A 66,400-nucleotide genomic window follows, 5' to 3' on the forward strand; every position below is an offset into this window, starting at 1 on the left:
GATAAGGGAGTTAGTTATATGGGGCAGGGCAGATTGAGTACTCCTCCTCCTGCCCACAGTCCCTTTTGACTGGCATTAATTGCTGTCCAGTCTCAGGCAGTGACCTTCAGGACATGCCCAGATTCTATTTAAATTGGTTAGCCACGGTGGCTTAGTGAAATCTCTGTATTCAGTGGCAGTATACTTTGAATATCAGGTGATGGGTATAAACAACAGGGTTGGGTTATCAACAAAGCTGGGGTGATAGACAATCTATCCAGCACTAATCAATTGTTCTTTCCCTGCCTCTGAATTTCAAAGAGAGCCCTGTCTCTCTGCTTTTGAGCTCTTTTCCTCTCTTTTGTCTGTTGGAAGCCTTCAGTCATGCTTTGTCAGTCTGCTGTTTGATCTGTTCAATTTTAAGTAAATGAAATCTTTTTTATTATTTCTACAACTAATGTCTCAGAGTTATTGAGACCGTGTCAGTTGATGAGAAAATGGGGTGAACTAATGTGGGGAACTTGAAGCTATTTAGCTTTGTGAATCCCTGCACTTCTGCTGAGCAGTTAGCAAAATTTAACCAGAAATCCTAAACTCTGCAACAGCTTTTCTCCCAAACAGCAAATTATTTTGTGCTACCTTAAGACTATGACAAATCTATTGTGGCATACATTGTGGCACATCTGAATCTAAGCCAGTTCTACAATTAGACAAATTGAGACCACTGTTTCAAGCAGCAGCTTTGCAATATCATGAAAGGGAAAGTCTTTGGCTACTTATTTGTTGATTGTAGTACTTTTACCGCCAAGGATGGAGGAAAAGCAAAGCACTTTCTGGGTGGTTTACAAGTTAATTATGCAGGCTACACATTGTCCTCCCCAGCAAGCTGGGTACAGTATTTATTTTATCAACCTCAGAAGGATAGAAGGCTGAGTCAATCTTGAGCCGGCTACCTGGAACTGAACACCAAGTCGTGAACACAGTTTTGGCTTCAGCTGTTTAACCACTGCACCACGAGGCGCAATTGTGTTAGCTTCTGCCTCATGCACCAAAAAAACTTGGCAGGTTTGGAGGTTTATGCACCTTGAATTTGCTGCTCTTATGCAGTAAAATGTCTTTAGCCAACCCTGTCACCTAAAGCTCATGTGCAGAAGTATGCATGAGTCTGGAGATATGCTACATACCATCTAATTCTGACACAGTGCAACACTCTAGCCACAACAACACACCAGCCCATGCTGCTCATCTGTCCTTTGCCATGTGTTATTGGGCAGCCAACATCTTTTCTGCAGTTTTTCAGTTATCTTGTTGAGTCTATGTGCTGCAAGGCCAAATTCATTCAACTGCAATTGGAAGCAGTTTTCTCCCTTGGTCAAAACATTTCTTAATCAAAGGCTGTGGCAAGTAATAATACAAGGTCAAATCCATCTTTCCCATGGTCATATCTTTCTATACACAGCTGTATTCTATATAGCCTCAGTTTGTTAGATGCATTATCCCAATGTTTTGGGATGGACTGAGAGAGGAGAAGAAAGAGAAGCACATAAGGATGCCTATACCTTCTAGCTCCTTTCCTCAAGATATACATTCACACAGTCCTAGCTTAGTCCTGCCTCCCTCCTGCCAGCCAGGAAGCATCTTTGGATTGTGACAAGAGCTGTGTAGACATCCAGACAAGGGGAAATTAGAAGGTTGTGGTTCATGCTTCAAAAAAGTTATTTAGTGCCATCTATTTTATTTTGCACTTCAGTGATTCTTTCATTCTCATTGATCAATGTTTCTTCTCCCATGAGAAGGGTCCAGACAGGGCTTTGGATCACTCCAATTTATTCCCCTTTTAATTAATGGCACTCCCCTTTCCACCCCTTTCCCTGCCTTTTCCTCTGACCACCACTCAACAGGCCACAGTGACTTTTCCATTTGTTTGTTATACAAAGTAAGTGATATAGCAGCACAATGCTTCTTCTTGGCATGATATACATAATACCACTAATATATATAATTTATCTAGAATAGTGCTACATCAACAAGAAGATATATATTTTAAATGGTGGAGTAGATGAAAATAGAGGAGAGGGTTTCTCTCTCCTACCTTTTAATGTCACAACTAGAGATGGGAACGACTCACCATTTTGGTGAGTTGTCCTGCTTTGTGTTGTCAAAAGCTGACAACTCACGAAGCACAAAGCTGCCCCCATGAACCAACAAAGCATGAATTTATTCATTGATTTGTGTGTGGAGGGTTACTAAAAAAAACCTGCCCTCCAGATGGCAGCTGCAGCTTCCCTACCCTAAATGAAGCCGCAACCGCCATCTTTGCAAAGGGCAGCCAGTGTTCCTTTCTACAGGCCATGGCTGCGGAGGCCTGCTGGAGATGGTGTCGTTGGCGATTACAGTAGGTGGCGTCAGCAGGGGTAGGGGTGGTGGCAGGGGGGTGCATTGGAGAGGTGGCAGGGGGTGGGGGCAGCAGCTAAGGTAGGGAGAGAAAGGAGGTGGGGATAGGCTGTGGGTGTGGGTTGCTGAGGTGGTGGGTGACTGCCTATCAGCCGTTGATCAGCTGATCAGCGGGCCGGTAGGCAGAACGGGAAAGCCATAGGAAGAGAGGGAAGACAAGCCTTCCCTCTCTTTGTATGGGGGACGAATATAAATGGGGCAATATTTGTCACTTTGTATTTATTGGGGTCTCTGGAACCCATGAATATGAAGTGACAAATATTTAATGAGTAAGCAATTTCTGATGAATATTATGATTTGGTTTTTTATTCGTCCTGATGTCTAGTCACAACCCACCAAATTGTCACTTCAGATTACACTGCCACAACTCTACTTGGGTGCAAATTAACCATCTGCTGGTCTGGGATGGGAGAGAGGATGCTTTTTAATTTTTGTGAGAAGACAGTGTCAGAAAGGTCATCGAAGGAGATTAAAGATACGCATTCACATTTTTATTAGAATTGTTATTATTCACATGGAATTGTGGGGAAGAGAATGAACAATAAGCTAATATGAGGAAGAAGTTAATATGAAAGGAGCAGGGATGGGGAAATCAGTTTGGAGTGTGAAATATACTTCTAGTTAAGTGCAAAATTAGGGAGAAAATGGGATACAAAATTAGTTTTTTAAAAAAAAAGCTTCAAGAAGCAAGAGGGATGGGAATACAAGGAGCAACTTTGCCTAAACAATTTACTAATTTCCAGGACAGATTGGATATCAACAGAAAATGCCAACAATTGTGAGCTGATTGTAACTTCTCTACACACAGTCATTTTGTGACTGACTCTGTCATACACCACCATTTTGTGACAGGTGGGCCTGCCTAATTTTCAGGCCTCTGAAATAGGGCAGGAAAAAAATGAGACCTTCCAGAATGCACCATGAGGCTTCAGATGGTACACGATGATTCCGAAGGGAAATGCTATGAGGTGAGATGCAGCAGCGAAACTGCCACGGTCAAAATGTAAGAAAAGAGCTACTTGGGGAGGGGAAAACCAAAATGGATCCTGTGTTTAAGACTAGCCTTTGAGGCAGAGTCTAGAGCCTGGAAAAACCAGATTGTCGGGTATAGCCTGTGCTGGAAATGCAGCATTAGCAAACCGTACACAATTGTTGGATGTTTTAATTACGGGCACTAAAAATAACCAGTTCTGACAGAGAATTGGCACCTGACCAGCAAACCTGTAAATCATCCAATAGATAGACCACTGTGCTCAGATGAGCTGCACTAATTTGGAGGAACTAGCTTGGAGGGACTTGGCTCTGAACACGCTGCACAAACAAAGGTCCAGGATAAAGGCCTTGAGTCAGAGCTACAAAAGCAAAGAGCGTGTGAAGTGGCTTGCCAGTCAGCTGGCTTCCTCAAGGCCAGTGCGTGGGCAGGGAAGAAATTCTTCTCAAAACTCCTGTTTGCACAGATTGTAAAAGGCACAGCACATTTCCCCTGCCCCCATGGAAACGTTTCGGTAGATGATCTGAATAAACTTGTTCTTGAAGAATGGTCATTTTCTCTCTCCCCCCCCCTTTTTTTTCCTAACGCCTTGAGATTACTGCACCACTTCTATGCATATGTAACATAGGGTGGATACATGAAAAAGAAGACAGAGTTCCTCTACCTTTAACAGTTTTGTAGAAGCGTGGATTTTAGATTCCCTCTTCCACAGAAATTTTTTTTAAAAGATTTAAACTTTCAATTTTAAAGGCGCAGGCCCTCTGTCCTCTGCTTCATGTTTCACAACGCTTGATGGAATATGAAGACAGTGTGTGTGATATTAATTTCCCTGAAACATTTCGGGAAGAGTTAGAATTAATTTTAGTTATGATGCTAACAAAGCATCTTCACCATCTGATATACTGCCACCCCTGCTTGTTTTTGGAAGAATGCCAAGTTCCATCACAACTGGAACTTTGCACCATACTGTGCACAAACATATATACCCACAAAGTGGGTCCCACCCCCAGGAAAGTGCCCTTTAGCAGCTGGCTTGGGGAAACCCAGTCTTCACCAGGTTTGGATGGATTGTAGAAAAGAGTCATGGGAAGCTTCTCTATAATTATGCCATCACTAGGTGCCCGGAGGGAATGTTCCTGGGGAGGCCCTATTTGTGGGTTTATAACTCAGACATCTAAAAACTACTCTTCACCAAACTTGGAGGAATGGTAGAGAAGCGTCACAGCACGCTTCTGTATAATTTTGGTGTTTCTAGGAGTCTGGGGGGGCTTATAGCCCAATGAACCAACAAATAAAAACTCATTAAAATTCATTGATTCATGTTCATCAGGGGCATTGATTCATATGAATAGATGAAGTAGAGATTTTTGAATGAATTTAGTGATTCATTTTTTAATTCGTAACCATCGCTAATCATGATGTAAGACCCAGATCAATCGTGGTTGCCTTCTGATACATTCATGAAGTTCCTTTCTCCCTCTCCTAATAACAAAAAGTAAGTGCAAATGAAGGGATCTGAACACTCTTCCTCACCCAATGAGAAGATATACTAAAGTCCTCACTATATCAGGTTTTGAAGCATTACCGAGAAAAAGAGAACAAACATTATTCTAACAATTTGGGGGACAATTATTTATTTATTAGGTCCCTTCCTAATCTGAGGCTTTATTTGTTTATGTGTGTTCTATCTGAACCGACGTATAGCAATGCTAATAGGGCTTTCAAGGTAAGTGACAAGGAGTGGCTTTACCAGTTCTACTCCCCCAGTGAGCTTCCACAGCCAAGTGGGGAATCAAACCCTGTTCTCTGCAGTCCTAGTCCATCACTCTACCCACTACAGTACACTGGGAATTGAGGCTTTAAGTTATACATTACAGTATTCAGTTGTGTACAGTATAAATGTGCCACTGCCTAGCCCCTGCTCTCCCCACTACCTCGAGCTTCTTTCTTATCAGCCTGGGTCACTTCCAATCTTAGAGTCATCCTGAGACCAAATTATCTGAAGTGTTGAGATATCAGAAGTTAAGATGGAGAAGGTTCACTTCCTCTCACCTGAGCACACCTTTTATCCTAAAAATATCAGGTACTCCCATTAGAAACATGCAGAGAGGAGGCATGTGAAGAAACAAAGGTGGCTTCTCCTTCCATATTGAGGCAGGCCAAACCTCAAACTTCTTGGCCAGTGATCTTTCTTGGGGTGGTGCTTTTCTTGGTATGAAGGATGATGTTTTTAGCAAAGTCAACACTTCTTTGTTGTAAAAGCATTCAGGCCACCAGTCAAAACCGGTCTGAGCTGACTGGCAACAACCGGGCTGCCTGTATCCCCCACCCACTGCTCCTTTGAAAAAAGTCTTTGATAATGTCTTTAAGGGAAATGATTTTGCAGGCAGGACTTCTGCTGGTCACAGAAACACGGGGGGGGGGAGGGAAAAGATGGAAGGGGGGCCTACAGTCTCTTATGGGAATAAAGCCAGGGAAATAAGCAGATAACAGCTCTTCCAGGCAACACAGGGTCCTCACACTCACTGATCTAAGCCATAGAGGGCAAGTTGAGAATTACTCCAGTACCCTGTTTTCTGATCCACTGATGAACAAAGGCTTGTCAGGCAGAACCCCATACCTTCCTTTGGTTGCAAACATTTAAATGATTGGCTAGAGAATGAGAGCTATTAATTCTAACCGGAGAGTTGCAAGCCTACAGGGAACGAGGAAGCTGGCAGGTCTGCTTGTCCTTTTGGCTCAGAATTGCTGACACGGACCGGCAGCAGCTCTACAGGGTCTCAAAGAGAAGTCTTTGCCTGAGAACTGAACCTAGGGTCTTCTCCATGCAAAGCATGTGCTGTGCCCATGAGCAACAGTCCTTCCCTGAAATTATTTTTATAAGGGCTCAATGATGCCCTTGGCTCCATTCTTGCATTCAGACTCAATTTTAATCTGTGTTTCTTTCCCCCCCCCCCCGCAAAAGAAACTTTCAGTATTTTGAATGTGTTGCCCATCATCTCATCTTCTACCTTTCCCCATCCCTTCTAGCTTCTCCACATCTTCTGTTTAACATACACCTGAACAGCTGTTACATATCCAGTAATCCAGGCTCATCCTCTACCCGTTTTGCACCCTAGACCATATATATTTGATAGATGTAAAAAAATAATTGTGTATAGCTGACCTTACTGTTACCAGTATATCACAACCAGGCCTTTCAATAGCTACAAGCAGTTTTGATTAATACAGTCAATGTGCATGTAAATTTGTGGCTTAGCTACTGTATTCTATATATCTGAAGAAGAGGGTTATGTCCATGAAAGCACATTAGAAATACAGTATATCTTAGAATGCACCAAGACTTTTGTTGCTTTCACTGCAGCTGATGAACACAATCACCTCCTTGAACAGAGAGAGAGAGAGATCTGTAACCTGACACTTTTAGCATCTGAGGAAATGGGTTGTTTATCCAAAAAAGCTCATAATCAATCTGTTAGTCTTTACGGTGCCTTGGGACTCTGTTATTTTTCAGCAACCATGTCACCTGCCTAGCACCTATGGAATTCACCCTTCAGTGTTTCCCTAAGGCCCTCACCTTCATCACAATGACCACCTTCCTGCCCTCCCCCATCAGGGCTGATCTCTACAGCAGTGATAAAAACAAAAGGATGGTGCCAGTGCTCATCTTTATCTTGTCTCTCTGCATGATTAGGGGAGAATCTAGAGCCAGAATATCTAGAGGGCTGAAGGGTATGGTGGCGAAAGGAGGCTTGGCAGACAAGGAGAGGGGAAGTTCAGCCAAGGTGGGGAACAATAGACTGATTTATATAAGACATACCTGCTATCACAACAGAAAAAAAAACACAACCCTGTAACTAAGTTCATGCAAAACTACGTAAATGCTCTCTCTGAGTATTTTATCTGTGTATTAATAAAATGCCAGATCTTGTAAGGTTTGCAGGAGCCAGCCAGCATCTGTTGGGTCATTAGATTAGGACAATTGATAGTTACTGAAAGTAGGGTTGCCAACTCTCCAGGCATTGGCTGAAGTTACAGGGACCTTCTCTTTTTCCCAGACTGGGAAACAGACCTCAGGGTGAGGGGCAGTCAAGGAAGGTAAAGCTGATTTGTATTTCTGAGGCTGTGTTAAAGCCTGGGCAGTCATCTCTACCCATTCCCAGCTGGTCCCGCTATTCAGCACGAAGTGTATTGATCTTACCTGACTTTCAGTTCTTATCTATCCTGCCCCTATGACATCATGAGGCCTCCATCTTGTGGTCTCAGTTTTTGGCCCCAAAATCACAGCAAGTGAGATGCTGCTGGTTTGGCAAACCTTAAACTGAAGAGAGCTATTGATTGGATTCCCTTTCCAGGACTGTACAGACAATCCGGCCTTGGCACCCAGAGACTGTTCCTGTTATCTTACTAGATAACAGGATTAGATCCTCTGCTACTGGTTAGTACGGTGAGGGAAAGATACCAAATCTCTCCAATTTCTATCAATAAAATCATTCAATATATTTAGCATATGTCCGGGCATATGAAACCACCGTTCTATAGCAGCTGTTTAAAGTGGAATTGCTATCTTTTGTTTACTCTTTTTATATATATGAGGATCCAGATCATGTTAGCCCATGAAAATTTGTGTGTGTACAAAACCAAGTGCAAGCCTGCATGAGTCTTTTCAGTGCTATAGTGCTTTGAATTAGAAATGCTCCATGTGATGGTCATATCAGGCAATTACTGTACTGTACTGTATATCTATTTCAGGGTAAGGTGTTTTATGACATAGGAAAAATTTTGATCCAAAATGCCCAAAGCCTTAGAACAATTATCCTTCTTTGTTGATAACCACCAATACCTGTTACATAAGGAATGGATTTTCTTCCTTGGTTTTGCTCTGCTCCATGCATGGAAATTGCATTAAACCAAAGGGCTAACTGCCAGTTTTCCAATGTAAGATTGCTATTAGCCCTTTGGTTTCTCATACGTGTTATGGAGAAATTGACTCAAGAAATGCAAAATATGAGAAATGCTTAGACACAATAAATGTTACTCAGTTTGGTATCCTTTTATTAACGATAACTGATAACAAATCTTCTCATGCCAATTTATGCAAATATGTTCTTGATTGACAGACCTATGCACTAGTTAGGTCAAAGTGTTTCTCTGTGTAATCTTTGTCACTGTGTCATTTGTACTCCAGTTACTATTTGCATTGAACCAGGTACGGTATGTTTATTGTATGTTTCACTAATTCTTTTCCTCTGTCATTTTCATTAATATGTTGAAACCTAATAAAACTGTACTTTTTCTAAATAACATTTAATAAAACTGTTCTTAAGAAAAAGAAGAAAGAACAGGTTATTTTCTGCAAGGAACAGTTTCCTCTGTTTCTTTTTGCTTTGTGTCCATAGCATACAGCATCACTTGGGAACAACTGGTGAATTAGCCTGTAATGAGAGGGAAGCACTCTAACTGGTTATTTCCTTTGATTAATTTTATTTCTTTTTGAAATAAATAAGAGAGATAAATAAAAGAAACAGGAAGAAATGCATGTAATTGACAGACAATTGGACAATTAAAGGGCAATAACCAGTGAAGTGCATAGGAAATATTAGTAGCAGAAACTGCGGGAAGGAAATTGCAGGAGACCTTTGTTGAGTGGAGCTTTTCTTCCAATTCAACATTGTACAAGGCTCTTGGAGATGGACCTTACTGGAAAATGCAGCATTAATTATTGTGTGAAAACAGAGTTTTAGTTCCCTTTCTCAGATATGAGTCAACAGTATCTGTCCTTTCTGTTAGAATATTTTTAACTCTTACACATATGCTTTTTATATAAGGGAATGTAGTATTTCTTAGTGAAGAGCAATGCTCAGCCATACTAAAGACCTCTGGGAAGGAAACATCTTCATAAAATGCTCCAGCTTTGTTACTGAAGTCTATTTCCCATGCCTGGAACTATTACTATATGAGCAATTCATATTTATCCTGATTAGAATCCTAAGCAAGCAAACATACATTTCAGTGAGGTGTAGTGGATGGAGTGATGGACTAGGACTCAGGAGGCTTGGGTTTGAATCCCCACTCAACCATGGAAAATTTACTGGGTGTGTGGAACTGGTAGAAGCACTCCTTAAATATCTCATTAATCTTGAAAGTCCTATTAGAGTCAGTTCCAACTTGATAGTACAGATCAAAAAGAACAGCAAGATCACTTCATTTGTTCAGTAATGATGTTGCAGCTATCCAAAGTTCCAACCTTAAGTACACCTTCCAAAAAGTAAGTTCAACTGAACTCAGTAACACATACTGTACTTCTCAAGTAGCAGGTTTTTCATCAGTTCATAATAGTACCAATTTAAAACAAACAAACAAATAAAAAAATTAGAGAAGGAACCTGGGTAATAATAATGTATTCGTATGCTCCCAGTTTTTGCATATAACTAGGGTTTGCCAGTAATTTAATACATTAACATGTTTCTATTGTAATTTATATATTCCTTTAGAAAGGTTTATTTTCTCATGAAGTAGTTAAGCAATTAGTTTGAAAATTGAAGCTGTTGCACTTTTTAAATACAGTATTGTTTGGAAAGAAAGAAATAGCCAATTTTAGAAGTAGCTTTCTTTATATAAGCAAAGATATGCAGACAACAAGCATGATCAAAAATATGCATACAAATATTGAAGGAGCTATTGGAAAGACATTGAAAGCAGAAATTTTGTTTAGTTTTTTTCTAAATAATGTGTATAATAACTGGAGATGGATTGATTCAATAGAGGAACCAACAGCTTTTAGTTGCAAGAACTGAGAAGGGATTTTAATGACTCTGATCATAGAGTTATTATTAAGTCAGAAGCGACTTGATGGCAGATAACAAAATATAATAATTACAATGAAACCAAAAATTAAGCAGTTTCAGGAAAAGCATGATACAAAATAGAGCAGAGGAAATAGTTAGTGTGTGTTTTTTTAAAAAAAACACACAAGAGGTCACCAAGTTTCTTGTGCCTCCTTCCCCAGTGTGAGGTGTGTCCCATCTAAGCTGACCTTGGTATCCAATAGTCAGGAAATCAGTGCAAGATGTGCATGGGTTCTACGTCACTTGGCCAGCTGGGTTGTGCTGAATCACTGAAAAGTGTCAGAGTTGTTGAGTGTCAATACCAAATTCCATCTACTATCAATTATGACACAGATATCAACATAAGCTTTTTAGATTTAGCTGTTGTACTTTGTACTTTTTTCAAACAACCCAGGTTTTGCAAGTGTTATTATTATACTTAAAGGCAAAAAATCGCAAGCATATCCAGGAAGCTAAGTAGATTTTCAGGGCAACCTGCCGCTCTAGGACTAATTTAATGCTGTCTTTGGCCATGTTTCAAAAGATGTCTGCAAGTGATAGGTTAGGATTTATGGCAACAGCAGTTTATTTATGCCCTGGTAATACTTGTTGGAAGCAAATAGGAGAAGGGAGTAGCAGGCTGAAAGAGAAGCAAGAAGCAAGAAAATGTAGTAAAAAGAGAGAAGAGGCTGAAATCCAGTAGTAAGTCACAACTAGAGGAGGCCCGTTGAATCAGTGGGGTTTGGTAAGTCAACTTCTCTTTAAATTCCACTGAACCAATCAGCTTACTCTGGTGTGCGTTACTATTGGATTAGAGCCAGTGTGTGCTTTCTAAGGAGAAATGCAACACAAACCCAAGATCACACTCAGTGAAGTTGAGTGTAGTAGGAGTACTTAGAGGAAAGGTAATTCATTTCTTTCCTCTTTTTTTTTTTTTTTGAAAACATTCCTGAGGGAGAAAACATGATTGCAAAAGCAGCCCCAAGGAAAGTGTTCATCAGCAATGCAGCTAGATTCGTCTAGTTCAATTACCCTTCAGATCCCCTTCCAGCCCAAATCCATGTTCCACTGCATATACAGTATAAACCTTGTGCTCCATTATCCAGCATGCAGATATGCAACGTTTCTAAATGTCTAAAAATCCAGGTAAGTACAGTATAAAAGTAAACTGCACGTGAAAGTGAAAAGCATTTGCCCAATAGGCAGATTAAGGTAAAGGTAAAGGTTCCCCTTGACAATTTTTGTCCAGTCGTGTCCGACTCTAGGGGGCGGCGCTCATCCCGCTCTTCAAGCCATAGAGCCAGCGTTTGTCCGAAGACAATCTTTCCGTGGTCACATGGCCAGTGTGATTTAGACACGGAACGCTGTTACCTTCCCACTGAGATGGTACCTATTTATCTACTCGCATTTGCATGCTTTCGAACCGCTAGGTTGGCGGGAGAATAGGCAGATTAGGCTGTTGAAATTGGAAAGGTGAAATACAGCAACCACAGTGACAAGCAATAGTATTAACCTTATTGCAATACTACAAAAAATAAGTAAATTATTACGCTTGTTTATCCTAACATTCAAAATGGAAGGTACTCATTCCTAATGCAACTTTTTTGCTGGAATGGGGATGCAGCACAAACATTTAAGATGCTTAATATGTACAGTACTATTTCAGTAAGTACTTGGAACATCTCATCCCTAGCTTCTACTGAGAGATGGTGTCTTTTTTGAATCCATACTCTGTGGAACCTGGATGTTTTCCTTCCTCTTTAGCTGTAGCTCAATGGAGGTAGAACACACATTTTGCCTGTTAAAGTTCCCAGGATCCATTTTCAACATTTCCAGATAAGGCAGAGAGACACCAGAATTAAATATTTTGAGTTTAGAAGGCTCACATTCCTGTAGGGGGAAGAATGAGAGGCAAAGATAGGTAGGCTAGAATCGATATTGACTCTCCCTCCCTGTTTCTCTCATGCATGTGCACATGCATACACAAAAAATAATGATGAGTATATGAGACTAGTGTAGCTTTAACATTCAGAGGATTGTCTTTTTAACTTTTTTTAAATAAGGCCTTCACTATTCTATGGCTGTCTCCAAGAAGGTGAAGGAGGCTGCCCGTAGCATGTTTGTTTTCAAATCAGAAGAATTTCCTTGAGGGGAAATACCTTGCTGACTTGTCCCTATCTCAATTAATCCCCAGCTTTTCTTTCCTTTTTTCTTTCTGGCAATCAGCTGAGCAGCAAAAGGTAAAGAGAAAGTGGGGCAAAGGGAACTGGGAGATGCCCTTTCCCCTTTGTGCCATTGTCTTTCTTTTCCCCAGATGGAGTATCAGGGAAATAGATGGGCAACAAGGAAAGGGGAATTGTTCCATCAGGAAAGACAAGAGGCAAGGGGAGCCTTTGAGAACCACTTCTTCAAGATGCTCCAGTGACCCTACATGGTCATTCACACAACACAGCCTATGTCACTCAGTCCACCTTTCCTGAGTGGTGGGACCTTCACTGGACCTTGAAAAGACTTGGCAACTGCATACAACCCTCCAGCTAGAGGTTTCCTAGGTTAGTGTAGACAATGTTAAGCTAGACCAGTGATGGCGAACCTATGGCACACGTGCCACAGCTGGCACACAGACCCCTTTCTGTGGGCACACGAGCCATGTCGCCATAGATAAATACTTACCCGTCCTCTGATCCTGGATTTTGGCACTCCCCTCTGCTGGTGCAGTGGTCCAGAGGAGGGGTGTAATGGTGACCATTGCTGGTCTAGCCCAATGAGGGATTGGAGGACCAGTAAGTATTTATTTGTTAATACTGCCCATAGGAAAAAAACAATCAAAAAACAAGCATCTAACCCTTGCAGTACAAGAACAGTTGATTTTTCTAAACTAAAACCTCAGCATTCAGGTTTTAATTGCAGTACTGGCACTTTGAAATAAGTAAATTGATTTTGTGTTGCAATTTGGGCACTCGGGCTCAAAAAGGCTCACCGTCACTGAGCTAGACAAACCAACAACAGCTTCTTATGCCATTAACACCACATGTAAACTGGTATTTCCCTTATCTCTTAACAAAAGCATTCCATAGGTACGGTACTAACAATTTGCTTCTCAGGATACATAAAACCCATTTGTTAGAAGGCATATGGCTCTGGTTTATTACCAGGCCACTCTCTCTCTCTGGAGAAAGTATTCCATCATTTTGCCAACTTGCTCTTCTCCGATCTCTTGTTTGACTTAATCTTGCCAACACAAACAGACTGAACACAATGGATATTTCAACTTATAGGCTCAATTCAATTTCATTGCATTCTCTCCTTAAGGTGAGGCATCTTGCTCCTCCTAAATGGTGGCTTAAGATATAATATCATATTATGTAATTTAGATCTGTGTAGGCTTGATTAAAACATGTGTCTGACAGGGAACAATAAATACACCCATGATAGTTTAAGCTCTTGTCTCTCAACTCATTGTCTATGTGGTAAGAAAGCAAATGTCATAGGTGTTCTGTGCCTGCCCTTGTTCTGTGTCCTGGTCCCTCCCTTTGGCTGTTTGTCAAAAGGTTCTTGGCCATTCTGAATGGGTCAGTTTGGTGTGTAGTGCTTAGAGTGCCAGTCTAAAACAGCCTTGAGTTTTTCTGGGGAAATGTGAGATATAAATAGAGCACAGTTAGGGTAAAGGAAAATTGTTATAAAGTAATATGGAGATGGTATTTAACACCAATGAAACTGAATACATGGAATAAAGAGTTATCAATCATCTATGTGCTGGAGATGTAAAAAAGAAAGGGGAACATACTATCACATGTGGTTGGCATGTGAATAGGAACAGAAGGAATGGATGATTATATTGAATGAGATTAAATAAATTCTAGGGACAGATATAAAAAGATGTCCAATGTTAGCATTGTTAAATATATTTGGAAACTGTCAATTTGATAAGGGGAAAATGGAACTAGTTATCATGCTAACAGCAGCTAGACTGTTATTTGCAAGGAATTGGAAAAATAAAAACCAATTGCTGTTGGAAGAATGGTGTAATGAGATGTGGAAACTAGCTATTAACAATAAATTAGCTTGTGAATTGAAAGTTGGAAAAGGATTATTGAAGGAAAATAGTTTTAATGGGATTTGGAACCGTTATATAGAATATGCATTTACAAAATATAAAGGTTATACCCTAACACAAGAATCATTACTGTATATTTTTGAAAAGCGACGGGGCACATGAAAAAATATATAAAAATTTATATTCCCAATGGCGGTGGGTTACAGTGGATAGATATTTGAGTTGTGATTTTATTTATCATTTATGTTTATGTTATATTTTAAAATAAATATACACTAACACATAAACAAGTAGGTTTTAGATAACAGCCCTAAGACAGCTGTGTGTGTTCTCTACAACGCTCCTGTTCTGGAAGTGATATGGGTTCTCTTCTGCCTTTCCCTTGTAGGTTGTGCTCAGAAACTGCTTTTGTGAATAGCAAAAGGAAAACTGAAAGGATGCCTGGGGACTGGCAGTCGCTGACAGTGCTGTTAGTGTTCAATGAGCCAATAGCTCTGGTACCATTATGCCTTGTGGATATGGTGATATAGGGAAGTGTGCTGGGAAGGGCGTCATCTGCTATTTTTGCATGGTTTGGAGACACACACTCACCCCAAAGGTGTGAGTTTTTTGCTCCCTTCTTGGGCTATGACTATTATGTATTTTCTGCTGGGGCAGAGGCAGTATCTTCTTACCCTCCATTCCAGTATAATTATAATTTAGGATTGCTCTCCATAAGAGAAATGATCATCTGCAAGGGTCTGTGTATCAACTCTGTGACCTCTTAAACAGCACATATCTTTGGCTTAAACCAATATTTGCCCAAGGCCTAATGGCAATTTATATGGGAGCTGTGATTTTGCAACAACTCCTATGTTACTCATTTAGATTCTGAGATAAGTGGTTAATGAACAACAGGCCAGATATGTTAAGTTCATGTGGTTCAAATATTCTCAAACTGCAAGGGTGAAAATGCTTCTGTTTTTGTCATTATTCCAGAAGTTAATATTATATTTATCTAGGCTTAATTCATGCTTGATCATCAAATAATCAAGTAAAATGGAGCTATTTGGATACAGGACAAATTTTCTGTGACTTTGGAGAAATTCAATCAATGCAGCACTTACATGCATACAATTTATGCCCCACCACATGTATAAAAGAAGATCTAGCAAATGGCCAAGATAACTGTATTGAAGTACCAGCTTCTGGTCAGAAATATTCTAATTATCTTAAGATTTTAATTTGTTTTTTAATTTTACCTATATTTCATATGCATACATAATTTTAAATTGTGCAACGTTCTAATACAAATAAAGAAAGATTCATGCTGTGAGGCGGGTGTCGTTGTCACATACATACTGAGATTTAGACAACAAGCACTATTAACTGTGAAGGGGAGAGATGTGTTAATAAACAAGTAACAGTGTGTAAAAGAAGCAGAGGCCTATTCAGGGCTGACTTTTTGTTAGCCAAACTGAGGCAGCTGCTTCAAATAGCAAAGTGATTGTGGTGGCGGCAGAGCTGCCACTAACACCCACTCTATGCTGCCTCGGGCATGGCTTATAACCACCACCAGCCTCCTCCCCCCTGTTGCCACCATCCCCTTGCACATCCCAACCAAGGAGTCCTCCACATCTCTGCAACACAAAAAAGGAGGGAGGAGGAGGAAGAGGAGGGGAAAGAGAGAAGCAGCACTGCCAGCACTGCTGCCCCGTTATATATCCTGGCCTCTCATTCGGCAGCTTTGGGCTTTATGCTGAGGCATTCTAGGAAGGGATGGCCAAACACATTGCTTGGACACATTTGGGGGTCTATCCTTTCCCATTAAGCCTTAACTGTGAGAGTCTTTGGGGCTGAGGCATTTCCAGAGGTGGCAGAAGAAAGTCCAGCGTATGCAGGCAGGTAGAGGTGGGTGGAAAAGCCCTACTGCCGCCCTCTGTCTCTTCATCTCCCTTCCCAGGAAGTGCTACAGGCAGTGCACATCAGCTGTGGTTCTTCACTTCCTGCTTCAGGCAGTGGGAGAGCTTGCGTCAACATTGGGCCAATCACAGCTAGTCAGCATGCCACCTCCAGTTTAAAATAATTAGTCTTTACATTACAATCAATTATCTTTATTAATCTAAATGGTACAAAAAGTTCTTGTTCCATTATGTGTGAACCAGCCTCTAGGAAGAAAATCTTAAAGTAAACTCATCTTGAGTTTCACCTTTAATTTAGCAGGGGATGTGGATTGTTGAATTAACAAACCAGTCTCAGTTGCCGGGTCATATGTTGAAAGATGCCTTGTACGGTGTGACAAAATGCAAACAAAACAGAACTGGACTAATATACTGCAAATTAATCTAAATGAAATCTGATCTGTAGAAAGTGAAAACACATGACAGCTGAAGGAGGTTATATTCATAAGTTCCAGTATCCACCTTCAGGCTTAAATGGAGACTGGGGCTTTTTAGCATACTGCAGGCAGATTACCGCGTGCTCAGTGGTAACAATGGAAGCAGATTCAGCTAGTTGGCAAGATGCTTGTTACTTGCCTGGTTGTTGCACAATCACATCACCAATTAATTGAATTTGTTCCTGTGATTTCTCTTACATATCCAATAATTAACAACAGAATACTGGCCTATAAGGATGGAAGTTTTTGATTTTGTCGCCTACAAATCCCACAATTTTCCATTCTGAGAGTTCTACTTGAGAGGCAGATATCTTACAGACACCTGAATGTTCCAGCTAGGAGGCTTTCAGGCTTAGCCAGGCCTAGCTCCACCGAAGTTTCACATTCTAAGAAGTTCCCAACTAGTACTGAGACAGGAACAGGAAGTGTGGTGGGGCTAGGCCTAGTGAAGCCTCAGTGCTTCCCAGTTAAGGCTTTTCTCCTAGGAAAACCACATTTAGGTATCTGTAAGGTGTGTGTCTCTTAGGTAGAACTCAGAATGGAGAATTATGGAATTTGTAGTCCATTTTTTTTAAAAAAAAATCACCACTGGCCTTTATATCTATATTCCCATTGGCAAAATGTGGGCTTCACCATAACTAGGGTTGCCAGATGTCCAGCAAAAGAAGGACATGTTCTCCTTTTTAGCCTAATGTCCTCCGTCTGGCAGGCAAAGATAAAAACTTTTTAAATGTCCGGCTTTTTTATATTTTATGTTATAATTTTGAATTGGAGGGGGAGAGGAGGAAAGACCCCACCCCTACTTGCCCGCCCCCGTTACCTGCCGCTGGAGCGCAGCCCTCGCCCCCTTCCGCCGCCAGGGCAGCTATTCAGCAATCTGCCATGCCCGCCCAGCCCACATGGAGCTCAGAAAGACAGCGCGAGCGGACTGCCAACCACCAAGCCAGGCAGGAGCAAGCAGCACCTGAGCACATCAATGGGAAGGCTAGCGCCCGGACTGTGTGTGTCCAAAGTCCCTTTCGAGGACTGCAACTCCCACACTCCCCAGCCTTGAACCTATGACCCTCGGGAGGGGGGAGGCTGCCTTGTTCGGCATTGCCTGGTGCCACTTTCGCCCTGCCTGCGCCAAGGCCTTGTTTGGGCGTCCAGATTAGCAGGGTTGCCTCCGAACCTATGCAGAGTGCAAGTAGCCGGGGAATCCTACAGCCAGGCTGGGGTGGGTTCGGGTTTATTTGCTTTGCTCTCAATCGGAAGTACTGTACAATTTGAGGAATATTGCCTGTGAACAGTTTTATGCACATGTGATTGCTAATGAAGATCTTCTGCGAAAAGTTGGCTCCTCCGAGAAATATGTCATTGTAATTAATAAATATTATAAAGTAATAATTGTACAATTGGCTGTTTAAATAATGCTTTTGGTATTTTGAAAAAAGCCTCAATTGAATTTATTTTTATTTTTTAACATGACTGTTTCTTGGTCAGTTCACTAAGACATTTATTGGCAGCTATTGTAATAAAATTGTATTGATTGCGGGTTTAATCCAGAATGATTCAAATTAAACATTCAATATGTCCTCCTCTGTCTTTGAGTGTGTGCGTGCGTGCGTGCGTGCGTGCGTGTGTGTGTGTGTGTGTGTGTGTGTCTTTCTATGTCTTCCTTTTGCTACCCATGTATCTGGCAACCCTAAGCAAAATATTATTCTTCTGGCAAGAGGCTATGATAATGATGCAGAACAGGGAGCTCTGGACAACAAAGAAACTTTAATAATCAAGAGTTGTTTAAAGGATGTTGCTTTTGTTTAGATGCGTGCTAGGAAGATGACCTCAGATATAATATCAGAATTCTTTCCTTCTTTTTCGAAATACAGATATTATGACTTTTATGGAAAGGCAATACTTTTGTTAGGATCAACCATAATTCTTAACCAAAATCATAATTATGATTTTAGTAATGTTTCAAGGCTTACAGTTGAATATGTTGCTAGTTCATAAAACATAATGTAGATTCTATCACGGTATTCAACAGAGGACTAAAAGGTCAGTCCCTTGATCACCCTTGCTTGAAACAGAATGTTCTCCACTCCATTTTAGAGAGCAGTGAAGTATTGTAATGATGTCACCAGTGGTATTTAGCCACATTCAGTTCAAGAATGCTGCATATGCAATGTACTATACATATTGTTCTCTTCCATTTCTCAACTTCGTATGACTCTTCTTTGAGAAGGCCTGAACAGCACATAGTGAAATAATGGAATGTCCAAATAAGACATGGCCCCATTCTTCTGCCCTGAAATGCTAAGTTAGTCTTTGCCTCGGCCAGAATGGCTTGAAGAAGAGAGCATTGGAAACAGATACATTGATCATACGAACAAGAGGTAGAATGTAAAGACTGAGAAGGCAGAAGGGGGAGAGAAGTAACAGCAATGGAAGGAGTTCTCAGGAAATATAGTTAAAGACCACAACTGATATTAAGCATTTGCAGGGAGTATGGAAGGGGCCCATGAAGAGAAAGACTACAAAATGGATTTACAAAGCCAGTGTTTCAAGTTGACAGTCATTTATCATCATCTGAGACAGGAATACCAGTTTAGGACATATTTGGTCCATTAGCCAAGGTTAGGATGCAGCTTTAAATACTGTTTATTCTGCATTTACCCTGTTTCCCTGGAAATAAGACCTAACCTCAAAATAAGCCCTAGTATGATGTTTCAGGATGCTCGTAATATAAGCCCTACTCCCAAAATAAGCCCCATTTAAGTGAAACCCCTCCCTCCACCATTGTGCAGCAGCCAGAAGATGACATTACCATATTTGAATGCACATTGGGGACGGGAGGGGGGGAGAACATCCCCTGAAAATTAACCCTAATGCCTTTTTGGAGCAAAATATAGACCTTGCCTTATTTTCGGGTAAACATGGTATATAAAGTCAATATATATTTGCTTCTCAATCTCTCTCTCTCTCTCTCTCTCTCTTACTCTCTTTCTCCCTCCCTCCTTCCCTTTATTTCTCCTTCATAGTGACCCTACCAGGTACAGTACTTCATGCTGAGAGTGATAGTTAGCAACTGGGCTTCATCATCTGAACCTTGGTATCTGCATTTCTACAAAGAGGCTATACCCATTATGCCTGTCGCATTAACTCTTAGCAACCCAGTTCATAAGCTGACTCCATCTTTCTAAAGAAAGTTAGATGTGACAGAAAGTGGGCTACCTTAATAAAAGGGTCTGATGAGTAGTGTCTTTATATGAAATACCAACTTTTTTTACATCTTTCATTATGTATGTGCAAGAGGGCAATATCACCCTGAGCTGCCATGACCACCTTAAGCATTTTTCAGCTGAGTGACCTCCACAATTAGTAAACAGTTCTTGGAATGATCTCACGTCTGTTGAAGCTTGTTTTCTAATGAATAGCTGAAACTGGTTTTTCCCCCTTAGCTGTTTTTGGGAATTAATCAAATAGACTGGCTAACACAGAAGCTACTCCAAATATTTGCCTGTAATAGTTCTTATGAGGTATGTTGCAAGATACACTTAGTCCTCAGAAACTAAACAAATATAATTAGTTCTGAGTCAAACTTCTTCTACCCACCCCCACCTATTTCACAAACAAGCAGAAGTTCCCTAACAGTACAAATCTCTTCCTCCAGCAAATATTAAAATCTGTTATTCATTCCTGACCATGTATAGATTGGCCTAACAAGTGTGCAAAATTCCTCCAACAATGTGAAATATTTCTCAGTATTTTGCTGCAGATACTATATAGGTATGTTTCTGCTTACTCAATCCACAGAAAGAATTGCTTTAGGTTTTGAGTTCATTTAGGAATGGTTCTTTCTTGGTTTAACTGGGGGGTGGGGGGACATAATAGACAGGTTTTCTTTTGTTGAGTCACAAAGGAGAGACCTAACATTCACAAAAGAGACAAACATGAAAGTTCCATGTTCTTTTGTTTTTCTTTTGCAATTGAGTCATGAGGAATGCTATCAGCAACCAATCAGACTATCCAGTGGGGGGAGTGGGAATTTTGAGTCTGTAAAAAGGCCTGGATTGGTGTCTGCCTGCCTGTTGCTGTTGAGTTCTTTCCTCTCCTATTCCCAATTTTAGGGGAATTCCCTCCACCTCATTTCTTTAAATTATTTTTGCTCCCGCTGCTGCTAGGCTGGTGCCTCTACCAGTTTGTTCACTTGGGATTAATTTTAGAATCACCCCTGAATTACTTTGGAGATTTCCCCCCTCGTTGGTCCTTTCCTTTCCTGGATTATTTTTTGCCACCTACCTCCTGCTGCTTCCTGGACCCAAGGAAAACAAGAAAAGACATCGAAGAGAGGGAAAAGAAATCTCATATTCTAGTCATTTTTGTTTTGAAGGATCTTTGTACTTTTTGCTCTTCTTGGTTTGTGGGAGAGGGCTGTGTGGGTGTGTATTTTGCTATTTTTTACCCTATAGTATGGAGTGTTCCTATTCGATTAATTTTTTTTTAAATTGTTATTAGGTTAACTTACTGTGTGTTTATTCTGTTAAAGCTTTATGTTCTGATAGGTTTGGGGGACTGTTTTGTATACTGCTGTTTGTGGTTGCTTGTACTGTTGCCTGCTTTTGGAGTAGGTTGGTTCTCTGCTGCCTTTCCTTTCCTTTCCCCTCCCCCTTTCCTTTCCTTTTGTCTCTCTTTCTTTTTCTTTTCTTTTCTTTTCTTTCTTTCTTTCTTTCGAGTAGATTTTATGGGTTCTTTAGGGCTTTTCTGAACTGGAACCAGAAAACATGAATGAGGAAGAGCAGAACAAAATAAACTGAAATCTATTTTGTGTTAAACTAAAGGATCAGTGCATTAAAATAAAATAGGAAAACAAAAGAAGTGTTGGAGTTTTATTTACAACCACAGTGCTGTTTATAGTTTGTATGACTGAGAGGAACTCTTGGGAGCTAGAGGGATTGTCCATCTACCCAGCACTAACCAATGGTTTCTTCCAGCTTTCGAAATTCAAAGAGAACCCAATCTCTTTGCTAAGTGTTCTATCCCTCTCTATTGTCAGTTGGTGGTAGTCCTTTGTTGATCTGTTCGAATGGCTTGCTAGTATATGTGCAGTAAAGAAAGTAGTATACACAAGTTTGCAATTGTAATACTGTAGTTCCAAGCAACTGTAAATAAAGAATTTTTTTTATTATTCTTTCTCCCATAAGTGTCTCAAGAGTGAGTTACTGAGACTTTAAGTACCAGTTAATGAGAAAAGGGTGGATTCTGGGGAATTTATAACTATTCTCTTGGATCTCTATACTTCTGCTATGTAGTAAAAGGAGATTTTTGCCAGAAATTCAACAAAAGGTACCCTCTGAAAAACCCCAAAATGAAACAAAAATAAATGTTTTCATCACGTGCATCCATAGTTGGCATTTTGAGAAAAAACACTGGCTGGAGATTCTGTGAGTTGTTGTTGTAAGGTTCTTTGTTAAGCAATTATAAGAAAACAGAGCTATAGTTAGCGATTGTGGCATCCAGAGCAATGCTGAAAAACAAACAAATACCAAAAGAAACTTCCAGGACACCCTGACATAGCAGAAATAAAAGGTGGGAAGCAAAGAGCCACCCCATTGCCAAGCCAAGCACTATCAGAGTGACTACTCTTCCCGTCATGCCTTCAGCTGTGAAGCTATCCCTGCCTTTAGCTTGTTGGAGGATAAACAGAGGATTGCACAACCCCTGCAGCCTCTAAGCTTGGCACCCGGTGGCATAGCCCTGGTTGGCCTAGGTACAGCCCTGCAACAAAAATTCCATCTCAAAGGCTGTCCTATAGAGCAGTGGTCCCAAACCTTGGGCCTCCAAATATTTTTGGACTACAACTCCCAGAAGCCTTCACCACCACCTTTGCTGGCCAGGATTTCTGGGAGTTGGTCCAAGAACATCTGGAGGCCCAAGATTGGGGACCACTGCTCTATAGTATTCATTTCCACACTATAATTCTTCAGCTTTACTTTTCTGTAACCAGATGGCAGAATTCAAAGGGCTAATCAGGTGCATACACAGTATCTGAAACTTATGGCTGGCTAAATCACAGGCTGATTGACTACCTGCCATATGTCATACCGTCATGCATTAATTAGTGGACATTAAAAAATAGAAAAAGCCCTGCTGGACCAAAGGTCGATTCTGTCCAGTATGCCATTCCCCACAGTGGCCAACCAGATGCCTTACCAGAAGCCCACAAGTAAGATGTGAGGGCAACACTAGGCTTGGGAGCTTTCTCAACCAGAGAGTTCCTACATTTTAAACATGTTGTAAAGCTTCTTTGCAGAAAGATGTGATAGTTAAACTGATATACAGCCAATATGCCATGGCAGCACAGAGGTGGTTTACTTTGTTATTTTATAATCATTTGGAATCCCTGTTTCATCGGTTTCCTCAGTCTCTGAATAACAGGGTGCCTGATAAGATGACCAAAAATGCAGAACTATTCTGAATGTGATTTTTTAAAAAATGTTGCTGAAGTACTTGTTTTCTAGAGAAAACATTATAGTATCAATCCATTTTACAATCTCATACCACGTGTTTCCACTGCAGCATCCCCATCTGCTGCCTCAACTTCCTCCTCCTTTCATATGAAAACACTGTATGTGAATTTATTGATTTTAATGACAGCTTAATATGGTTCAGAAATGCCAACTGTTTATTGTACATGGCATACAATTGACAATTATCAATAATAATTAGTAGTTATATTCTTAGTGACAGGCTATGGTCACACTAGCAATTTGAATTGATTTCTGTTCAGATTTTCAGGTCCCGGTCACATGATATATAAACTGGTGGCCATGTACACATGCACTGAATGAAAATCAATTTATCCTTTCTGGTAATTTAAACCGGTTCTGAAATCCACTCATTTCCTGTTTTAGGAGCATGCTATTTTTATTATCAAGAAAGCATTTATTTATGTATAATGAAATCATTTGTTGGCAGGCTTTCCACCTTGCTGTATTATCTTGAGGCAGTATAATTTGCAAGAGAAACGACTGCCCAGTGCATAAAACATTACAAAGGATTGGAGCTAGACATAAAGAGCACAACTTTGGAAAGGTATTTTGCACTACAATACCCAGAATACCCTTGCCAATATTTCCAAGCTCCAGTCCAGATAAAGTCCCATCTCTACTGATCAGATTGGGGGTCCTTATATCTGATGGAATTTCGTATGAGTATCAGAACAAAACCACGATTAGGAAGCACTGGTGTCACTGAGCAATTCATGGTTTTCAGTGCTAGGCTGAACAACTGAGAAGAAGCACAAGTCTGCCACTTCCACTTGCCAAAGAATAAAATGCCTGCTGTGTTTGACATCTTGTTTTACTCAGAGAATTAAAAAAAAACATAGTGATATTTTAAGCAGACATTTGACTTGCAAAACATAATCTACTATTAAATTTCAATTAAGTTTTAGAGACCAGCAATGTTCAGTCCTCAGTGGGACTGCCCTTAAAGTGCATTACACTTCTAAAAATTTGAAACCACCCTCCCTTCTTTTCGTAGGTTGACAATGCCGTACAGATACTGCGCATCAAAAAGCATACTGTATGAGGAAGTAGGTGGAGGCAATGATACAGCAGCAGCAAAGACATATCAGAATAGAAGACTGAGAAAAGAGGAAAATGAAAGGAACGTAACGGCAGATAATCTGCCCGTATCAGAAGCCAAACTACTTGTGATATGAGATAGCTGAAGTAGGACTTCCAGATTTTTTTTTAAAAAAAAAAAAAACATGTTAGCAACAACCATGAAAGGAGGCTCAATATTTGAATTCAGTGCTAGGAAAGGAATTTTATCCATCCTCCCCTCCCAGCCATTATCCCAAATAAAAATCCTCCTTAAATTTACTATTCAGCTAAGGTAAATAGCATAGGCTTCAAATGCTACCAGCATGTTTTGCCCCACAGAACATAGTACAACTGTGGGAGGGAATTTTAACTGGTGAAATGACATACGGCAAAGGGTTAAACCCACTCCCTCTATTCCACATAACTAAATAACTATATGTTACAGTTACACTGCCAGTGGAGAAATTGTTCATGTGGTCTGTTCATGTGGACTGTTGCAGGGCAATCATAAGATAACTTCGCTGAAGAGATGGGGGAGTGCTGAGTACAAGCAGATTTAGCACTGGAAGAAATGCCATCAAGCTGGACATGGCCTCTTCATCCACCTTGCCCCATGCCACTAAGTCTTGCACAGAGAACATTCCTCTAAGGCAGTGGAGTGGGCTGTTTGCAGTCATACTTTGGGGCTCGCGAACAGATGTGACATTTAAAGAAATGTACAGACAGCAACTCAATTTTTTTTTTTACTCCTGCTTTTCTGATTGATTCTGTCTCACTCTGTTTTGTCCTTTTTATGCTTTTCTTTATATTCTTATATTGTTATTTTCTGATGCACTTGTACAGTACCTGAATTATTGCGGTAAGTTCTCTTGCAGCAAAAGGTGAGACAAAAGTGCTTTAAACAAGCAAGCAAAGAAACAACTCAAATGTTTCCACTACAGATAAAATCTCACTGTACAGGGGGAACCTGAGAGGTTGGGGGATATAAAATGAAACAAAACGCATTTTACCCATGGAACTTTTCTCTGAAGTTTTCTATGCAGGTTATGTGTGAATTGAAGATTTTGATTGCCATGGACATAGAGAATCTTAGCAAATGAAACTGCTGCAGGAAGTGTACTTTTCATACTTTACTCAGATGGCAAAGAACATGTTTCTACTCTAAGCCAGGAAGTTCAAAAGGGTGGCAGGAACTGGTCTGCTGCCACGTAAGTTGATTTACTTGTTACATAACCAGGGGCAGGGTTAGCCAGTCTTTGGGGAATGCAGCTTTCTGGGATTGGTGCCATCAAAGCCTTTTATCTCATGACCCCACTGTATTGCTCCTTAGACTATTACTGGAAATCAGCACTACCAGGAGTAGCTACGCCATATGTTTGAGAGAATGGAACTGTTAGTTACAATCATAGTTCAAAGTCCAGGTTTTTCTTTTTCAGTTTGTTATTGTTACAGTTCCATTTTTAAAGTTACTATTTCCCTATTTCTCAGGAAGTAACTGTGACAAACCCAGACCTACTGGGATATGCCACACGTTAACTAAGCTGCCACCAACCATTCCCTATAAGAAGTCACACAGACCAGGGATGGATTTTCAACAAATAAAAGAATAAGGTTTATTTAAATACAACACACAGGGAAAATAAAATGATCAGGTGAATAAGATATAGTAACGTGGCTTAGTCTCATTCATACATGCATACAGTTTGGTTCACACAGAACACTTAACTTGAAGCACAGACCCTGAACCTATCAGTTCTGGCTAACCAACAGACACCTGAACCTATCAGGTTGGTACTGACACACAGTAGTACCCTGTCTGACACACAGACTCCCACACCAGCTTCTTCTTCCCAGCTGCTGCTTCTTCACATCCCAGCGTCTCAACTTCTCCACACACGCATCACATATATATACAGTACAGCCCCTCCTCCTGATGTCCCGCCTTCCACTCCCCATAGGATGGAACTTTCCCTCCAAACCCATGACAGACAGGTAACATCAGTGCTGTATGTAACAGTAACCAAATAAACACTTCTTAGTTTAAAAAAAAACCATCACATTTCTACAAGCTGCTTGACTTGTGATGCAGAAGATACTCTCCTCTAATCCACCTTATCATCACCTCGGTACTTACAACCAAGTATAAGGCAGCAACATGAGCCAGTGCTTGGAAAATGACACTCCCTCTATTCCACATAACTAAATAACTATATGTTACAATTATACTGCAAAAGATGTTCTTCTTGTTAAGTGACATTGATAATGTAAGTTATACCTTTGTTACTGGAAAAAGAAATCAATTTTAAGTAACTACTGGTTTGTAACTGGCTACTTCCAAGCTCTGGTTGGTCTTAATAAAGGTTTTCTCCTATAGATTTTGTATTCTTGCCAGTAGTAGGTACAGGAAACAAAGTTGGATGAATTCTTCCTCTTTTTGAGTTGATATTCAAAACAACCAGATGAGCCCTAACTTCATCTTCACATTCCCTCTTAGCTCAGCAAAGCTTCCTTTCCTGGTTAGAGAGTAATTTCTCAGCCTTTCAGATTAGAGAATAATTCACTGTCAGATCTTTCCGAGTAGTAATGTCTGATAGCTCATCTTTCATCTCTCCTGAGCACGTCCTACATGAATGGAATGAGGGGTGAACAGAAATACAACTGGACATGTGACCAGGAGTGAGAAGAAATGGGGAAGGCTTCTTCCAAAGAAGTATTTTATATCCCATCCCCGTATTCATGGGTACTGTTCTCATGGATGTGTTGGTGTGTGGTGCAGACATCAACCAGAGTCAAAGACCGTGAAGATCAATACTGAGAGACATTGGATTAAAACAGATTAAAATATCATTTTAAAAGAAAGAACCGCATCATTTTAAAAGAAAGAACTGTGCAAGTAACTGTCACAGAGATTTCTAGAAAAGTCTATCCCTCTTTTGAGTAGAATAAAATAATTAAACAGTTTTTTGCTTTTTGTGCATTTTTCCTACTTCCCCCCTGCCCTAGCCTGATGAATAAGCAAAAGAACAGATGGTTAAAGACAAAATAAATGGGGGAGGGGAGTGAATGAAGGAGATGAACTTGCTAACTAAAACCCCTTAAGAGAATGGGTTGGAGAAAACACATAACCATTTAGAGCCGACATCCGAAGCCACAATACACGTGAAGCTGGCCAGCCACTGATATGAGAGTAAGTTTACAGTGCAAAGCTTCTGGAAGTCAAAAATTGGCCAGCTGCATGCTGTTCTCCAGGGGTTGTCCAAGCGTACTAACACCACTTCTCCATTCTTTGGGGTGGTTCCTTCTATGTCCTCCATTACAAATCAGCACAAGTCAAACAAGTGGATGTACTTAATGAATCATACAGGATTATTACCCTGTTTCCCCGAAAATAAGACCAAACCTGAAAATAAGCCCTAGTATGATTTTTCAGGATTCTCGTAATATAAGCCCTACCCAAAAAATGAGCCCCAGTTAAGTGAAACCCCGCCCTCCATCACTGTGCAGCAACAAGATGACATGAGTGTATTTGAATAAATGTAGATTGTGGTATATGAAATAATAAAACATCCCCTGAAAATAAGCCCTAATGTGTTTTGGTGCAAAAATTAATATAAGACCCTATCTTATTTTCGGGGGAACATGGCAATTGCTGTCTGAAACCTACTCCCCTTGAAAAAGTCTATTATTTGGCCAACATTGTCCCTCCAGTACTATATGGAGAGGTGCTAGCAAATAATGAATGAAATAAGATGGGGTCTCCAAACTACAGCCTGCGGGCCACATCCACCCCACCTTGCCGTTTTATCCATCCCATTCCCTTCTGTGTGGGTATCCAGGGGGGCTGTCGGGGGGCTGGTATCCATGCCAGGGGGGACGTGCATGCATGTGTGTATCTGCACACATATGTAATCTAGCACCAAAGGTAGTGTAGCACTTCACAGATATCAACACCCTAGACGACAGCTAAAATTGAGGAAAATTTTTCTGCACATATCTCAGGCTCTAAATATAAAACTAGAAGAGGCTAGGCTACCCTTGTGAAGAACAAAAACACACCTTACCAAATGGATGAATGCTGAAGAGTGTCTGCCACCAGTACAAGACCCTAGCTGGACTATGTGGAAGTCACTTAATGTCTTAATAGACTTTGAAATGGAGAAGATCAAAGAATAATCAAGTCAAATGGAGTTACTTGGATACAGGGCAAATTTCCTATGACTGTGGAGAAATTCAATCAATGTAACAGGTATACTCATGCAGCCTATGCCCCACCACATGTACAAAAGATCATCTAGCAAATGGCTGAGATAACACTATTGAAGTAGCCTTCTTCTTTTCAAATATAATCTAATTATTTCAACATTTTAATGTTTTACATTTTATACATTTCATATATATCCATAATTTAAAATTGTGCAACACTCTGATACAAAGAAATAAAAGAAAGACTGGTAGGAGAGGAACTAGAAAAAAAGTCTGAACTTGAAGTTTTGCGTACTTCCGTTAATTTTGGTTGGTCCTAGTAATGAACGGTATTTCTTGCCTGCAGATTTAGGTTTTGTTTGCACTAATAGGACTAGCTTTGCTTATAACAACAGTCTTACTACTGATGTAAAAGCAAAATTTCTAGAGGTGTTTTAAACCACTTGTAGGTGAAATCAGGGAAAGCCCGGTTTCGGTTTAGAGGCAAAACACCCATCTAAAGTCGTCTTTGGAGTGGAATCCTTGGCTTTCAAAACGGGGCCTCTCTTAGGTGACTCTGCTGTAACAAGAGCAGCTACCGTTAAGCAACGTTCACTCCATCGCAACCTGGAAAAATGACACACAGGCATCCCTGTAACTGTGAAGTCACCCCCGTGTTTCAGAAATGAGATCACAGCTTGAGGCCATTTTACATTTCCATATGCAGAACGAAGTGGTGTTAAAATAACTAATAACTTCGCAACTCTTAAGATTAATTATTAATAAGAACAGAGCGAGTGTGTGCGGGGGGAGAGGGAGGCACGTTTTCAAACCATCCGTTTCTCCCCGCCCCTTTTCTTTATTTCAAGCAGTGATGTAACAATAGGATTTGAGCTGTAAATTTCCATATGTCCGAATTAAAAATGCGTAGCAGCCGTCTTCCCCTCCCCCACAACCCTTCCTTTTTTTTGCTTCCCCTCCCCATATTGCGCCTTCGCTCTGCTAATTACTTAATGCCTTTGTCATAGCCTTGAACTAATATCATAAATGATGCCGCATCGACTGAAAGCCGAACGCGACAAAATTAGCATCCTCGGAAAGATCTAGCATCATCCAGTTGCCGAACAAACAGCGAAGGGGAAGGACTGAACGCTGCTCTCGTGATCTGCCGCGTTCAGGCTGACTGGAGTTCACGTGCCTGCAACCAGTCCTTGATTTTCACGCCCCTTACATGTTTCATGAGGATGGTTATGTTATGGCGGGGGGGGGGAAGAGAAATTGGACGAGGGAATTTCCCTTTTGTCTTTCTCCCCGTTTGAGATTGTGGATGCTGAAGGACATCACCCCAGCCTCACGTATCCAGATGCCTAAGAGAAGACTTGACTGAATGGACCAAGAAAAAGAAAATGGAGTCCATAATAAAAAAGAGGGAGGGGGAAGGAGAGTCACGACTGTCTCCTGGAGAGGGAGGGTATATCAATGCCGAGGGCACCGCTGGAAGAAGAGCTGCAAAGGGTGGGCGTTCTGCTCGAAGGCCGCCTCCCTCTACCAGGAGCACAATCACCTTGCTTCCTCCCCCCCGCTTGCCGTTCCTTCCTCTCCCCCGTCCCACGCCCCCGTTTCCCTCCCTCTCCCCCCCCCCCCCGTGTGCATCGCAGAGCTACGCGGAGCCCCAGCCTCACGAATAACCAGAGCAACGGGGACCAATCAGGGAGCGGCGGGGCCGCAATATTACGGTTGTCTGGGCTTTCGGCCAATCAACAGAGAGGAAGGACGCCGCGAAGAGAGGGGAGGAAGGCTGGCCTGAGGGGGCTGGGGAGCGTGCGGTGAACGCGTGCGCAGGGTCCGCGTGCCGACGGGCTATAAGAACCTCGGGGCAGGCGCGCGCCGCGGACATTGTGCAGGCGTTCGAGAGAGGAGAGGTGTCGCCTGCGTCCGTTTTGCGCTCGTGCCGCTGCCGTTTGTTTCTTCTGCTTCCCGCTCGCTCGTTCGCTATGAAGACCAAGTTTTGTAACGGCGGGGCCGACTCTTCCCCGTTGGGGCTGCTCCTAGGGTGCCCTCCGGGCCCGGTCTTACCCGCCCTCACCCAGTCCCCCTCGTCTCCATCGTCGCCACCTTCTTCTCACACCGAGGCAGACGCGAAGGAGGTGGGGCTCCGGGGACAGCCACAGCTGCAGCAAAACCACCACCAGCAGCCGCTGCCGCTGCCTCTCGCTCTGCCACCGGCCCCTCCGACCCCTCCTTCCCCTCCGGTTGAAGAGCAGCCCGACCCCCGGACCCGCCGCAAGGCGTATCTGTGGTGCCGGGAGTTCCTGCGGGGGGCGTGGCGGGGCCTGCGGGAAGATCAGTTCCACATCACGCCCATCAGGTCAGCACCTTCGCCGGGGCCGGGGTGGGCGCGGGTCGTGGGGAGGCGATGCATCCGCCTCAGGCGTGTCCAGCCTGTGGAGCGAAAGCCGCGGTGCCTCTTTAAGGAAGTGTCGGGAGTGCTTCTCTAGGATTAGAGGGACCGGTTGCTGGCCATCTGGCTGGAGGCGGCGGCGATGGCGATGTTGCCCCTGGGTGCGAGACTGATGGCGGCCTCCTTTTGCTTTCCTTGAGGGCGAAGGAAGAGGGAGGCGGGCAGCCAAAAGCTGCCGTACCTGGCGCCTTTTGTCCCTTCGAGTTTCGCTAATCGCGAGATGGCGCGGTCTGTGCACAATGAAATTCTAAACCGTGAAATTCTGCCAGTAGGGAGGCTGCTTTCACAAAGGATACTTCTTTAGTCTGTAGGGAGCGGTGGAAGGTCAGGAGACTTGTGTTCTTCAGAGGAGGCACCTTAAGGGTAGTGAAGTACCTGCCTGTTGGCATGTGGGAAAGAGATTCATAAATTTCAGCTTTTAAAGGGGTAGGGGAATCATCGAAACGTATGATTTGACTAATTTCTTACATCCTTCCAGACCGGTATTTGCACTAACAGTGTAAAAATCGAAGTATTTTGAGTTCTGGAAGTGTAAAGCACACCATTTAGAGTAGTTTTTTTCCTACTTTAGTTGCCTTCTTGTCAATACTTCAGTTGCAATGGAACAAAAAGTCCCAGGCTACAATGCAGTAGCCACAGTAAGAATTTAAATATTACACCAAGTTATAGTACAAATAATTAGTAAGCTGTCTTAAAGCATAGTTTCTTATTCTAGGGAACAGAATTGTTTTCAGTTCAGATTCTTACACCAAATCATAGCTAAGTTTCCTTGAATGTAATTAGACTTTAATCAGTTCAAAATGTTCCTAGTTCTGATCTTTTAGGACCACACTTACATATCTTTTCTCCTGCTTTAGTCTCCAGAGAGGTCCTTGAATCACTCCAAAAAAATTTTTAACTAGACGTGAGACTAGAATAAGTAAATCTTTTTTCAAGTGATCTTCAATGCTGATATAATTGTTTCCATTTTAAGAATAGTTTTGAGCAATGTAGGAGTTCCATCTAAAAATAAGTTGGAAGCTAGTTCTATAGGAAATGGTACAGGTGTCACCTGCGGTTTATCATATGTGAGAAATGTGTATGTGGTGCAATAGGCACATATCTGTTTGCAGTGTAAGTTGATTTCTATACAAGACTGTTATAATACGATCTAATGGTTCAGGGAGCCCTATGGTTTATTTCCATTAGTTAAGAGTCAAAAGACAATATCTTCCGTTCTTACAGGTGTTCACATTTACAATTAATTTGAGTTGTTGGTTATGTGGTGGTAGTTAAATAGGTGTTTCAGGAATGCAAATAATGTAACTGATTTGAAGGGAACATTGTTTTAAGTTTTGGTTGCGCTTCACTCTCAGTATTGTTTCTGACCAATGAAAACTTGGTATGTTGCCTCTATGTGGAGCCTCTTTTTTGAATGAGATTACTGAGCAGTATGAGTCATTTCTTGGCACCAGTTCCTGTAGTATGCATACCACTACTGTATGTAAGCCTGTTCGCCACTTATTGCTGTCTTGTCTGCCAGTAGTGAGTAGAGGGCTGGCTAGCATACAGTATTTATAAATAAGGAATTGAAAACAGTTTATTCTTTTTTGAATAATGTAATATTAGATTTTTTTGTGGGGTGTTCTTTCAGAATTGTCACTTAAATTTGAACTTACGGTACTTTTCTTTATCTAGAATGGCCAAGTAGTAAATATACATTAATTTATTCTTAAATCACATCTTAGTTAATATAGTGCTTCAAAAGTAGTTGAATTGACAACTTGTGGTCCATCAGGTAGGTAGGTGACTGAGCTACTTATATAGTTTTAGAGTATTTACAAGGATTGTGCTGAAGTAAAAAAAGTCTTAATAGAATTGTTAGACATTTCTTGTAGCCCAGTACTAAATCTATTGACTTGGAAGTAAACACCACCAAACCTTGTAGCAGACCTTGGAAACATTCCAAGAATAATAGCTATCATATCTATCTTTAAAGTTTGTTGTAAATTGGCATATTTGTCTTAAAGTTCTTTACAGTGTTTAATGTTAATGTTGAATGTCAATTCTTTCAGTGTCATTGTATTCTTGGAGGTTTTTCTTTTTATTCTTTAAAAAAGGATCTTATGAATCCATTGGAAGCTTATTTTGAAATGAACCATCTTAATGAGTTTTAGGAATAATCAGGATGGCTTCTGCAATGAGAATTCTGTCATAGTAAAATTAAATACCGAAGTAATCAATATGCTGTAGTTTGTTTAATGTATTGTGTTCAGATTGGTTCACAAAAAGAAATGAGTATAGTAACAGTGATTAGTTATAATACATAATAGCGTGAACTCAGTTATAATTCACTAAAACTTCCAAAAGTTTAAGAGTAACACCAGTAAAGCCAAAATCATATACACACACTGAACAATTCATATTAAGAGATGTAGTAAAAAGTATGCTCATAGCAAACTCAAAGCAAATGTGAGAAAATTGGTCAAAAATAACAAGGTACTTCGTAGACCCTCTTCAGACAATGGAGAAGGATCCGTGTCACTAGAATCCTTTGTCCTGAGGCAAGATATGGTACCATCACTCTTGACTGAGTAGCAGAGCATTAGGAAAGGCAATATTGTTGTAAAAATCACATAGGCAGAAATCTTCATTAAATAAGGAAATAATTGTTGTTTGCTCGTTAAGTCGTGTCCGACTCTTCGTGACCCCATGGACCAGAGCACGCCAGGCCCTCCTGTCTTCCACTCCTCCTGGAGTTGGGTCAAATTCATGTTGATAGCTTTGATGACACTGTCCAACCATCTCATCCTCTGTCGTCCCTTTCTCCTCTTGCCCTCACACTTTCCCAACATTAGGCTCTTTTCCAGGGAGTCTTCTCTTCTCATGAGATGACCAAAGTATTGGAGCCTCAGCTTTAGGATCTGTCCTTCTAGTGAGCACTCGGGGTTGATTTCCTTCAGAATGGATAGGTTTGATCTCCTCGCAGTTCAGGGGACTCTCAAGAGTCTCTTCCAGCACCACAATTCAAAAGCATCAATTCTTTGGCGGTCAGCCTTCTTTATAGTCCAGCTCTCACTTCCATACATCGCAGCTGGAAAAACCATAGCTTTGACCATGCAGACCTTTGCCGGCAAGATGATGTCTCTGCTTTTTAAGATGCTGTCTAGGTTTGTCATTGCTTTCCTCCCAAGAAGTAGATGTCTTTTAATTTCGTGGCTGCTGTCACCATCTGTGGTGATTATGGAGCCCAGGAAAATAAAATCTGTCACTGCTTCCATATCTTCCCCTTCTGTTTGCCAGGAAGTGATGGAACCAGTGGCCATGACCTTATTATTATTATTTTTTATGTTAAGCTTCAGATCATTTTTGTGCTCTCCTCTTTCACCCTCTTGAAGAGGTTCTTTAATTCCTCCTCAGTTTCTGCCATCAGAGTGGTATCATCTGCATATCTGAGGTTGTTGATATTTCTTCTGGCAAGCATAATTCTGGCATCCAGCCTTTTGCATGATGTATTCTGCATGTAAGTTAAATAAGCAGGGGGACAATATACAGCCTTGTCGTACTCCTTTCCCAATTTTGAACCAATCAGTTGTTCCATATCCAGTTCTAACTGTTGCTTCCTGTCCCACCTATAGATTTCTCAGGAGATAGAGAAGGTGGTCAGGCACTCCCATTTCTTTAAGAACTTTCCATAGTTTGCTGTGGTCCACACAAAGGCTTTTGCATAGTCAATGAAGCAGAAGTACTGGTAGATGTTTTTCTGGAACTCTGGCTTTTCCCATAATCCAGCACATATTAGCAATTTGGTCTCTAGTTCCTCTGCCCCTTCGAAATCCATCTTGTACTTCTGGGAGTTCTTGGTCCACATTCTGCTGAAGCCTACCTTTTAAGATTTTGAGCATAACCTTGCTAGCATGTGAAATGAGTGCAATTGTACATTAGTTGGAGCATTCTTTGGCACTGCTCTTCTTTGGGATTGGGATGTAAACTGATCTTTTTCAATCCTCTGGCCACTGCTGAGTTTTCCAAACTCGCTAGCATATTGAGTGTAGCACCTTAACAGCATCATCTTTTAAGATTTTAAATAGTTCCACTGGAATGCCATCACCTCCACTGGCCTTGTTGTTAGCCATGCTTTCTAAGGCCCACTTGACTTCACTCTCCAGGTTGTCTAGCTCAAGGTCAGCAACCACACTATCTGGATTCTCTGGGACATCCAGATCTTTCTGGTATAATTCCTCTGTGTGTTCTTGCCACCTCTTCTTGATGTCTTCTGCTTCTGTGAGGTCCCTCCCCTTTTTGTCCTTTATCATGTCCATCTTTGCACAAAATGTTCCTTTAATATCTCCAATTTTCTTGAACAGATCTCTGGTTTTTCCCTTTCTATTATTTTTCTCTATATCTTTGCACTGTTCATTTAAAAAGGCCCTCTTGTCTCTCCTTGCTATTCTTTGGAAGTCTGCATTCAATTTTCTGTAACTTTCCCTATCTCCCTTGCATTTTGTTTCCCTTCTCTTCTCTGCTATTTTTTGGCCTCGTTGTACAACCGCTTTGCTTTCTTGCATTTCCTTTTCTTTGGGATGGTTTTTGTTGCTGCCTCCTGTACAATATTACAAGCCTCTCTGTGTCCACTAAATCTTGTTCCTTAAATCTGTTCTTCACCCCCACTGTGTATTCATAAGGAAATAATACGTTTTAGTTAATGTGCATCTTCATTGTGAGGTGGGATACAAATATTTATCGTAACATTAGACATGAAAGAATTATGGAAGCAGGGAGCTTATGGCTCATATTATGCCTCTAAACTAGAAATGGGCTTGCAGCATATTTTGTGTGTAATTTATTATGTCAGGTAGGATTTGGCTATGAGTGACCAAAGAAATTGGGGATTACATGGGATCATGTTGCACATTTTAGTCTGACAAATGTGAATTTAATCTTTCCTTGATATTATGACACTAGTCACTGAACTTCAAGTTTTCATTCTATTCTGCATGTTGATACTAAAGTATCTCCAATAGTAGCCAGTGGTGACAAACTGGAATCCTGTAACTATTTTGGAGTACTGTACTGTACAATTCAGTCTTAAGGCCAGTAAAGCAGCTTTCGTTTGGTATGATGTAATATCATTTGTATTAGTTAACTTAAAGGTCTAATGCTTTCTAGTTTTCCTCATCTTGCAATTAAGTGGGATAGCTCCTGAGTTACTCTGGAAGAACGCAGGACAAACTGTGGTGAGCAAATATAAAACCATTGTTGTGCAGAAGATCATCTTTTTCCATTGTGAGCATCAGATTAAATTGATCAGTTTATATGTTGGAATCATACCAGAAACGAGCATGCTGCGTGTACTCTATTTGTTGTGCTTCCGCCAGTTGTCTTAACATTTTTAGTTGGTCTGTCATAAATATTGTTTTAGAGCTCTTAGTAACAGTACACTAGGATAAGTCTGATAAATTCTACCTGGTTTTACTACTAAACAATATCTAAATACACTTTTAAAGAATTTAATACATTTTGGACCTAAGGGCATGGTTACTCCATGAAAATGAATAAGGAGAGGGATTGAGGTTTTTGAAGTTGGTTTAAAATTATGTGGTAGTCGTGGTTTTTTAGGCTGGTGTATGTGTCTTCTTAGAAAAACTTTTAATTTATTTTCAAAAGTTGGGGGAAGCTACCTGGCGTTTTACAACAATGGCATTTGAGGCTTTGTCCTGTGCCCACCTACCTTCGTGCTGGCTGCATCTCAAAGCTACACTGACACTGCTGCAGTGATGTTATTTTTTATTTTTATTGTTTTAAAAAATTGCAATCTGGAATAGTGCTAGGTCAGTATGACAGACAGGAAAAAAACTTAAGCAGATTTCCCTCCAGCCCATGCACGGGGAGGGAGGCAGGGCGCACGCACGCGTGGCAAACTTGATACAGATTATATTGATAGAGGTGTTCACATATGCCAAAATGATTCAAAATAAATCAATTTCACAAATGATTTCAAATATTTTTATTTTTTTATTTTTATTTATTTATTGTATTTATACCCCGCCTATCTAGTCATTTCGACCACTCTCTCAACAACCATCTCGCAGCTGAGTAAAATAACCTCATTTTGCAACCAAAAAAAACAACTTCCCAGGCAAAAAAATGCATGCTTTCATGTATGTCATGTAGTCACCTTTTAAAAAAATGATTTCAAACATGCTAAACCCAATTCAAATACAGCTTTTTTCTGCATGTAACTAGATAAAATTACTACCTAGTTTTACTACTAAATAATATTTAAATACTGTAGATACTTTTAGAATTTAATACATTTTGCACATACCATATTTTCCATGTATAAGATGCTACTTTTTCCTAAAATCATTACACAAAAAAATTGAGGGGTGTCTTTTACACAGAAGTAAGCTGAGAACAAAACGGCCCATACCTTGCCTCTGTAAACAGGCTTCCTTCAATTGTGAAGCTTAGCTGCCTCAAATCAGGAGGTTTAGCCTCCTACAGTCAGGAGACTTAGCTTCCTCCAATCATGAGCCTTATGGAACTGCTGTCAGCTGATGCTGAATAAACCAACGGTTGGAGGTGGAGCTTGTAGACAGGGCTCAGATTCAACAGGGACTCCTAATGTCCGAGCGTTCTGAGCCCAGAGGCTGAATACTCAAAGCTAAGTTTTCTTAATATTTTTGTTAGAAAAGTGTGTGTGGTCTTATAAATGGGGGCTTCTTATAAATGGAAAAATACAGTACGTTCAAGTATTGATAAAAACTTGTATTGCAAGGGGCTGTGCTGATGAGACTGGGTAAATAAAAAAATTGGACAGAAGAATAGTTCGTGAATGATCAGTTGATCAGTGCAGGCTTTGGATTGTTGATACAGTAAGCTTTCATACAGTGATTAAACTATACACCGTTCTTCACAGAGGAGGCCTGAGCAACATGCTGTTCCAATGCTCATTACCTGATTCTATAGAGACTGTTGCAGATGAACCACGCACTGTTCTTCTTCGTTTATATGGTGCAATTCTACAGATGGTGAGTATTTGGAAGAGGAATGGGTGGGTATTTAAACATTTGATTTAGCATAGGCTTGAAAAAAAATACTAACATGAAATATTTGAGAGTTCTTCAGATTTATTGGTTTCTTATTGTTTATAAACTGCACTGCTTTGTACATAGATTTCAAATGAGAGGTAATTTATGCTTTGTTGGGTGTTGTCAATAATGCAAGGAGTTACTTGGAGCCAAAATGTTAAAAATGTTATTATTTTTTATATTTCTCTGTTTTAAGAGATTTGAGTTGAGATACAGTACTGTTAGTAAATTTATTAACTATCTGGAACTGGATTGGCTAATTAATGTTGAACATATGTCAGCTTACAGATCTTTTCCAAAACTTTCCCAAGGAAAGGCAAACCAGGACTTTATTACAGCAGATCTAACACAGCCTGTAATAATGGTGCCCCAGTTTCCTGTTTTCCTTTTCCCATGTTGTTGCTTTGTAGTGTTTTAGAACTAGTGAATAGAAATGAAAATGTAAAATGGATAGAGCATGATACTTTAACTGTGGCCATGCACAGAGGATTCTTACAAGCTCAATTGAGATGTTTTATTCCCATGTATTTATTTAGACATTAAATGCCTACCCTTCAGTTGTACTCCAATGGCAGATTACACAGATAATAAAAGGGAAATGCAGAGAGACAGCACTTTATTGGCAGCAGTTAAAAGCAACCAAAATATTAAAAACATTAGAGAATAAAATACATATTTATATGTTGGTGTAAATATAACTGTGTGGGTGCTAAGTAAACCTCTCCTGAAGAGAAACTAGTACAAGCAGGCTACTGCCACAGTGATAGCCATCTTTCTACAGTAATTTCTCTCCAATGTACTTCAGATGCAGAGGCGTGTAGGAGAGCCATTAAATAATGGTAAAGGTAAAGGTTCCCTTTGATATTTAGTCCAGTTGTGTCTGACTCTAGGGCACGGTGCTCATCCCCATTTCCAAGCTGCAGAGCCAGCATTTTGTCCGTAGACAGTTTCCGTGGTCACGTGGCCAGCGCGACTAGACACGGAACACGTTACCTTCCCACCATGGTGGTGCCTATTTATCTACTTGCATTTGCATGCTTTCGAACTGCTAGGTTGGCAGGAGCTGAGACAAGTGTCAGGCGCTCACTCTGTCGCGTGAATTCAATCTTAAGACTGCTGGTCTTCTGACCTTGCATCACAGTGGCTTCTGTGGTTTATCCCACAGCACCACCACCTCCCTAATAATGAGGGGTGGACTAATATGTGGCAGGCTTTCTTTTAAGTAGGTAGTTGGGCCCCACGCTGTGTAATGCTTTTAAAAGCGAACACCAGTATTTCAGATTTTTGTTTAAAATTGACTGGAAATCATAAAATACCAAGATGTTCTGAGTAATGGATTCTGATTAGTAGCCCTGCAGCTACTAATCACTGTTACTGTTTCTGAACAAATGCGACCATAAATACAGTGCATTGTAATAATTGGTCCTCAGTTCATCAGAGAATAGATAAATGTGGTCAGTCTAATCCTGACAGCTTAGTTTAAAGTAGCCTATGGTGATGAATGATGCTTTATACTGCCAGGACCAGTTGGGACATGGAGTCTCAAGCATCTCAAGACTGTGAAGCTCATCTGCCAAAGCTAATTAGATTATGTTGGTCTTGTAAGAATCTACTACACATGTGCTGCATTTGCAATGATTGAAACATTTTTGCAGTGTTTATGCTTAACCAGAGAATATAAATTACATGGGTGTAATTCGGTGTCCTTCTACTTAATAATAAATCCCACTGAACTCGGTGGGCCTTGTCCATAAATAAATATGCATTATAATGTGCCTCTTGATTAGTAAATTATCCAGTAAAATCCTGTTTATAGTTTTGTGAAATAGTATAATGAAATTGGATTTGTAAACTAATAAGGCATGCACAGTAATAATATTGTCTGCTATCCATGTAGACCCTGACATGAGTATCTCCAGTTGTAGAATTAACAGAGAAACCTCAGTGGCTGTTGTTATTTCTGAGTATTATATCCAATAATTTAGCATTGATTCTACTTTCTTAGCTATTTTCTAAACATGTACTTAGTTGCATGTATACAACACTATAGAATGGTCAGCAGAATGTTGGCTGTATCCATCACGTACACATTAACATGGTTAGTTATGAAAGTAACTATAAAGCACATGATCTTGCAGAAGAGTCTTAGACTCTGTTCTGAAGGATAGTCTATTTCAGTTAAAAGGTGATTTCTTTCTCCTGCACTTACATTATCTTAAGAGAGTGCAAGATGAATTCCACATTAACACTGAACACCAGGTATATGCTCCAGATACTTATAGAAATGGAGCAGATCCCTATTCCCTCAGAGATCCCTTATAGTGAGCATTTGATTTGGTTTCTAAGCAGTCTCTATTTGTCCTCAGACTCATATAACTTAAATATTTAATGTCCGTGTGGTGAAATAAAAAGGCATACATGATTTCATGTAACTGAAAATATTCAGAAAGTATTACCAGGGCATGAATTAGTGACTGATTGTGTGAACCTTCTATTCTATTTATATTACAAAGTATTTCATTTGGAATTCTGCAAGTACAAATACATTTTCCTTTTGTTCATCTTACGCAGTATATTACAGTGAAATTGTGGCCTGAAGTATTGGTAACTAGGACTACCAGCTTAACTTAATTACATTAACTCTGGGTACTGAATTGACATAGTTTTTAAGCCATATAGTTTTATTAAAATTTCAACAAATTGGCTGATTAAATTTTAAAAATTAAGCTACCTCAAAGTAGATAGTAGAACTTAGTGCATTGCAATGATTGCTGATGTCAATGTAGAAAAAATTAATTGGTTTTGAGGACCTTGATATTAATTCCTGTAGATTTTCTAGCACATATGTTGTAATCATAATACTCTGAATATCCACACTTGAAGAATCATACTCAGAACATAGGCAAATCTCTGCTGTCCCTCAGCTTCCAAATTTTTAACATACCTATTGTATGTATTCATGAAGAAAATCAGACAAGAGGTCTGGAGTTTTCTTCAGAGTAATTTGGCCATTCATTTGAATGTTAACATCCTAACTATTTTTCTTCATATGCAAGATCTTCCAAGATATCTAATTTCCTTTATTTCCATAGTGGCAGTGAAATGACTGCTCTTGGTGCAGTTCACTAAGGGTTAAGTAAGCAGAAACAGTCCTAAGGTAAAACTTTCAGATTATATTGAGGATCTCAGCTTTAAACATTTGTCTCTTCCAGATCAGTATTTAATGCATAAGCAAACTGTTTTGCTGTCATTTTCCATTTTTTGAGATTCTCAGAAAATTTGTTCATTTGCTTCTATATAGGAGCAAAGAAAAAATCAGAACAGTTAGTATTTATCAAAGTCTTAAGGATGAAGTTTTTAATTACAGGTATAGATAATCCATTATTTTTCCTATGTTAAAACTGATCTCTGTTTGCCGTTTAAGTGGCAAAAGATCTTGGACCCAATAGAAGTAGAATGTAAATTATATTATGTGGCTGGCTCTTACAGAATACATTTCTATTGTTATCAAATTTTTTAAAAATTACAGTTCAAAGTTTTATTTTATCTCCTATATCAAGAATTTTAAAATATAGAAAAATACGTAGCAAAAAAGAAATACACTGTTATTTACAGACTGAATGTGACTGTAGTTTGCTTATCATAAGTTTCTGGAAAATACAAATGTCAGTACATGCTGTTCAATATAAATTGTTTAAGTTGGCTAAAGCTATTATGAAGAAAGAGAATGGGGCCTTGTTTAGTCATAGTAGGTTTTATTTGTACATGTATGATATAAAGCCGGGAATTGAGCTGAGCTGGTTGATCTGTGTAAAAATTGTTGTCAATCAGCCTGAAATTAATTCAGAGAATCTATGAGCACACAGTTGAGCTAGTTTTTTAAAAAAAGACTTCTATACTGTATGTCCTTTAGAAAAATTGAGGTTCTAATTAAACATTAGTGTGCTTGAAAGGCAAATCCCTGTGCTGCATTTTAGTTTCCTTTCCTTTATCAAATGGAAAGAACATGCCTTCATAGCAGCCAATCATTTTTGTGCATAGAAATTAATTGGAATTGCTTTTGGCCTCCATGCTCAACTTTAAAGGATTCGTTTTTGGAAATCACTAATTTTATTTATTTTTAATTTTTTTGCAATAAGGAAACTACCACTGGTTGGTTTCTAAGCCATAAAGGCATTTATTTGTCAGAGCAACTTGAAATTGAGCTAATACTGTACCTTTAAAGAAATTAAAATTTATTACATTGCTGTGATCACTGTATTAAAGTGGTACTTAATTATAGCAGAAGTTTGTGTTGCTCAGAGAACTGGGAATTACAGCTTCCTTTCTGTCCTTAATCTCCATGTGTGAAACTTAGTTCTGCTGTTAGTCACAGCCGAATCAGAATACTTCATACAACAGGAACCATTTAAGGCTATGTAGTATTCCTGTAGCCTTTGTCGTTTTGGTCATACAGAGAACAAGATTGGCAGAGTATTGACTTTAATTCTGTGGTATTGTTTGGAACTAAGTGACTACTGTGTTTCCCCGAAAATAAGACATGGTCTTATATTAATTTTTGCTCCAAAAAACGCATTAGGGCTTATTTTCAGGGGATGTTTTGTTTTTTTCATGTATAGCAATCTACATTTATTCAAATACAGTCATGTCATTTTCTGATTGCTGCACAATGATGGAGGGTGGGGTTTCACTTAACTAGGGCTTATTCTTGGGGTAGGGCTTATGAGCATCCTGAAAAATCACACTAGGGCTTATTTTCAGGTTAGATCTTATTTTTGGGGAAACAGGGTATAGAATCCTGTACTCTTAATACTCTATTACTGATGTGATTCTTGCTCTTAATGTCTTGTAGCACGGAGTAACTGCAGACACCTTTTATTGGCAGATAGTCTGATAGCAGAAATCTTGCTAAGGGGACATTTGTTTTGTTGGGTGGCATTAAGGGTCATCTGAGGGTAATGTACCATTTTAGTTGTATGTGCATGTGTTCTCTGCTGCAGGCTTGTCCATGCGATCGTGCCTAGAGCACTCTGGTTTCCAGGTGACAGACACGATTCACGGTATAGTATGAGATCTCTGAAGTTGGAGCATTCTCTACGGGTTTAATTTCTTTATGGTTCAGAGTGAAGAGATGTTGTAAATGCTTGTCATGAACGTTGTTATAATATTCAGAGTTAAATGGGAGCTGTGAATGCCAAAGTAGTGAATTAGACATACTGTACTTCCTTCTTTCTGCTCCCTTAGAAGAATGGTAACTTGATCAGAAGTAAAAAGGATTAGGAATGTCCCTGGGTTTTATAGGACCTGAATCAATAACTCATCCTATTATCCTTTTCCTGAAGTGATACTGACACTTCAGAAATTTAAGTCCCATATTGCACCTCCTGTACCTTCTTTTTGGGGCTGAAATACAGAATTGGATATGAAACTACCAGAGGCTATGGCTCACCGTAGTTGGTTTGTTTCTTTTTTAAAGGTTAGGTGTGAGTCTGCTTGTGTCCTCTGGGAGCTCCACAAGATAAATATGCCAAATTTTCAATGACTTTTTTGATATGACTTGTCTCAATAACCTTTATGATTGCCTCTTTGCAAGTATGCTCCTAAATTCTGTACTTGCGTCTTGAACTGGGTCTAAGTATTGGTGGTCTAGATTTCCAATCTCAATAAATGCTTTTTCCACCCACAAACAGAAAACGTGAGATACATTATTGTTACTGTTACATGAAAACCCAGTACAACTAGAACCAGTTTTATATTTTGGATGTTGTATTTATTAGTCTGATTCATATGGTCACCAATTGGAAATGCTGCCTTAGTCTGCTCTATGTGAGTAGAAGAAAACTGAACTTGATTTCCTCAGACTAAAGTACAATAATATGCAATAATGAATATTAGTAGTTTAGTTTGGGTGCTGAATTAGTGTTGCACCTGACTTTCATTTTTAATACGCCTCATGGTATTAAAAAACATACATTGTATCCCATAATAATTAAAGAGGGAGCCACTGCATCTCAGTTTTATATGAAAGTCTTATGATATTTTTTAATACTACAAAAGTAAACCAATTTCATATATTCCGTGTCTCTTGCTTCACCAGTCAATTGTGGACTATTATGAAAAACAAGACAAGTTAGTAGCAGCTCCATGTGTTTAGAGATTACCTATCTGCACAGGAATTCCTCTTAACTGTTGATCAGTTCTTGCTAACAAGCAAAAAGGAGACAGCATGATTTCTGAAGCTGCAGACATATTAAATAGATACCTGCTCATCTATGGTCCTTGCTGCTTGGTTCAAATCATTACCAACAGCCTTATTATGCAATATAATCCTCTTTTACCATTGTTTTTGTTAAGAACTATACAACTTTATTGTAATCTTCTTGGAGCTTGGCCATTGTCTGCCTAGTAAGAAGGCAGTGGGTTGCTGCTTAGACATATAATCTGAAATGTAAACATACTGATTCGGTGACTTTTGCCTCAGAATTCCTTGAAGCAAAACTTCAGCAAAATCTTGTTAGCATTAATACTTGCAGACCATCTGAATTGCCTGCCATTTTTTGCCTGTGCAGAAATCCAGCTGCTGCACTCAATGTTTTTCATTATATGGAAGTCTGCTGAAGTAAACTAATAGTTTGGGAGATGAATCTTAAAACCAGTTATTTAGATACTAGTTGTGTTCTCTTCTGTGTTTTTGCACTGCAACATCCAGATTTCTCCAATAATTTGCAGGCAGAATTCTGAGAAACATCTGCCAAACCCAAATCTGCAGACTTTTAGAGAAGATTTTTCAAGTTTGTTACCTTCAGTGCTGACTTCATTTCCTCTCACTTCCCCCTTAATGCCACAGTGCTTCCTGGGAGTCATAGTTCTTTGGAAGGCACCCTCATAGAGCCTAGCGGGCAGCAAGACTGCGACTCCCTGCATCCTCTCTGCTGGGTTAGTCAACTATGCCAGCGATCATGTAACTGATATTTGCATGGACAATGATGGGAATCTTGCCACCCATTAATCTTTAGAGGTTAGCTTCAGTGAACTACAGCTCCCAGGAAGCAACATGGTAGGAAAGAAAAGAGAGTGAGGGAAAATAAAGTCAGCATACGTCGGAGATTTAAAAAAAAAAAACCTGAAAGCTGTTTTCTAGAGATCTGTAGATTTGGGTTTGGGAACTGTTTCCCAGAATTCTGGGAGTTGTAGTAAAAAACAAAAACAAAATAGCAAGTCCCTAGAAACAAGTCTCATGGACTCAGTATCGTTGTCTTCTCCTAATTAATTTGGACTGAGAGACTAGAAGGGCAATGTAGCTTTTGTTATAATATTTGAATAGCCTACCTCTCCCTTTTTCTTTTCCAATTTGGCTCACTTCAAAACTCATCCCACTAGGATAATTTAAAGGTTAGTTGGGCACCTATTTCAAAAGTATAAAGATACTGATGAGGAGTCTACTTCTGTGATCTGATCAAGTTAACATGAGTGCCTATTAAGGTCCATGATAAAATTTCTCTTAATCCAGTTTGCTTCTGATAGACTATACCATCATAGGGGAGCAGCAAACAAACTATTTGGGTAATGTGCAACTTTGACCGCTGTTCAAGGAGCTGCAAGTTGAGGGGAAAATGGTCAGTGATAGAAATTTTTTTGTATAACAATATAGTAAGTAGTAACAACAACAAATATTAATTGTATACAGTTCTAAACTTCCTCTTGCGAATATTCAAGATAATCTATGCTTTTGTTGGAAAGAGGGTAGTTCTACAGTACTATTACCTATACTTGCTAATTTATTGTATTTTTAAGGGAAGAATCACTGTACTGTGGCAAATGGTTTATTTCAACTTGAAGCAAATAAGCTGTGAGAAATTATGTAGTTTGGGTGTTACCTAAGCTGTTGCTGGCTCTTTGTTAAGTTGGTCCTTGGAAAAGAGATACCAATGCAGAAGTAGTATACTTTGTTCTGTTGGCTTTATTAGCATTTATATTTTTAGTCAAAGGCTTCCTTTGAGTGCTTTTCAGTATAGTTTGTTGTTAGGCAATGTGTTACAGAATTGCAGTGTTAGTAGCCATAGTGTTAGTAGCCATAGTGCTTTGAATGGAACAAGGCCATTGAAACATCATGTTTTGTTTTATTGCTTTGAATTCCTTAATGGAGTACAAAGCTTGCATTCTTGCTCCATTTTATAGGTGCAATTATTGTAAAAGCATGTGCCATTGAGTTCAGACATTAAAGCGCAACTTGGAACCTTAGAAAATACTTGATGATAAGGATTAATAAATTCATTGCAGTTAGTAAAATGTGAAACTGGTTAATGCTTTGCTTACATTTATTTGAAAAGTGTCCTAAGATGATATCTCAAATTGCTTAAAATACTGTATTGTTGTTTGTTTACACTAGAAAAGAGGTCTGTCGACAAGTTGATACTAGGATAAGTCAGTGCCTTTGTAATTGTAAGATCAGGTGAAATATTAACTGTAAACTAGTGTTTGTATATCCTTGTGCTGCTGCCTTGCTCACTTGACATATTTGTGGCAAAACTGGTTTATAGTAAAAGATGTGTTTGTATCTCCCAAATCTCTGTGTTTGCATATATGAGGAATGTTTGGTTCCCAGCTGCTGTTGTCAGTCAGATGGCCACATCTCATGCTAGTGGTCTCGTCTGTTGTGTCATTATAGGCAGATTGATACACTGGAATTCAATGGCACATCCTTTTTGAAGTTTGTGGAATGATGTCTCATGGCAACTGGGAGAGGAGTTGTGTTAAGATATCTGATAATTCCAGATTAGTGCCAAGTAAATAGTTCTAAGTGTAGCTTTTCCCCATAGCTTTCTTAATTGTGGTGGTTGCAAGATATTATTTGTGTTTTTTCAACATCTCATTGTAAATGTTGACCTTTCTCATTCATAGAGGTCCTGTAATAAAGGAGGATCTGGACAAGCTCAAAAGGAAAATGATTTACAAGTACGTATTTAGTTTTTTTTTCCATATTGGACTAATATTTGTGTTGGATGTTGTTCTAAGAGGTTATCCTTCTATTTTGCCCCACACTACATCAGTTGTTTTTATATATCATTATGTATTGCCTTGATTCACACAGCAAGGTACAGTAATGTTTTGCTATCATAAATCCATCTGAGATTAAAGGCTGGAGCTGCTGCCTCATCCAGACCCACTTAACAGAAAAGAGCCTCAGCCTGCAGTATTATTGCCTACCAGCAAGTCTACTTATAGGAAGGAGGATTCTGAGGAATAGGCGTTTCTCTTAACAACTTTGTAACTTGCCTTTCAGTTTTACGCTGATTTTCCTTTTAGATATACAACTATAAGACTGAAGGTGTTGGAAGTTAAACCTAAATATAGTTCATTTTAGATTGCTTAGATCTTGTTCCTTTTAAAAAGTCTTGATTTCTAAAGGCACATTTAATCATTCATGAGATCAAAGCAAAGTGTGCTGCTTATATACCACCCCATAGTACTTAAAGCAGTTTCTGGGCAGTTTGCAAGTTAATTATGCAGGCTATACATCTCCCCCCCCCCCCCCGCAAGTTGGGTACATTTTACCGACGTCGGAAGGATAGAAGGCTGAGTCAGCCTTGAGTTGGCTACCTGGGATAGAACCCCTGGTAATGAGCACAGTTTTGGCTGCAGTACAGCGGTTTAGCCACTGTCCAGCAAGGCTCCTGATTCCAGTAAAGAGGCTTCTGAATTTAAATTACTGTACTCTTTCTACTGACAAATTATGTGGGTTTATAGCAATTGCATATTTGAATCAAAGTACAAGCCAAGACTTCATTATGTCGTACTAAATGGGTAAAACCTTTGCAGACGTAATTTCTCATTTCTGGCCCAAACTATCCTGCTGTGTGAGGGAGATAGCAAAGCCCACCCACCCCCCATGGCTTTGCCACACTGGAGGAAGAGTGGGGAGGTTGTCCATCCCAAGCTGCCAGAGAAGAGTTGTCAGAAATGCATCAGAATGTTCCCATTGCTTGCCCATTAAAGCTGAATGGAGGACTGTGGCTACCGCAATAGAGTCCCTGTCTGCCAGTGTCATTAGGACTTCCATGGCTGCCTGAAAAGTGGAGGAAAACGTCCAGAATCTGGAAGAGGAGATGAGTTAAATCTTGTATGTGTGACTAATTAGGAATTGAGTTGTGCCAGCTAATTTTCTTTGACTTCTTTAGGGTGCAGAAGCTGTGGTTCTAGAGAGTGTTATGTTTGCCATTCTTGCGGAAAGAGCTCTTGGACCAAAGCTATATGGAATTTTTCCACAAGGCCGGCTGGAGGAATTCATTCCTGTGAGTCCCAGTTGTTAATATAATAGCAGTTGTAATGGAATATGACTGTTTTCTGTAGACCATTATGAAAAGCAAACGTGGGAAGTGTTTAGGAAAAGTGGGAAGTATTTGCCATTATACATTAATAGATCTTTGTACAGTGGTGCCTTGCTTGACGTTAATTTGTTCCAGCAAAATCGCTGTAGAGCGAAAACGTCAAACAAAATTAAAAAACTCATTGAAACGCATTAAAAACCGGTTAATGCATTCCGATGGCCGAAATACCTACTCGTCCAGATACGGCCATTTTCAGGTGCCTGTCTTGTGAAAAATGCCTCTTAAAAGCAGTGGGGAGCCATTTTGAGCAGCCGGCAGCCATTTTGAAAACCCGACAATCAGCTGTTTTGATCGGCGTAATGCGAAGAATTGGTTCCCGAAGCAAGGAACCGATCGTCGCAAAGCGAAAAAACCCCATTAAAACATTGTTTTGCGATCGCAATTGCGATCGCAAAAACATCGTCCTATGGGAACATCATCGTGAAGCGGATTCGTCGTTATATGGGGTAATCGTTAAGCGGGGCACTACTGTAATATTATACTATAATTAGATTTTGCAACAGTTATACAGTTGTATATATAACCCCCCTATCTACTATTCTCTCAAATGGGTGGGGAAATCTTATGAAGGGGCTGTGATTCATGACACACCAAATTCTTTTCAGCAGCACATAAGCAGGAGTTGTTTGCAGAAACAAAGAATAATACAAGTGTCTCTTTGAAGTGAAATAAGAACAGAGTCTGACTTTGACTTAGATAGGAGATCCACAGTATGAAGGAAATGGCTCCAAGTACACACTTTAAAACCCTAAAATCAAATGCAAATGCGTGAAATCACTACATGGTTTCACCCTTCCAGTGCCCTTCCTGCACAAGGATATTGAAATTCTGCCTAAACTTTCTTAAGATTCCCCCCACCCATTGAGCTAAGCCAAATAGTCCGTAAGGTTTAGAAAGTTGTTTTCTCATGTTTTCTAGATTTAATGTTTTAAAACACTTTAGTAAAGGGAATTACATGTGGAGCATTCTGCAGTGTAGCAAAGAATTACCCTTCAAGGTAGACTGTAACACTGAAAACAAAAGTGAGAAATGTACTTCGGTCACTTACTTAACTTCCTGATATTTGCTTGTCATTATGTCACAGGTATATTGATAATTGATTTGATGATCTGAAATTACCATGAAATATATTCTTATTCAATTTTTACTGTGCTCTGTTTTTCAGAGTAGAAAGCTGAACACAGAAGAACTAGGTTTGCCTGATATATCAGCAGAAATAGCTGAGAAAATGGCTAGGTTTCATGGTATGAAAATGCCATTTAATAAAGAACCAAAATGGCTTTTTGGAACAATGGAAAAGTAAGCACTTGCTGTTTCGTTTTTATTATTTGACATAAGAATTTAATATCTAAGTAGAGTGGCTCTTACTGAAGCTCAGGTGGGAGATGTTTTAACCCTCCTGTTACAGCAGATCAACTGGGTGCTGATCTGCTTCTAAACAGAATAAGTGCTAGTTCTAACCTATAAAGCCCTAAACAGATTGGGCTCAGGCTATCTCAAGGACTACATCTCCCTTTATGAGCCTGCTTGAGTGTTGAGATAGTCAGGAGAGGCCTTTCTCTCAGTCTCATCACCTTTACAGGTATGTTTGATGGGTACATGAAAGAAGTCTTTCTCTGCTGCTGCTCCCAGTCTTTGGAACTCCTTCCTGCAGTAGGCTAGCCTAGCCTTATCTTTGCTGTCCTTCAGCAAGCAGGCAAAGGCGTTTCTCTTCAGGCAAGCTTTCCCTGAGTGATTGGCTGCCTGCTTGGGGTTTAAAATGGATTTTTGTATCTTACTGCTTATGCTTTAATATGGTATTTATTTGATCCTTTTTAGTAGTTGTATATGCACCATTGTTAGCTTTTAATGATGGTAAGTAGCCTTGGAGCTATTTTAAAGAGAAAGGTGGGGTAAAGGATACAGTACTTTAAATAAAATACGGTCAAACCTTGACCTACAAACTTAATCTGTTCTGGAAGGGCGTTCGTAGGTCGAAACGTTTGTAGGTCGAAGCACCATTTCCCATAGGAATGCACTGAAAACCAATTAATCCGTTCCAGCCGAAGAAACGGAAGGTACTGAGGTTTTTTAGATGGGGGAAGCCTCCAACAACAAACAGTAAACTCAGCTCCCTTGCTGAGGCACTGGGGGGGGGAAAGCCACCAACAAAACAGCACAGAAACATATCCGCCCGAGCCAAAACCCACCCAGAAGTTTTTTAAAATGAGAAAACAGCAGCTTACCACCCTGCAGACACACACACAGGCTCACTCAGAAAGCAGGAGCTCCCTCAACTGCAACACACCCTATAATGGCCGACAGAGCTACAGCACAAAGAAGCAGCCTCAGCGCCACCTATAGTTAGAAAGTTGAATTGCCCACCTTTTTTCCCTGCCTGTTTCTGTTCTTATGTCGAAGCTCTGTGTGCAAGTTGAAGCAATATTTTTCTATCAGCCGTTCGCAAGTCAAAACGTTTGCAAGTAGGGATATCCGTAAGTCGAGGTTTGACTGTAAATAGATAAGTAGAATTTTGCTTCCTTTTATTATGATGAAAATATACCTTTCATTACCAAGGTTCCCTCTAAAGTGCTTGACTCTGCACACACACACACACGGACAGCTTTTCTTCTTCCATTGTGCATCTACAGCAGTTGTTTTCAGCCTCTTTCATTCCAGTTGCAACAGAAACCCACGGACTCGCATATGAGGGGGTGGAAATTAGAGGGAACATTGATTGGTAAGGGTGTTCTGTTTAGGAAAGTGTCCTCTGTTGTACTGGCTGCTCCTGCACACAATAGACTTGGGATATCTGCACAGCGTGACTGGCAGTCACCACCCCAGGGTGACATTGGCATACCAATGTTTCAATGTATCTTCCCATAGAATAAATTTGCTAGTAATATAATGGCAGAGCCCGCCTGATGACATATTTTTAGCAATGTATCAGCCCGATTTTTTTTTATGTGCATGCCTTTCTGGGTTCAATTCTGAAAAGAAGCAGGGCAGGACATGCACACAAGGAATCCCAGTAAGGACTGTACCAGCACAAGAAAGATGTGAAATAGCACAAACCTCCTGGTGATGGGGAAATTTTCCACAATTATACAAGTACTGATGGCTGGGAAAATGTCTGAATCTTGACTGTGTGTCATGTGCCCAGGAAAAAAAGCAACAAACTAACTGGGGGGATAACTAGAGAACATTCCCCTCATATGACCAAGGCTGTTGTTGTGGCAAAGAAATAGTTTAAAATAATGGCTCTAGCTGTTATTATCTTCTGAGAATACTACATCATGGTTGGGGTCAGGGAGCTGTTTTGGCCATTGCGATTTACAAGTACTGACTGAACAAAAAATATATTTATACAGGTACTTAAACCAAGTGATGAGAATCAAGTTTACCAGGGAGTCACGTGTTAGAAAACTGAATAAGATCCTCAGTTACAACCTACCTCAAGAAATGAAAACCCTACGGTACTGTTTTGAGTCTTAAAAATACTACATTTCATCTGCAAATCCATTTTGTGATTGACTGATTCTTGCATAATTCTTAACTTAAGAACTTGTAAACACTTTCTGTTAATATTGTGACTGAATCAGTTTTCTACTTAGAAAAAGATATATCTAAACATCTACTGTATGTTGAAATGCAGTTGATTGACAATTTTTATTGCTTAGATGAGAAGTTACTTTTGTAAGAGTACCCCATGTGATGAGCTTCCAGTTTTGCTTTTATCACTTTTTCATCACATTCAGTGACCTTGATCAGGATATTTCTGCAATCTAGGCAACTTGTCGAAAGTGTTTCCCTGCGGATCCATAGAGACAACCAGATTAAACTAGGCATTGATAATGTGATCACAAAACTTTTGTACCTCTTTTCTTCAAAAATATAACTGATTATCTGAAGCCTTCAGACAGTAGTTGTGAATATTTTACCAGCTGTGTTTCTAGAATGAAAAGAGCCAACAAGTGTTTAACTGAGGTCTTTCACTTCCAAATTTTGCCTTTTTCTTGGAGATTTGAGTAGGCATAGAAAAGGGCAGGTATTACAGACCTCTGACTTTAGGAATTGAAAGTTGAAAGGGTCTGTTGAAATAACCAATTTGGTCTCTGAATTAATTCTGGGAAGACAGTATGCAGAGTTGTCTGCTTACAGAAAATGAGAAATTGCAAACAATTATAGTTGTCTTTTAATTACTGGTCACCGTTATTTAATGAAACACTTTGCCTTGCTTTTCCAGGTCCTTGCTAGAAGCTACTCCATCTCCAGTTGTGTTTTGCCATAATGACTGCCAAGAAGGTATCGTGTTTTGTATCTTGCACTCTTATGATGTTCTAAAACTTTTCAAGAATGAAATGTAGTCCTTTTACAAAATAAAATCACTAATTTAAATTAATGCTTGCTTCCTCTTCTACCACTGTTTAGTTTAGATCACTGGTTCTTAACCTTGGGTTACTCAGGAGTTTTGGACTGCAACTCCCAGAAGCCTTCACCACCAGCTGTCCTGACTGGGGTTTCTGGGAGTTGCAGTTCAAAAGCATCCGAGTAACAAAGGTTAAGAACCACTGGTTTAGATTCTACACCATAGTTGTCAGTATGGTGCAAGTTTCCTAAAATTGGAGAAATAGTAAAATACTGCAGAGGTCTTGAAGCGACAGTGTAGATGACAATAGTGCTTAGTGCAGTAAATAGTGTCATTATTCAGTTGAATTACGTTACATATCTGAGTAAGAAGGAAAATAATTTGACCTGTGTCAAAATAATTTTCTGTTGCCCTGGGAAACTTTTATAGTGAGACCTGCTTATGTTATAGAGTTATATAATATAAAATATCCTAGATAGGACCAGAAAGCTGTTTGTAGTGCCAAAAGAGGTATCTTCTCAATATTACATTACACTGTATAAAAAAGAAACCTGGGATGTACAGACGTATTTGGTAGATTTATTTAGTCCCCAGGCAGTAATGAGTTAGAATTCACACATTTTACTTAACAGTTGTTATATGGCGTAATTCCTACTCACTCTTACCAACAAAAAAGATAAAGCATGTGTCACTTGGAGGTTAGTTGACAGTCATCGCTGATTGGGCTCACACAGATACTTTGAAGTATTTGTAGTAGACGAAACCTTCATGCACATGGCCCATTCACTGTCATGGTGAACATTTGCATTAATAGGACATTTGTGGTGATTATTAATATTCAAGAGTCAGAATATTTGATACTTGAGTTCACATGTTTAGGCTGCAGTATTGTCAGGAACTGATTTTATATCCTTCAGAGTGCTTGTTACTTTATACTCCTATTAATTTATATTTCTCTTTATTCTCTCTCACAGGAAATATCTTGCTGCTTGAAGGCAGAGAAGATTCTGAGAAGCAAAAACTGATGTTAATTGACTTTGAATACAGCAGTTACAATTACAGGTAAATGTTAGATGTTTCTGCTGTTCTCAAACTAGTGAAAATGCAAGGTTAGAAATACTTAATTTGTCAGAACTGTGTCTGCCCACATTTATTTTGCCTGCTATTGATTCACTTAGAACAGTGGTTCTTAACCTTTTTGAAAGAAACGCCCCCTTGAGCCATTGAGGAAGTTATCATCGCCCCCCTCCCTGCAGTGATGATATTTATTTATTTATTTATTTATTTATTTATTTATTTATTTATTTGAGACACTTAAATCCAATGACCCCTGAAAACAAAATTAAATTGCAAGAAAATGAAATGCCCCCCAAAAGTAACATTTAATGATTTAGTTGCAAGAGAATTTTAAGATGCAAAAAGAAATATTAAAAGGGCATAAAAACAAACCACAATGCAGGAACTAAAAATTTCAAGATGAAAACTCTGAAACTAAATTAAGATTGGAGGAAAATATATATTCATGCACACTGTAAAAAGGCTGCAGTCATCTTCACAGGTGTGGCTTGCTCCAGTGCCCCCCTACTGCCCCCTTCTGCTCCAGCGCCCCCACGCCGCCCCTTTTTGTTCTACCGCCCCCCTGAAAAATGAAATCGCCCCCTGGGGGTCATTATCACCCATGTTAAGAACCACTGACTTAGAACACCAGTGTTTACCTAAGTCAGAGAGCAAATTCTTTGTTTCTGGATGTTACATTTGAAGACAGGCTGGCTGAATTTCTGTTGCTTAGTGCAGTAAGTTGCACTAGAATAGGCCCACTGAATCAGTGTGGATATGATGAGTAAACTCACATTTCTCTGTTTAGTTCTTTTAAAGGCAGTTGAAAGCTCATTTTTAGCATAATTAACAGCAACAGACAGTTTGAAGTACCAATCTGGCCTTCCTCAGTTTGGTGCCCTCCAGATGTTTTTGACGACTGCTTGGATCAGCTTTGACCAGTGTGACTAATGGCTATTCTATTTTGTTATTTTCTTCTCTTTGTTGTATCCAAACAAAGTATTGGACAAAATCTCATTTCTGGGTTATCAACACATAAATATTTTCATAAATATCTTTGATAGCACTTGTGTGTTGTGTCTCTAAGATCCTTAGCTTAGTTCCTCATATATTCACTTAAAGGTTAATGGAGCAATTTCAGAATGATACTAGGCTTGTTCAACTGTGTGTTCCATTTTTCAGGTAACCTGTTCATGTTGACTAGTGAACTATGGAAACAGTGGATTCTTGGTGTGCTAATTGTGAACTTCTAGTAATACCTGGTTAAATTTAAATCTGGTACTGATTATATAAAAACATACAGGATTGTGTGTGTTTGCAACATACAAAGGCAACATATTGCTGTAATAGCGAGTAGAACACATACTTTATATGTGCAAAGACTAGGATTCAGCCCAGTTTTTGCTGAAAAGATAGTTTAAGAGATGTCCTCCATGGGATAGAAAGTAGAATTGATTACTAACTTTATTAAATTATTTAGACTGTCTCTTAATGACATTATTTGTGTCCATTTTCATATATATATATATATATATATATATATATATATATATATATATATATATATATATATATATATATAATAGCAGTTATGTAATACACCAAAATGCTTAAATCAGATTTATTCATATTCACAATATGAATGAGTAAACATTCATTAACTGTTAATTTGCTAGCAAGGAGCAGGAAGTTTTTTTGTGTGTTTGTGTGTTTTGTAACCTTAAAAAAATATTCCTCATATCTTGTTTATTCCATATATTTTAGAGGGTTTGACATTGCAAACCATTTCTGTGAATGGATGTATGACTATGTGTATGAGAAATACCCCTTCTTCAAAGCCAGCTTCTTGAATTATCCCACAAAGAAGCAACAAGTAAGGAATAAAGTAGAATTGCTTTTGAGTTCTGTGTCTAAACTTCAAGTTCAACTGCATTTTAAATGTTACTGCATATGAAGGAAGGTTTCATATCAGACTTCTATTTTATATCTTCAACAGTATCTTAATATCTTTCCAATTTACAGTAATTATGTTTGTTTTTTGAATATTTGGTATCGTGTAAGAGTTTATAATGTATGGTTTATCCCACTACATTTTAAAAACCATAATAGCAGTTTTCAATTTGCTGCAGAGGAGTCCACAATTTGGGGTGCTTTGGAATAAATTTTTGAAGTTTCAGTTCATTTTTCAAGAGATTCAGCTCTAGAGAGAGGCATTTTATTAAATTATTTAGAGTGTCTCTTAATGACATTATTTGTGTCCATTTTCATATATATAATAGCAGTTATGTAATAGACCAAAATGCTTAAATCAGATTATTTAGATTAGGTATTGAATTAGATTAAGGACCTTCATACAGATTTGTTAAAGCAAAACTTGAAGTACAAAGCACTAGACTAATATGAACCTGAAATGAGCACTTTGTATGGTACAAGATTTGGAATTGTATCAAAGCTTGAATAAATGACACTGTTTACTTCACATCAGCACTAAAAATATTAAGCTGCGGTTCTGTCTGCTCTCTGTCCTTTTTTAGCTCCATTTCATTTCCAGTTACCTAGCTGTGTCTCAGAGTGGGTTTGAAAATCTGAGCAATGAAGATAAATCCAAAATAGAGGAAGAAATGTTGATTGAAGTAAATAGGTAATCCTTGTCTTCATTCTGAATATACCATATGTGATACTGTTACAGGAAGTTGGCCTTGGTTAAAGTGTAGATTGAACATACCATTTTAAATGAGATTGAACTGCGGCAATCAGAAAAGTGTGACCCTCCAGGTATTACTGAACTGCAGCTCCCAGCTTTATTCATCAATAGCTGTATTGGTTAGGGCTGATGATAATTGTAGTCCAATATCAATACTTTGCTCACTTCTGGTGTCTCTAATGTTTAATCGATCAGCTATTCTAGAGTAGCTCAGATTCATTGTTACTTGTCAGGAAGCGATCCTAAATACAAAAAAAGCAGGACAGATAGTGAGTACATGGACTACTTAGCCATAATTTTGCCTGCTGATTAACTGACATAATGGGACTGTGTATGTTTAATAGATTTAAAAGATCTCCAGAAGCAAAGTGAACATATCCTTAATTATCTTCCTTGAAGAAGCTGTAATTGTGTGTCTCATGAAATACAATTACAATTATTTTCTCATTCAGAATATGAACAGACAGTTAACAATAAATGTTAGACAGAAGTGGGAAACTTTAGGATATGTTGGGAATTCACACTGCATCCCTCTGCTTAACTTACTGGTGGTTGCAGTCACTGCTTTGCAACAAATAGTATTTTACAAAACTTTTAAAAGTCAGTACACCAAATTTCAGCAGCATTGTGGCAACAGAAGAGGTTTTGTTCCATTGTCACAACAGTAGAAACTCTGGAAAGGGGTTGCAGAAAGAAGGACATTTCATGTGGCCTGTGAATGTCATGTAGCCTTTGCCTTGTGCCATTCTTGTCCCCTGAGGGAAGTGTAAATTTCATACATATAGAAACTGAAGTGTATAGAAAACATTTTTGTTTATTACTGACAGGTTCGCCCTTGCTTCGCATTTCCTGTGGGGCTTGTGGTCCATCATACAGGCAAAGTTATCATCTATTGAGTTTGGATACATGGTATGTCTTTTGAAACGACTCTCCTTGAGTGTCAAATATTTGCATATTTAACAATGTAATAATTATTAATATTTATTTTTATTTAATTTATATGCCGCCCACACTACCCAAAGGTCTCTGGACATTCCGATGCATGTTAAATCCCCTCTAAGTCCTATCTTGTTTAGCATTCTGTTTGACCGCCACTCAGCAAAGCATAACTTTTAGAAGCATAATAGCCTCCACTAGTTCACTTTCTAGGATTTGGGAACTTTTCAGCCCAGGGGCCAAATTCAAAATGGGGAAGGATCTCAGAGTTCACATTCAAGCAGTAAATGGGTGTAAAAGTCAAGGTATAAGGACACAGTCATGGAGTCAAGCAAAGTGTGTGGGACTAAATAGAATTGTTAAGTTTGATTGTTTTGGTGGTTGTGGGTTTTTCAGGTTCTTTGGCCATGTTCTGAAGGTTGTTCTTCCTAACGTCTCTTCTTTAGTGACACTAAGCAGTGTGATGTCTAGGATTTTGGGTGTAAAAGGGTGCCTGTCACCACACAAGGAGCATGAAAACCAGCTAGTGGAAAAATTAGTGGAAAAATCAGCACCTCCTTAGTCCAGAACATCACATACATACTCTTATATACTCCTCCATTTCCAATTTTTAATGCTGAAGAGTTTTTAATGGGATGGACATTTGCTCTGAAGATTTTCCATCTCTGCTTCGATGGGTTCTTATTTTAATACTAAAAATGCCATCTGATTTCATAACCAGATACTTTGCTTTGTTCCCTCCCCCCGCCCAAGAATTGAAGAAATGAACATTGCTTAATACTCTCAGAATTCTGTCGTCTTATTGTTGCTTGTCAGCTTCTTTCCAAAACAAAGCTTAGAATAATGGCAAAGCTTTGAGTAGGAATGTAAATTATCCACCACATCCCTATTTTAGCAATTACTGTCAGGTGTAATTTGACACTTTTAATCCAGCTGTAGTCAAGACAAGTTTCTGCCTTGATAGCATTATTTCTGGTAAAACAGATCAGAGGATTTTGTAGCCTTTTTAGCCTATAATGTGTGTAACATCTTAGTATTACTTTTGTGCACTAATATTGGGGCATGCAAGATGGCTAAGAAACTTCAGCTGTAATGTTTTCATCCCTTAGGACTATGCATTGTCAAGATTTGATGCCTACTTTGAGCAGAAGAGGAAACTCAAAGTGTGAAGATTAAAGACTGGATAGTCAGTTTCTGTACTGTATAAGAAAGGCAGCTGGGCAAAAATTCCACTGTGCTTAGGCTACTGTAGTTGTAATGAAGGTTTTGCAAATTCCAACTACTCAGATGCAATGCTGAAGACTGCACAAAATTGCTAAGTTTACTTTTTTACAGTTTCATAAGTCTTTGGAATGAGAATGAGAATTTACAGCTGAAGTATAACAGTGCAATATCTATAAGGTATTATGAGGGAAGCTTTGAATTATAATGTGAACCATCCTATACTTCAACAGCAAGCAGTGTTAACTTAGGATATTTGCTTTTTAATAAGATATTTTATTGAATTCTCTTAATGCGTCATAACATGCTGCCAGATCATGGGAAAATCTCCAGTTCTTGTTTGGGGAACTCATTATACTGTGAATCTTTGTTAAAATCTATTGGAGTAGTGGTGGTTCTCATGTCAGACTGTTTTCCAGAAAACTGCTGGTAAACTAACACTAATGCATGAGGCCAAAATGTAGAAGCTCATGCGTTCTGGCTTCTCCTGTCATGCAGACTAGGGTCACTTTTACATTCTAATATCTTGGTAGAACAAGGTAATACATTTGCATCTCAGACTGGAAAGAGCAAGAGTGTTCATCCATCCTGTTAGCTAATTCCACATATTTGGTCAAGTCGGTACACAGACTGTCCAGCAGCAGTCCTGCAATGTTGCATTGTTCTTGTCCAGGAAGTTTCCTGGGCTAGCAGCACAGAGATGAGTGCCTTGAAAATTCTTCTAGCTGCTTGTCTGGCTAGAAGGAAGAAGCAAAGGGCAGATGAAATGAGGAGCAAGCGAGGAATGTTTGACCAATGGTATAGTGGTGCCTTGTGGGGGCACACTGCTCCTTACTTTAAAATCCTGTTGCTTTCTCCATCATATTAGTGTATGTTTTTTGTACAAATAATCCTCTGAAAAATGTATATGTGAATTCTATGGTAAGTATATATTATCTTGAGAACTTCTAGAAAACATATCTATCTTTAAACATCCTTACTTGACTTGTGCTTTCTGCTTAACACGTATTGTACAAATAAACTTTTTAAAGTATTTACACTTTTACTATATTTTATTGTCATTATTTGGTAGAATTTGTCATTTCAAATTTTCCTAAATTCTCAGTGAAATACATTTCTGGGTGTACATATCACAACATTTCATACATAAAAAGGTGAGTAATATGAATCTTAAGTATTTTAAATATCCTACCTTATTTTTACCATATTTATTTTTAATCAGTTTGTCTAGAAGACAATTCTGTTTCTCAGTGACTTTCAAATGTAAGAAAACATCCAGAGTCAATTTTATTTATTTATTTATTTTATTTATATCCAGCCTATCTGGTCGGTTAAGACCACTCTTATAATGTCATGTGTCACCAAGTCTCCCCAACTTACAGCAACCCCATGAATGGGTAATCTCCAAAATATCCTGTCCTCAGTAGTCCTGCCCAACTCCTGCAAAGTCAACCCTGTGATTTCCTTTAGGAGCCAATCCATCTTGTATTTGGTCTTTTTTCCTGGTGCCTTCCTCTATTCCCATTGGTGTTGTCTTTGCCAGAGAATCCTGTCTTCTCACTCTGTGCTCAAAATATGACAGCCTGTTTCATTTTTGCCTCCAGAGATAGTTCAGGTTTGATCTTGGAGCCATTTGTCTGTCTTTATGGCAGACCAGGGGGTTCCACAAAGCTCTCCTTGAGCACTACATTACAAATGAATATTTTCCCCCATCAGCTTTCTTTACTCTCCAGCTTTTATACCCAAATGTGGTGATAAGAAATATGGTAGTATGGATGATCTTGGCCTTCATCTCCAGTGACGCATCCTTACACTTGATGATCTTTTCTAGTTCCTTCAATGTTGCCCTTTTAGCCTTCTCATTTCTTAGCTGCAGTCTCCATTTGGTATACAACAAAATACAGTGGGGTCTCTACTTAAGAACTTAATCCGTATTGGAAGGTGGTTCTCAAGTTGAAAAGTTCTTATGTTGAATCTGCATTTTCCATAGGAACGCATTGAAAACCATTTAATCCGTATCTGCTCTTTTCCATCCATAGAAACTACAGTGGAACCTCTACTTAAGAACTTAATCCTTTTTGGAATGGTGTTCTTAAGTTGAAACGTTCTTAAGTTGAAGCAAAATTTCCCATAGGAATGGACTGAAAACTAATTAATCCGTTCTGGCTGTTTTTTTGTTATGTAGAGGTGTGTTCGTACATTGAAGCATTAGTTCCCATAAGAACTAATGCAAAGCTGGTTAATACGTACTCTACCACTAGGGGGAGAATTTTTTTTAACCTAAGATGACCTAAGGTTAAAAAAAAAGCAGGAAAGTTTTTTTTTCCTGTTCTTATCTTGGATTTCTGTTCTCAAGTAGAAGCAAAATTTAGCAAATGGAGCTGTTCTTAAGTTGGATTGTTCTTAAGTAGAGATGTTCTTAAGTAGAGACCCCACTGTATCTAATCCCTTTAGTTCATTGTCAGCATCAAAGTTGTGCATTGATTTCCCAACTTAAATGAGTAGATTGGCTAATATCCTGAAATTGGTTCCCCAGAGCTCAATTTCAACATATTGATAATTAGCTTTCAGTAGTACCTGATCATAGACACTTGTGAACTTTCTGTTAAGTATATAAATTAACTATGAAATATACTCCATTTGGTTATAAACGAAGTAGCTAATCTATTTTCCACTAAGCCCCCTTGTCGGTTCTGCCTATCACACAATGTTTATCAAGTTGGTATTTCCGAAAACTAGCTTTAGTTATTATTTGTTATGATACACACCAAGTCTTAAGCAGCACAATTGTAGTAACTGGATTTAATTGTAGTAACTGGACAAATACAATAGTGAAATCAGTATCCCCAAGCTTCTGAATAAGGGAGTCCTGTTTCCATATCAGTGGAAATGAGTACTGGGATGGCAGAGGGGAAAGTGTTGGGGTTGAGGGAGAGCATGGACAGTTGGGGGGTGGGGTGGAATTAGTGAGTTTCAAACCTAGACAAAGAGGTGCCCTTGCTAGAAATTAAAATGTATCTGATTTCCATTGTATTAAACTTTTTCTCAAATGTCACTTAGTTTAAATCTTCAAAGGTACAAACTTTTAAAATATTAAGAGTGTGAGACAGAGGGCGAGAGGGATACCCCACTTGCTGCAGAGCCGTCCCTCCTCAACAACAAAACTAAGGAAGTGGACCTCAAACCCACACCAGGACCTACAGCGGAACCTCAGCAGGAGACAGCAATAGAGGAGCTGGCAGAAGACATACAGAAAGTGATAGGGGAGGTTCAGGGAGAAAAGGCGGGAAGAGAGAGAAAGAGGAGGGTGGAGTTTGAAGTAAGGACGGGAAGTATAGAGGGGGAAAGACCAGTTACCACCCGATTGGGAGTGGATGCAGGATTCTTGGACTGGATTATGGGAGAGATTAAGAGTGCCAAAAGAAGAGGCAGATTATAGGAGAAGAGTGGATATTCCCTCTAGACCCTCTTACTGGGGAGAAGCAGAGGTGAGGGAGTGGAGGAGATTGAGAGAGGAAAAGGAACGAGTAGAGAGAGAAGGGAGGGAAAGATTGTAATGGAGAGTAAGGGAGATGAAAAAAAAGTTACAGGGAGGACCCTGGGAGAACTGAGACCCCGATGGACGGATGCTGTGCGATGACGACCTGGATGAGGAGACTGCCCCTGCTGGAAAGCACAACGAGGCAGACTGTAAAGGACTGGGTCCCCGCTAATCTCCCAGGATCATGGGACAACAGTTATAGAAACCCGTTCCTGTTTAATGAATGGAAGTCCCTTCCAGACACGTTGGCAGAAGGAGAAAGGACTCATAATCATTTCCAGACACTTGTTTATTGTTTAATGCACCAATAAATCCCACACCTGTTTTGAAACAACAAAGATCTACTGATTTGGAATTGAATTTGGAGCCAAAAGTCAAACCCTCAGAAAGAGGCCAGGTGATTATTCGTGTTACTATTGTTTCTTACTGCTTATATAAACAGTTTTAACAGTCACTGAGTTTCAAAGAAGTTCTAGAAGAATTTGGAGAATGTTGGACAAGTACTTGAGAAATTTAATTCCAACCCCACCTTGTCATTGACTTTTGAGGGCAGAGGCTTGTAGTAAATTCTGCAGTTATTTTTCAGATGCCTACCACTGTTTCTTTAAAAGGAAATTATTCCTGCTTAAAGTTTTTTCAACTCAAAATGGATCTACCTTATTATTTAGAATATGTGGAACCTTAAGGATGCTTATTTCACACAAGATTTTCATAAGGCCTAGCTGCACATGCTTATTGAAATATTCCATAGACATTGCTTAAACTTTGTACCAGTACTTCAGGAAGTGAACACATCTCACTGAAGTGAAATACAATTTCTAAGTAAGATGGCAGATCGGGAATTCAGCTTTACCACAGCAATAAGTGTGTTTGACACAGAGCAGCCATGGGGCAGGACGTGAGAGTGAGAGAACAATGGAAAGGGAAGAAAATGAAACTGGAGAGAAAATGAGTCAGAGAGAGGCCATGTTGAAGGAGAATGAAAGAGGAGAGCAACTACATTGGCCATTTACACTGCAATTTACAAACATCTGGGTACAAAGAAATTGGAATGATAACCAGGCTGCAACTTAAGCAAAAGCGTGGTGGGGTAAGTCCATAATGGGTTTGCCTTTTTGAGCAGGAAATTGTCTTTTTTGGTTTAGCTTACCCAGGAAAAGGTGGAAATTGCCAATTAGAACTTGCTAACACCTTAAGATAGTTTCTGCTGTAGCCATTCAGATTTGCTTGAACCCAATCATCTCCCCTCCCCAGCTTGCAAGCAGTTGCTCTTGTCTGACTCCCCACTCCTAGTGGAAAAGAACAACAAGCTCAACAGATTATCCAGCTTCTGTGAACCAGCCAAAGCAAATATGGGTCACCTCTAGGCAACAGTAGATTGCCAGGACAGGGGAGTGGGGTGCAGCTCAAAGCAGTGCTGTGGTGATGGCAGGAGGAGAGGGAATGGATTGACTCCTGCAAATCACCCAGGGAAATCACAGTAGATCAACCTGTATTTTCCCTATTGCATAGTCACATCCAGAGAGAGGAGTTGCAGACAGAGAAAAGAGGAGGGAGGTCAAAAAGAGGATATCAGAATAGGGGCAGTTTTTTTGGGGGGGGATGTTTAGGTTTGACCCAGACCAATTCCTCCCTATTCCTTCCTTTTTAGATACTCAGAACAAGCCAGTGCTGGTGTAGTTTAAAGTTGGCCCCATTCAGTGTAATGGGTTATTCCTAAGAGATAATGCAGCAGTTTTGCATGTATGAACTCAGCAGTCTCCTTGAGGTAAATGAATCTTCCAGCTAAGAGATATCTTAAAGATTGAAGCACTACCACAGGAATTTGTATAATTAAACTTGGTTGGACTCCCTTCTGAGTATGCTGATAGGCAGGATAATTTGCAGAAATAGTATCCAGAAGGATTTTCTTGCTGCAAGAAAAAGAATGCCAAACTATATAGCAAAGATCAGCCTGAATGTTGACAGTACCAATGTCAGTAGTCAAGATGGTCTACCAGATCCTTTCTTGTGTTCACTATCATTCACAAACTGACATCAAGCATGAGAAAATCACAAACCTTTTTTTATCTTCATTTTTCATAATCTGAATTCAAAAGTACCAATCTGTTACTTTCCTTTACAAATTTGTGAGCATCTGGACAAGACTTTATATGTAGGTTTATTTAATCTTCTACTCTTCTGTCTAATCAGTTGAGCTCTGGTTATAAAGGATTAGAATAAAAGCTTGTCATGTGCTTTTATGCGCCATCACTGCTGTTTGTTTTTTCTCCCCTTCCCTCCTTTATGTCTCATGAGAGCAAGGTACTACTTCTTGTGGACATAGTGACATACTTTATAATCCTGTACAGTCAGACACATTGTAAGATCAAGGTGCAAAGGAATAATCACTTTCAAGGCATATGGAGCCAGTAACAGTGAAGAACTACAAGGGAGATGAATTAGAACAGCTGAAGGGATTCTGAGCTAAAATTAAATGCACACTGCCATATACTTTGTTAAGCAGACAAAATGGAATCCCCACCTAAGAAGGCTGTTGTTTGTTCAGCTACTTCCTTGTTTGTCATTATATGAGAAATAGCATTATTATATAGTACAATTCTATGTGCCTTCTATGTGTGCCTGTTCTGTCATAGACTTAAATTCCAGTGATGATTGGGGACACACAATCTGAAACAGTAATTAAAGAGCTTGGGGAACAAACATAGCTGAAGAAAATAAATTGAATTCCAAAAGTAGTTATGATTGAATATGATTAAGATGCTTATGTGCACATATTTGTCTGAACTCTTTACTCTTTGCTAGTCAGTTTTGGACAGTCCCTTTTTGACTGGGTTTGTGTCCATCAAAAACAAGCACAGATATAATTAAATAAGCAGGAAGTACAAGGAGTTCTTCATGGACTGAGCAGCTTGTAAACTGCATCAATCTTTCCCCCTGGAAGTTATTTTCTTCACTCTTCTGTATGCTCCCATACAACACTAAAGAGAGACATCCCATTTTCAGTAATCCAGTTAATCATCAACATGGCCATGGTTTTGGTCACTGTCTTGAGGTTTCACAAAGCTGCTGCAGGAACAGTTGGATTGTCTGGCTGTATAGTGTTGAGTATAATTTTTTTATGCTGGCCAGTAATTGATCTAATGGCCTGTGTTAATGTAAAGTCCAGAACCTCTGAGTAGCTCTGATTCATAGTATTATTCACTGGTCACAACACATAAGATTCACAGGGCCTAGAGCAAGGTGGAAAATGCCATCAAATACCAGTGTACCTGTGCAAATGGGGATTGGAATGGAGAGAGGTAGGGATGCTGGTGGGGGCTTACACTTACACTGAGGTGGCACTGGGTATCATGGGCACAAGGCTCTGCTTGTTGTAGCTGAAATGAATAAAGTGGCAAGAATAAAGCAGAACTCCCCTTGAGTTAACCAGCTATGAAGTACACAAGGAAGTTGCCTTCTTTTGAGCCAGATCCATTTGTCCATCTAAATGTTAGTTACTCAAATAACTAATTTCAGGGATTTCAGGCAGAAGCCTGAATTCAATTCATCTTTAGCAACAACAACAACTTTGTGTGCACTTCACAGATACTGAAGACTGGACCCAGGAGGTGTATACCAGTCAAAAGCATTCCTATATAAAACATGGTTCCTGCAATAGAACTAGCACACAATGCCTCTGTTCTGCGAGCAGTGGCCATGACCAGCCATTCCTTCCTTTTTGCCTTAGTTAAGCATATCCTGGAATGAGCAGCTCTCGCATTTCAGCTATAATTCATTTACTGGAGGAGCGGTTAGTGCATTTTGTACCCATGTACTATGTGTGTCTTCTAGCAGCCAGGTGGCAGAGACTCAAAGTACACTGGCCATATCCCCATCCATGTAATACAGGAAACTCTGCCTTAGTTTGTAGAGTGAGGGAATGAGAGGCCAACTCTTTTTGCATTTCTACACTCTTCTGCCTGGAGCCTTAAAGGAGCGTTTCCCTTTGCAGGCCAGAATACTTCTTTAATGGATTGATCTTTGGGCCAAATACAAGAATGAGCATTTCTAGATACCTCAGTCTTCTGCCGCTTATGGACGATCTGGCATCTCTAGCAGTGTGAATAACAGGAAGCCTGCTGAAGAGTTTCAGGCGTGTTGGCTGCGTTTTTAGCTCCTTGGAAGACAGCCTAATCCCAGGGAGGTGTACATTCCACATTGGGTGCATTGCTGA

At 39.6% G+C, this 66,400-nt stretch overlaps 1 protein-coding gene across 1 annotated transcript; it reads left to right on the top strand.

Annotated features, from left to right (window-relative positions):
• Nucleotides 1-30,315: 30,315 nt before the first annotated feature.
• On the top strand, nt 30,316-59,688 carry CHKA (choline kinase alpha). Its single transcript, XM_020784117.3, has 12 exons — nt 30,316-30,824; nt 37,819-37,930; nt 46,892-46,945; nt 48,169-48,282; nt 49,544-49,677; nt 51,729-51,833; nt 52,604-52,662; nt 53,701-53,788; nt 55,547-55,655; nt 56,317-56,423; nt 57,314-57,395; nt 58,532-59,688. The coding sequence occupies exons 1-12, from the start codon at nt 30,451-30,453 to the stop codon at nt 58,589-58,591; spliced, it is 1,398 nt and encodes a 465-aa protein (XP_020639776.3). The 5' UTR covers nt 30,316-30,450; the 3' UTR covers nt 58,592-59,688.
• Nucleotides 59,689-66,400: the final 6,712 nt, after the last annotated feature.

This window comes from Pogona vitticeps, chromosome 1, assembly GCF_051106095.1.
Source record: "Pogona vitticeps strain Pit_001003342236 chromosome 1, PviZW2.1, whole genome shotgun sequence".
In the NCBI taxonomy this organism is placed as follows: Eukaryota; Metazoa; Chordata; class Lepidosauria; order Squamata; family Agamidae; genus Pogona; species Pogona vitticeps.

What these genes read in the sequence shown, in the direction of transcription:
- CHKA (XM_020784117.3), top strand. Translation starts at nt 30,451, where the DNA reads ATGAAGACCAAGTTTTGTAACGGCGGGGCCGACTCTTCCCCGTTGGGG. An exon ending in ATGGTGCAATTCTACAGATG is followed by an intron (nt 37,931 to 46,891) that starts GTGAGTATTTGG and finishes TCTCATTCATAG; the next exon opens with AGGTCCTGTAATAAAGGAGG. An exon ending in CTATTGAGTTTGGATACATG is followed by an intron (nt 57,396 to 58,531) that starts GTATGTCTTTTG and finishes TTCATCCCTTAG; the next exon opens with GACTATGCATTGTCAAGATT.